This window comes from Hippocampus bargibanti, linkage group LG18, assembly GCF_051943395.1.
Source record: "Hippocampus bargibanti isolate YZ-2025 linkage group LG18, ASM5194339v1, whole genome shotgun sequence".
Taxonomy (NCBI): domain Eukaryota; kingdom Metazoa; phylum Chordata; class Actinopteri; order Syngnathiformes; family Syngnathidae; genus Hippocampus; species Hippocampus bargibanti.
In genome coordinates, this window is record NC_142751.1 from 6,715,085 (window position 1) to 6,787,173 (window position 72,089).

General features: G+C 40.3%; 2 protein-coding genes across 12 annotated transcripts in view; both read right to left on the minus strand.

The window, feature by feature from the left end:
- Nucleotides 1-809: 809 nt before the first annotated feature.
- Nucleotides 810-47,689, minus strand: LOC148884403 (uncharacterized). 5 transcript variants are annotated; one of them, XM_089020325.1, is made up of 22 exons: nucleotides 47,676-47,689; nucleotides 28,112-28,239; nucleotides 21,845-21,962; nucleotides 21,476-21,654; nucleotides 20,528-20,609; nucleotides 15,533-16,030; nucleotides 14,086-14,364; nucleotides 12,674-12,775; nucleotides 12,256-12,417; nucleotides 12,080-12,181; nucleotides 10,761-10,819; nucleotides 10,475-10,622; nucleotides 10,300-10,404; nucleotides 9,987-10,139; nucleotides 9,480-9,647; nucleotides 8,338-8,511; nucleotides 7,481-7,570; nucleotides 7,294-7,377; nucleotides 5,168-5,286; nucleotides 4,933-5,041; nucleotides 4,511-4,674; nucleotides 810-4,437 (listed from the first exon to the last, which is right to left on the minus strand). In XM_089020325.1, the coding sequence occupies exons 5-22, from the start codon at nucleotides 20,555-20,557 to the stop codon at nucleotides 4,290-4,292; spliced, it is 2,694 nt and encodes an 897-aa protein (XP_088876451.1). In that variant the 5' UTR covers nucleotides 20,558-20,609; nucleotides 21,476-21,654; nucleotides 21,845-21,962; nucleotides 28,112-28,239; nucleotides 47,676-47,689; the 3' UTR covers nucleotides 810-4,289. The 5 variants fall into 5 exon arrangements, with proteins under 5 accessions (XP_088876451.1, XP_088876452.1, XP_088876448.1 ...); XM_089020326.1 differs by lacking the exon at nucleotides 47,676-47,689 and having other exon boundaries at nucleotides 21,845-21,958; nucleotides 28,112-28,130; XM_089020322.1 differs by lacking the exons at nucleotides 15,533-16,030; nucleotides 47,676-47,689.
- A 6,073-nt stretch (nucleotides 47,690-53,762) lies between these two features.
- Nucleotides 53,763-72,089, minus strand: part of tcf4 (transcription factor 4) — a 153,768-nt gene continuing 135,441 nt past the window's right edge. For 5 of the 7 annotated variants that reach the window (XM_089019791.1, XM_089019792.1, XM_089019793.1 and 2 more), the window contains 5 exons: nucleotides 65,163-65,295; nucleotides 61,354-61,507; nucleotides 59,761-59,990; nucleotides 58,554-58,695; nucleotides 53,763-56,820 (listed from right to left, as the gene is read on the minus strand). In XM_089019791.1, the coding sequence (XP_088875917.1) occupies nucleotides 56,772-56,820; nucleotides 58,554-58,695; nucleotides 59,761-59,990; nucleotides 61,354-61,507; nucleotides 65,163-65,295 (708 nt within the window). In that variant the 3' untranslated portion in view covers nucleotides 53,763-56,771. Of the gene's footprint in view, nucleotides 56,821-58,519; nucleotides 58,696-59,760; nucleotides 59,991-61,353; nucleotides 61,508-65,162; nucleotides 65,296-72,089 lie in introns of all 7 variants that reach the window. The other 2 variants (XM_089019797.1, XM_089019795.1) reach the window with 1 other exon arrangement.

Genomic DNA, 72,089 nt, shown 5'->3' on the forward strand with positions numbered 1-72,089 from the left:
ACATGGTCTTTTTTTTTGGCCTAAAAATGTATTGCTATACATGGCCGTTTTTTTTTTAGCTAAAAACGCCTTACTATACATGGTTGTTTTTTTCGGCTAAAAACGCCTTACTATATTGGTCTTTTTTTGGGCTACAAATGTCTTGCTATACATGGTCGTTTTTTTTGGGGCTAAAAACGCCTTGCTATACATGGTCTTTTTTTGGGCTAAAAATGTCTTGCTATACATGGCCGTTTTTTTTTTGTGCTAAAAACGCCTTACTATACATGGTCGATTTTTCCGGCTAAAAACGGCTTACTATACATTGTCATTTTTTTGGGCTAAAAAGGCCTTACTATACATGGTCGTTTTTTTGGGGCTAAAAATGCCTTACTATTCATGGTCTTTTTTTTCTGCTAAAAAAGCCTCACTATATCTACATGGTCATCTTTTTTGGGGGGGCTAAAAACGCCTACGATATGCATGGTCGTCTTTTTTTCTTGGGGGGGGTCTTTTTTCAGCTAAAAACCCCTTACTATAAATGGTCTTTTTTTTCGGGGTAAAAACATCTTTCCTTATATGGTCGTTTTTTCGGCCTATTTTTTTCAGTAAAAAACTATAAATGTTTTTTCTTTTGGGGTGGGTCTTTTTTTTCGGATAAAAAACGAGTGACGATACATGGTCATTTTTTCAGTGAAAATGCCTTTGTATATAGTACATGGTTATTTTTCGGAAACATTTTACTATGCGGGCCAAATAGCTTTTCACACCTCTGATGGTGGGCCTGGGTCAATTTGTAAAAAAAAAAAAAAAAAACGTGACTGCAAGAGTACCACAATGTAAACTTTTATTGTATTGCAGGACCCCACACAAAATCGGTCAACTTTGCTCTGATGAAGTTCAGGCATGACAACGCGACAGAATCCCAAGTCAACACTGAGTTGAATGGCGCAGGTTTGGGATTTTTTTTTTCAGATAACGGAAGAGACTGCAGAATGATGCAACAAACGTCACATTATATGTGTTTTCGAAATAGTTACTAACTCATAGTTCATAATGAAAATAGTTCAGAATTTAGGAGTGCTTCATTGCAAAAGCCCAAACATTATGATAAAGTACAAACACACAGATGAAAATAAATCTAAATACTTTTTTGTATTGTTTAGGGGGGGGGATACCTAATATGAAACAGTGACGGTGATGACTGCAATTAACTTTTCAAGTCTTTTCGATCTGTCTGTGCAAACTCAAGAAACTTAGTCACCGGCTTTCCTATGGCAACTTAAAGGACAACCGACATCACTTTTTTGTTTCCTAACTGACATCAGAAAAACGTTTTATAGCATCTAAAATACCCAAAACACGCAGTATGATATTTTTTGTCAAATGCAAAACATCAATAAAAATGACAGTGTCCAAAATCTGCAAAAAAATGAGCTGCGAATTGGGCATTTTCAGAAAGTCACGCCCCCAGTTCGTGACGTCACCCCAAGACGTCTTGCCTTGCTCGAGAATCAAAACAATGGTTTCATATTCGGAGAATATGCTTTCTTGTTACACATCCAGTTATGAATATGATTCAAATAGTTCTGAAGAGGAAAGTATAAATGTATGCAATCGATTAAAGAAGGTCTTCAGGGTAATTTTGAGTGATCAAGACTGAGGTGTAGTGTCACAGAAAATGCAGAAGATGGTGGCAGTGCTCTGTTGGAAATAGTTTTATTCTTCAGCTTGGAAATTTTGTCAATGAATATCAAAGAGTTGTCTCGGTGTAACATACAACGATTCACCATTGCATTATTTGTGTTTTCCTTCTAATTTCGCCATCAACACGGATCAACACGAAGTTTTCAGACCAAACAAAGTACCGCAAAATGCATTCAGGTGATGCAAGGTATGTCCTTTCTCGGTTAGGGCCGTTCCTTCAGTGACGTAGGGTGAGGACTCATCACCAACTCAAAAAGAAGACTTCCGGAATTTTCAGCGCGAGTCTTAAAACGTAAAATATAGCTACATGCGGTGGAATCTTTGTAAAATACGCTCAGTAGAAGTCATTTGAATCCATTTTACAAATAATGTACACAGCTTGTCCGGAGACGTCGGTTGTCCTTTAAGTTTGCCTTAACCACTGAAGGCACCTGTCAAGTGTCCTTCATTGTAGAACATTCACATTACTAGAATATGGAGGTGTTGCAAGGTGTTATTTTTGAGTAAGCCGGCAGCCAAATTGACCCATCTTTTCTTTGTATTTTAACAGTACCTAGTCCAATTTTGAAAGTGTGACAAGGAAATCATGAATGATATTAGATTTAAAAAAAAACACACATTTAAAACACAGATTATAGAAATAAAATGGAAGGTCATTATTATTTATGTGGAGGCCCTCCATCCCTTGACCCCACGTCTCCGCAACATCAAAAAACTGAATGTCCGGATCACTTTCAGTTGTGTTTTTTCATGCGCAGAAACACATTTACAGTGGAGAAGAATTTATTCAGGAAACTTCTCACCAAAGACAGAGGATAGGGAAAAACTGCAATAAATATCTGACAAGAACAGCATAACCTGCATGAATGTTGACAAAAAAACAGGAGTATATTTTGTGTGTCAAATAACTGTCCAAGTTTCTTTTATGGAATGTAGAAAGACCAGCAATGAAATATAGCAGCAACGCCATACATCAAAAGGACCGATTTCCTTAAAGCATGGAAAGTAAATACACCAATAAATGTAAACACAATAGATACAACCTGATGATATCTGAATATTCGATTTCCAATATACTGCAGAGATTTAAAAACAGCTCACTTGCTCCCTTCACCCAAAGGTGGGCATTGAGTTAAAGTAACAAAGAACATAAAAATATACAGTATTGGTGAAGAGCCAAATAGAAGAAGTTTTATTTTCTCGAGACTCTGTGAATCAACGCATGTTCCTTTATATTTTGTACACATTAATTCCATTTTAAAACTTCATATTACAGTCTGGTTGTGACAAAATATAATCAATAAGCACAGTAGGCACGTGGGTGTTTAAGGCACAGCGTTTTCTTTTTTTTTTTTTTTTTTTTTCTTCTGCAGAACAACTCCCCAGAATACACACCATGACGATTATATTTTTCATTCTTGACAAACCTGTTTCGCCCAACAGGTAAATTCATCTGGATACAACTTTAATTCAGTATAAATTAATTTGTAAGAGTTGTGTGAATCCAGCGCCCTTTTACAGTGTTTATATCATAACCCTGTAAGGTAATAACAACCAGTAATACCAATATAGTGAACTCTTTTTAACATTAAAAAAAATAAAAATCGTCTCAGATTGTCAGTGGAACTCCACTAAATCACATGTTTCAAAAAACTATTTTTTGAGACAAAGAATCCCCAAGTAGCGAATTAAAATGTGCCTTTTCTACAAATGAGTGAATTCTGAAACAGAGTCGTAATTGGGAGTTTGTACTTATTCCAACTTCAACTACATTTCAACTGTGAGTGTGGTAATCTGGACATTAATAAATATATCAGACAATTCAGTGTATAGGTACTCGTTTGATCATACGTTTGGATCCCTGCCGAATAACCCTCCCAATAAATCGTAAACATCCAAGTTTAGCACATACAGGGCGAGTCTGCCCAAACTTTCGCATAATGCAATGATTCTAAAGAACAGTCGGAACAGAACAGCTAAAAGGCAAATACAAATAAACTTATTGTGACATTATTAGCTCTCTGAGAGTGTCGAACAAAATTGAGCCTTGTCGCTTTGACTTTTAGCTTATGTATGAGAGCTAATGAGAATTAAAATAGAGAGATAGACAGATCGAGAGATAGACAGAGAGAGAGAGAGAGACAGACAGACAGACAGACATACAGACAGACAGACAGACAGACAGACAGACAGACAGACAGACAGAGAGACAGATCGAGGAAGAGAGAGATAGTGAGAGAGACAGAGAAACAGAAAGATAGACAGAGACAGGCAGAGACAGACGGAGAGACAGACAGAGAGACAGACAGAGAGACAGACAGATAGACAGACAGAGAGACGCAGAGACAGACAGAGAGTGAGACTGACAGACAGAGAGACAGACAGATAGCTAGCTAGCTAGTAGCTAATGCTAATGACACACAGACAAATTTGACTGTGCTCTCTGCACAGTTTTAAATCTGAAAGAAGAATGTACTTGTACAGATGTGGGATAAAACTGGGCCTCATAAATACATTTAAACTTGATCCCATAGAACATTTTCACACAAATGTTTGAATTTTGATACGTTGTCTTAACCTCTAACATGTTGACGGTTGGACTTTCAAACCTCTGTGACCTTACTGATCTGCTCCAGGACCTTTTCTACTTTCACTTCTGAGGGTTGTGGCGCTTGGTCACCTTCATCATCAACGCTGAGGTCCTGCCGCAGGTTATCAAGAGTCTGGCGAATTGTCAGAGTCTCCTTACGCCTAAACAAGGCAAACAAATACGCTTTTACTTTGTGCGTGTGTCTATGTGTATGAGCGCGTGCCAAGAGCATACTTTGTTTGCAGGTGTTGGTCGAGGAGCTGCCTTTGAAGTCGCCCGTTGGATTCCCTCTCCTCGGCCAGTTCTCGTTGACAGTGACGGAGTTGAGCATCCCTCCTGCTGGCCTCCTCCTCGGCCTCGTTCAGCTGACGCTTCAGTGAACGTATTCTCTGGGCCATCTGCATGACCAAGTGGAGAGAAATTGAGGATGTATGCTAAAATATGTGAAAAGTAGATTTTTTTTTTCTATTATAGATCTGTTTTTATTTAAATGGAAGCTCTTTAATTCACTTCTGTTCTACTATAAATTTTCATTGAATGAAGTATCTGGTCACTGCATATTTTGATTGGTCCTATTTGTTCGCATTTTTTCTTTTTTTCCAAGAACATTTTCAATCTTAAATGAACGTTATTGTGCTTTTAGGGGGTTCCATTACCAGGTCTTTCTGTTCAGCAGCTATCCTGTGCTCTTCCTCCATCTGATCGGTCAACTCATTGATCCTTCGCTCCAGTTTCCCAATAGTGTTCGAAAGTACAATTTTGTTCCTGTTCAGACCACAAACTGGGTATGACATAATGCACCACATTACAGTGCTCTTCATTTGTACTGACAACACACTATTAATGTAATTCCTAAAAAAAAAAATAACAAAAATAAATAAGCTACAGTACCTCTCTTCAGTTCTCAAAACGTTCTCCAGCTCTTTGACGCGATTCTCCGTTTTGGAAATGACGTCTTCCAAAGGTTTGGTGCTCTCCAAATCATCCATCTCCAGACGCAGATCACGATACTTCAAGACAGGCAGAGAGATTATTTTAGCACGATGATCACTTAAAGGACAACCGACGTCACTTTTTTGTTTCCTAACTGACATCAGAAAAACGTTTGATAGCATCTAAAATACCCAAAAATATGATATTTTTATTCAAATGCAAAACACCAATCAGAATGATTTAAAGTGTCCAAAATCTGCAAAAAAATTGGGCATTTTCAGAAAGTCGCGAAAGAGAGAGGGGCAAAGTCGCGGCCCCAGTTCGTGACGTCACGCCAAGACGTCTTGCATTGCTGGAGAATCAAATCAATGGCTTCAGATTCGGAGAATATGCTTTCTTGTTACACATCCAGTTATGAATATGATTCAAATAGTTCTGAAGAGGAAAGCATACATGTTGCAATCGATTAAAGAATTTGGTCGGAGCTTAGTCGGCCTCTTCTGGCTCTTTTTGGTGCAACATGACGTTTTCAGACCAAACAAGTACAGCAAAATATATTGATGTGATAGAAGGACTGCTACAATGTGTCCTTTTTTTCAGTCGGGGGCGTTCTTTCAGTGACATCACATACGGACTCGTCACCAACTCAAAAACAAGACTTCCAGAATATTCATCACGAGTCTTAAAACGTAAAATATAGTTATATGCGGTGGAATCTTTGTAAAATACGCTCAGTAGAAGTCATTTGAAGCCATTTTACAAATTATGGACACAACTTGTCCGGAGACGTCGGTTCTAAGGTCCTAACCAAAAATTAAAATTGTAATTGAAAACGACAATAATACCCCTACAGAGGAAACTTTAACTACAATGTGAGCCCGCGGCAAAATATTAGTTTGACACCGTTGATTTAAGGTACTAAAAATAAATAAATACGAATAAATTATATATATAATGTATGTACTATATTTTCCGGTGTATAATGCATACCCAAAAGCCTTGATTTTCTTCAAAAGATGACCCTGTGCCTCATAAGCAGGCACGCCTTATGTGAAGTAATATTGAGCCACAACAGGTCTCGCAACTCCTGTTAGCATCCATGACTCCATTTCCCCGCTGTAGAAGAAGTCGTGCGTAACCCCAGCCTCTACTGTCGCGTGTTATAAATGTGCTTATAAATGAAATGTATGATTTCTTGCAAATTTCCCCATTGTGGGATTTTTCTGATTCAGATTATTATTAGACCGTAATGTGGTGTGCCTTATATTTGGAATATATATATATTCATATAGGCGGCCCGGTAGTCGAGTGGTTAGCACACCGGCTTCACAGTGCAGAGGTCGCTGGTTCGCGTCCCGGTCCGGCCTCCCTGTGTGGAGTTTGCATGTTCTCCCCGGACCCGCGTGGGTTTTCTCCGGGTCCTCCGGTTTCCTCCCACACTCCAAAAACATGCATGGCAGGCTGATTGACCACTCCAAATTGTCCCTAGGTGTGAGAGTGACTGTTGTACGTCTGTGTGCCCTGCGATTGGCTGGCAACCAATTCAGGGTGTCCCCCGCCCCGTGCCCAAAGACAGCTGAGATAGGCTCCAGCAACCCCCGCGACCCTAATGAGGAATAAGCGGTACGGAAAATGAGATGAGATATATTCATATATGATATTTGGAAAACTTTTTTTCAGTCATTGAAGGTGCACCTCATAGTCCAGTGCGGCTTATACCTGTACAGTATATGCCAAATTTTGAAAATACACCATTTATTAGGGGTGCGCCTTATACATATATATATACACACACACACACACACACACACACACACACACACACACACACACACACACACACACACACACACACACACACATATATATATATATATATATATATATATATATATATATATATATATATATATATATATATATATATATATATATATATATATATATATATAAGTTAACATTGGGATAAGTGTTTAAACATGTAACTACCATTGCCATTTTGATGATAAATATTCACATAATTCTGGATCAGGGACTCACCCTAATCATCAGATTGCCTTCGCAGAGCACACACATCTACAAACCTGTCTCTCAATGATAGTCTTTTCAGTTTCCAGTTGGTCGTTCTGATCTTTCTCCTGAATGAGCTTCAACTGCAGCTGCTCGGTCTTGACAAGAAACACGAATATGCGATCAATCTCGAAGAAAATGTCTCAAATCAAAAAGAGCAAATTGTGAAGTTATTCCATGTGTGCAGTGCAGTCGGCGTACCTGCTCAATGGCTCTCTTGTGCTTGGCGGCCCATCGCTGCTCACTATCTTGCAGCTCCTCCACATCGGTCTCGAGGTCAATCATTTTCTCCTAGGAAGAAAAAATGAATAAATAAGGCACCTTGCATACAACCTTTTACAACTACCCGACATGACCTTATCAGCAGAACACACGGAGGTTATATAGAAATGGTACAGATTAGCTATGTTCAGAAATAGCGACGCAATGAATTTTTGAGGATTATGGAATTTGTGAACTGATTACTAAACAAGATTTGCATAATTAATACCCCATTAACCCCAAACTGTTGGTGCACATGGCTGATTAATTCAAGTGGACATCTTCGTTTTCAATCATTAGGTCATACACGGAAACACGCCATGGAGGCTGATCTACCGCTGGAAGTAGAAAGCACAAAAAAAAAAATCCTGATGCCAAAAACTCATTCAAATCAACGATGTCGGACACCGATGGACCAGTGAAATTTGCCGAAGGTCCTAGAATAGCGCTGAGGAACAATAATTTAGCCACAAAGGAAGTGCAGTTAAAATAATGAAAGTGACGGACCAACAGTGACAGTTTCAGTTCGGTTTGAAATAATGACGGACTGACAACCAGGGGACCGGTGACCCAACCTCTGGCGCACTGGCAAAATTTCCCAATGTGGCCACTAATAATAACAAAGAAAGAGACAAACTGAACTGCTCACTGCGCGGTTAATTTCCCAGTAGGGCTGGCGTATCCAAACTATGGCCCGAGGGCCATTAGAGGCCCCACACGCATTTTGGAAATGAACATGGCAATATAAATAATATGACATAATTTCTCTGTTATGAAATATAAAGTAATTCGAGTACATGAGCCTGCTTGAGTTGTTTGGCCAGGTCATCTTTGGCCTGGATGGTGGTCTGCAGCTCCATTTGGAGATCGTCCACTGTCCTCTCGGCCTGCTTGCACTGCAACTGAAGTCTCTCTCTCAGTTGGATCTCCTCCTCCAGCGTTTGCTCCTTGTCGATCAGCTTACCAGACACCTGCAATCAATGAGCAGCGTATATTCACACAGAAATAAGTTCAAGATGGTGCCTGAGTAGGCAGCCGTCAGCAACTGCTCTCAAGAGCCTTGCTTTTTTTTTGTTTGTTGTTTTTGTGTTTTCTTTTGTCACTTTGTCTTGTTGTGCGTCGTGAGGAACGGATACAATTGTTTTTCTGCATTTTTGGCCACGACATTCATCAAGGATGGGACTCTGCTGAGCGATTGTACCTTTTCAGCAGCACGAATATGCCAGCACTGTTTTTGATTTGATATATATGCCAGTGCTATTTGACTGTCATCGCTGGACAGCTAGGGGGCCATTGTGCCTTTTTGTGCCTGTAATGGGCCGCATTTTCACAGCCCGGCTTTGTTCAGCGGAAAAGGTGGTGCTGTTGGACAGTCTGCGGCTGGATGGATGTATGGCTTGAGGAGCCCGTGATCAGAAGAATGGAGCGTATGCAGAGTGCCGATGCCTATTTGGAACTGTTGCGGCTTGGAATTGAAGCGGATTTGCATGGGCCAGGAGATGTGAGACAATCTCTTTTCATCAATGGATGCTACAGCTTCGTGTTTGCTTCCAAGGTCTCGCTTCTAGCAGACGCGGACATTTCAGTATGACATCCCTAATCCACTGGTAAAAATGAAGCTTTTGATCCTCTCCTCTTTCATCTAGAACAGCTTCAACAAATAAGGCGCAGAAAGTTCTTAAGATTGAATGACTGTGTCTTTTGTGTCGTGTCACACTATTTATTTATTTATTTTTTTATTTATTTAGGGTGGCGCCGCAAGATTGGCTGCCTTTACAACTGGTCCTGTATTTTGTTTTCTACTTCTTCCTTTCATCACTTTGCTGCTGTGAAATGTAAATTTCTCTGCTGCGAGACTAATAAAGGCTAATCCAATCCAATCCAAATATGACAGCAGTGTCCGGCCTTTATCGAGATCCACCGGTAAGAGGAGACTCACATCTCCCTGCAGCCTGACGACGAGCGCTTGAAGTCTCTGCAACTCCTGCTGCTTCTCCAGCAAAGACTCCTCCAGTTCCTCCATCCTCAGCTGGGCATCCTGACGCAATTTCTGTTGAAGGTTCAACTCCGCCGTGGACTGTGCAGACACCTGCAAGGCTTCAGCCAGCTGGAGACACAAATTATGGTAGTTAGTTTACAGAAACAGGCAGGGCTTATATCAAGTTTATTTCTCATGCAGAAGTGACAATTCAACATCATAGCAAGAACGAGTAATACAGTATTTTTTAAATACGAAAATGTAGAATGAGCATTAAGAAAGTAGCATTGGCTTCACTTCTCTTCATTGTATTTATGTTAGCATATCAATTTAGATTATACACAGTGAAACAAAGTGATTCATGCCCGAGAGCAGGCACTCGTTTCTGTTCAACCCAATGCGCTGGCAGTGAGAGATAAAAATTGGAGAAAGCGTTTGAGATTCGGTTCCTAAAATATGCTATTGTACCTCTGTTTCCAGCCGGAGGACGGTGCCACTGAGCTCAGATGTCTTCTTGCTTTTGCTGTCCTTGTCCACCTCCAGCTCTTCCAGTTGTCTCTCGGCCAACCATAACTTCTCCGCCAAAGTCTGCGAGTGCTGCGCCTGTTTCTCAAGGCTGTCCTACAATGGGCGCGCACGCACATGCACAAATGTGTCCATCATCTTTTAACTGTAACTATATCTGTTAAAATTTGCTTAATTTAATGAAGAAAAATTGCAGATGAATGCGACAACCAGCAACCGGAAGTACAGAGTCTGTCGGTATCATTTTATTTTATACCTCAGCATCCTGGATTTTGTTTTTCAGGGACTGCTGGAGAAAGCCGAAGGCATACTCCTGAGTATTGGCCTCCACCATCATGTCCCGAGCCCGCTTCACCTCAATCTGTACGAACAGTTGTTAGTCAGTCACTGCCTACGTCGGTCGATTGATACATGCGTGCATTTGTTTGTACCTCCATCTCTCTCTGCTTCTCCGTCAACGCTTGATTGGCTCGCTCCATCTCGATCATTTGCTCTCTCATCCGCTTTATTTCATTGGAAATTTGAGTGTTGGTCCTCAGGAGGTCTTCGTTGTTCACCAGCAGGCCCCGCATTTCAAACCTGAAGCCAAAGGATGGGATAAGAAGTTTGGCTAGCGTAAACACAAAAATGGTGCTGCGTGTATGTGCAGAGAAATAAAAGACAGTGACACTATCATCTCAAAACAATTGAAGGAAAATTGGCATGATGAGACCTCACCGGATCTGGTTTCTCTCCTTTTCCATTTCGACACTCTCGGCCTCCAGGAACTGGTTACGCTGGAGAGGACATGTACACCATGTTACTCGCCCTGTGTTATTTCTTTGATTACTTTTCAGATAGATCTCAAATACACCAAACATTCGCAAACTGTTTTTCTTATGAATTTTGTTGGGGAAACACTGTCCATGAGGTGTTTTGGTAATAATACTACATAATAATATCGGCTGGATGGATGCATGGCTTTGGAGCCCACGATGAGAATAACTGTTGGAATTGAAGGGGATTTTTGTGGTACTGGAGATGTGAGACAACCTCTTTCGTCAATGGATGCTACAGCTTGTGTTTCAACATTTAGCTTGGAGAAGACGTGTACATTTCACCATGACATCCCTGAGCCACTGGCGAAAAGGACGCTTTGATCCACTCCTCTTTCATCTAGAAATGCTCATTACAGCAAAGAGAGTGCAGAAAGTGCTTAAGATTGAATGACTGTGTCTTTGTGTTGTTGTATTGTTTTTTTCTCTTTTGACTTCAAGATGGCACCGCGAAGGTGGCTGCCTTTCCAGCAGCTCCTGTATTTTGTTTTTCAACTTCTTCCTTTCCTCTTCCTTCCAGAACTTTGCTGCTGTGAAATGTAAAATGTCTCCACTACGAGACTAATAAAGGCTAATCCAATCCAATAATACCAATACTAATATGAATACTAATCTTCTTTTCCTTTTGGCTTTTTCCTACAAGGGGTTGCCACAGGAAATCAGTGTCCTCCATCTTCAGAGGTTTGATTCACATGTTTATTTTGGCCAAGTTTTTACATCGGATGCCGATCCTGACTCAACCCTCTGTATTTATCCGAGCCTGGCACCAGCACAAGAAGACACTGGCTTATGTCCCCTTGTGGCTACAGAACAAGCAACTCTATGAACTTAATAAAGATGAAGATGCTCAGGAAAAGGCTCCCAAACACAAAATGGGCATCGGCACAGCAGCATTCAAGCAAAGCAAAACTATACACACTATACTAATACTAATATTAATAATAACATTTTATTTGAAAGTGATTTTCATCATAGTCAAAGAAATTTTACAAAACCCCAAAATGTACACAAGACAAATATATGTACATGACAATAAATAGATTTAGATGAACAAAAGGAAAAAAGGATAACAGATTAAAATGTGTTAAAAGCATCGTGTAACAGGTAGGTTTCAAGAGATCTGAAGAATTGGAGGTCGGTTTTGGAAAGTTTTGGTTTCCTTCAAGGTCCAAAATGTTGAAAGAACTTTTCAGTGTGATGTAGCAAGTGGAGACGGCTAACCTTCTGACAGTTATCCAATTGTTTGGTCAATTCCTCGATGAAGTCTTTTCGACTGAGGCCTCCCAGAGTGGCAGGGCGCATGGTGTACTGGGATGCCATCACCTGCAGCAAAGGAGACGCTATCCACATGACAGAAACCCTATCGAGGTAGAATGTGCATTTCATCAGAAACATACGGAGTTGGGAACATCGCTCCTCCTCTTCAACAGAGAATCATAGGCAGAATATCGCGTGCGAGGAGCGATTTGAATGGTGGGCCCGCCCAACAGCACCGGACTGCTGCTGCGACTGTTGAAGGTGTGCAGGCTCCACTCTGATGTGGCTGGAGAAATTCCACCCTGTGTAAAGATAGTAGTTGTGTTTACCACAGTATTCCTTTTGATCTTGTTCTCCGAACAAAATTCTTCATCGATTACTCAGCAAGAGGGCTGGACTGGACTCCTCAATTCTCCTTAAATTTTATGACTTACTCTTTCAAAGCCATTGTAAAAAACACTTTGCTTTCAAGATTATGGGAACACTGTTGTTTGTTTTGGGTTAGATGGAATATTGTTTCAAATATTTTTAACAATGTTTTTCAGAGGAACATATTACCTTAAACTCATTTGTTCGGTACATGGGATTATAATCAGCAGATGCGTTCACATTCATGGCGTAGGGACTGTTAAAAACACGAGGACCTTCAACAAAAATAGCCTGTAAAAAACACACACACGAAATTGTTATATGGTAGCTATTTGACATTTTGCCATTTGTATCTAATAGTTTATCTCATCGCATTCCCAACTCAACGATAGTGTATTCCCAGAAACAACCACCACTTAATACATGGAGCAAGAATAATTCATACAACCAACAAAAACTGTTTTGCTCAGCGGGCCATCGATCTGACAGTCATCCACATAACATTAGATATAATGTTTTTTTTCCCTTCTCATCTTAATACCAAATACAGTACAGTAGCAATACTAAAGAGGGAACCCAAAGAGAGCAAATACAGTGAGAACTCTGAGGCTCCATAATTGAACCCTGTGGAACACCACAAAACAGTGGGTCAATTTGTGACTCAGAGCAACTGAGGCAAACAAAATGTTCTGTCAGCTGAATAGGACCTAAGCCACTCATAGGAGCTACCACCAATGCCCACTGGGTGTTGCAAACGATCCACAGAATCAAATGTTGCAGTTAAATCTACTAAAACCAGGCATGCATCGTCTCCGGTGTCATTTGCCAGGAGGATATCATTGAAAACTTGTAATGGGGTGGACATCTTGAAAGCTGACTGGAAGACCTCCATGTGCAGAATTTTTTTTAAATTAAATTCGGCTGGGAAACTGGCCTAATATTTCACAGGATATCTTGATCAATGTCAGATTTCTTGATCACGGCAGCATGTTCAAATTGTTGGGGAACTATACTAGAAGACAAGATGGTATTGATAATGATCAAAACCAAATAATCGATACTCGGAAGAACCTCCTGAAGGAAATGTGTATGAACAGAGTCATAAGAGGAGCCGGATGGCTTTGTCTGGCAAATCACATCCTCTAAAAAGGTCAAGGACACACCTTAAAAAAAAGTCTACCTTCCACATGCATTTTAAGGCGGGAGGAAATGGATGAATGCAAACAGACGACACATTAAATCTGTATTTTTACCAACAGATGGCGATGTTATACAACAAGTTAGTTGCATGTGATCTGACATCCATCCTATTTCCTTCACTACTTTCTTAAGGGTGGTGTGTGTGTGTTTACACACTTTTCAGTTTACTTCATATCTTGCCACGTCAATGCCAAAAATTGTTTTTTTACAGACTCCCTGGAATTGTCACTCATTCCCCACTGCCCATGCAGTGCCCTTGAATAAATAAAGTCTCCCTCTTCTTTGAACCACACAATTGTACCCTTCAGACACACACACACACACACACACACACACACACACACACACACACACACACACACACACACACACACACACAAACAAACATCTGCCCCACGCACCCGATCACTTTCTAATTCCCGCGAGGCGATTGACTCCATGGACCCTTGGATGCTGTTGACCCCAGGCCGAGTGGTCTCCCACCGGGACAGCCTGGGGCTGTTATCCCCCAGTGATCCTCCACTTCCCAGCCCATCTGTATCCTTGCTACTCAAGCCGTTGGTCTTCATATCGTTCTCAAGGAACAGCTGATATTTGGGGCTGGGTGGCACGGTTCGGGGAGTGGATGGTTCCTCCTCTGACAGGCTGTCCGACTGCTTGTTTGATTCGGTTTCAGGCTCCTGGGGAGAAAAACAAAACAGAAATAATTTGTCATTATATGACCACCAGACCATTTCAGCAAGCAAGTTTGATTTTATGGTGCACGTGGTGATTTTGTTCAGAAGAAATGAAATTTACTCCCACAATTTACTACTGTAGAATGCTGAATGATCCTCCTTAAAATAAATGTTAATCAGCTCAGAGACCCAGGCAATTGTTCCCATTGATAAGTAGGTGTTCAACATCCTGCCTCATATACCTCGCTGAAAACAGCAGGATGCCATCGTTTTGAACAGATACAACACCTTAAATGAGGATATTCTCTCAAATGAAAATATGAATGCACCTAAAATGCATTATAAACATTATGTGGTGCCAAACATCAGTAGGGAATTGGCGGAGCTTTGAGTGACTGCTGATTGCAAGAGAGATACAGAGAGACTTGAAGAGGCACTGAAAGGTGTAGATGTTGCTGTCGACACCTTTCAATGGACACCTGCATTAAAAAGTTTGAAGAATGCGAACTTTAGGTTCATCCCCAAAATATGTTTTTATATTTTAAAGTTTGAATTTAAAAACACATCAAAATACCAAAAAACATGGATGCATAAATATGAAAGGAGCTGTCAATTGCGAGTCAGGACACTAATGTAGAGTGACTTACCCTCGCTTTAGGGCTTTTAAATATTGCTCGAGTTAGAATTTATCAAAAGAGTTGTTTTACGATGATTTTAGGCATCTGCTACCAAAGCCAGTGTACCTCAGATTCTGTATAAGGAATGAACAAATAGTTTTAATTTACCTTGAAGTCACTGCTTTGCCACAAGCAATGCCCAAATAAGCCACACGGGAATTACAAATGACACATAGAAATTACAAACGACAATGTCAAATTTACCACATCTGATCATGCAGTAAAATTGTCATTTGGGGATAACCTACAATGGGGAGGGAAAAAAGGGAGAAACAAGTCTACTACGAGGAGGAAAGACTCTAAAACTATCTAGTCAGTTTGATTATGGAGGACATGCTTTGAATCACATTGGTGGCCTATGACACTTATTTGCATGCACTTGAAAACAACTTGCAGCGGGGAATTTTGAAGAACATGCAGTGTCATGCTGCCATTATGTCTACATGCAGAGCAAGATAGCATCTTTTCCTGTTCAAGATTGTTTTTTTGCTTACCGATCCCATGCCAGAGTCCGCCACCGAATCTCTACCAGAGTCTGCCGTTTTGTTTGACTCGGTCCTCTGACTGCCGCCTATTACTGGACAATCGATTCTTCCAGTTATGGGGCTAATTCCAGCATCTCTCTGAGCAGATTTATCGGATCGCTCGATTTTCTCTTTGAGTGGAGGGGTGACCGAAATACTCGGCAGCAGACTGTGGTCTCGAATGACAACAGTCTGACTCAACTTTGACTTAGGGGACAGGTTGGTCTCGCAGGAAGTGAACGTTTGAGCTCTTCCTGCACCTGAATAGAGACTCGGAGAAGACCCAGGATACAAGTCATGCTCCGAACCTGAGAATTTACTGATAAGGTCTTTGACGCTGCCGGCTCGCTTGAGATTTGAGAGCCCGGCTTTCCTCTGAATGGCTCTCCAGTTCTCGTCGGCTTCGTCTTTGTTGGTTGTCTGATGTGGACTAAGTGGCGATTGGGAGGAAGAAGACTCAGGTGTATGCTGAAAGAGGCGGACACAATAACAACCGGCCATAATCAAGTTCAGGATGGAGCAGCAGAAACACACCACAGCATTTGAGGTGCCGGCCACAACTGTTGGACAGTTTTGATTAAAAGGCCACAGTGCAATTTTCGTTTATCTGTGTTTCAATACCACTTGACATGCTTGACTTGCTTTCGCGGGCCGAATACAATGATGTGGCGGGCCAGGTTCCCCGGGCCTTGACTTTGACACATGTGCTTTAGACAATGGCTTCGCTCTCCGCACCATAACACCGAGGCTGACGCAATATATATATATATATATATGGCTTGGGTCAATGGTCAAAAACAAAAGCGAGTTCTCCCCCCAAACGAATGACAGGGGAATGGTGCCCACTCACGCCCAAATAGGCGAAGTCTGACCCACATAAATGTGGGATTTCACTGTACTGTGATTGGGGGGGGGGAGCAGTGTCTGGATTTTGGAGTCAAGGACTTATTATTTAAATTCTACATATAATCATTATTTTCTTCGCAGCTTGCTGTTGGGCTGAACATTTGGTTGATGTGTTTTGCAAGGAGGAACACATCGAAAATAGACATGACACAGACCGTCGAGGACCGGAGCTGGACAGGCCTGCTTCTACCTCACGCTCTTGATCTTTTATGTTGTTCGTGTGAAAAAAAATACCATAATATTCATTACGGGCATGTGGGTACGCGTGCGTGCGTGGTGTTCTAATCCCGACATAAATCCCTCTTGAGAAACTGCAACATCTGCTCGCTCATCTAAAAACATCTCCCAGCGAAACAAACACCAGGCTGTCTCTCACGGAAATAATTAGATAAAATAGCGAGACTCCGAAGTCCACTTGACTTAATAACTCAAAAGAGACAAAATCAACAGCATTTAAAAAATATTCCAACTGACCACTAGACAGCCGTAAATACAACTTTAATGAGCAAATCATGACAATGAGGCCGATGCCATTTAGAGAAATGAAGTGGCAGAAGTCCAAGCGTTTAAAACATTGCGTGGCCTTAATCCCGGGAACTCGGCTGTCCACCTCCCCGTGGGACTCCAAGTGGAGGCCGGGCTAGGAGAGGAGGCAAACCCTGAGGGGGAACGAGGTGGGGACCAAAGGTTATCTGGGGCTTGGGATCATTGTTCAGAAGGACAGTATTAACATGTTTACATAACATGAGAGGATTAACTCGAACCCGGTTATTTGAACATTATTATTCTCACCCTATAAACAGAGCGCTCATTTTGACGTGGAAGAGGGAAATCACATCTTTAATCCTGCTTGGTGTGTCTGGTCCAAACAAAAGATATGATTCTGCCACAGCCAGAACGTCTTAGAGAGGGACAGGCTGCGAGATTCCTTGACGCAACCATTTTGGTGGCCAGCCTTGTTAACTGCATGTTCTGTCCTCATGTCCTACCAGCCGTGATTCACAGCCAGTCAAATTTGATCACGAACCAAGAGTGATAGGGATGTTTGCAGAGATTTCTTCAGATGGGTCGACTTTGTTTACTCGGCACCCGTAAAGAGATTAAAGTCATCTGTGCAAAGACAATAGGAGCTAGAAAGCATTTTTTTAATGAAAAAAAAAAAAAAAAAAACTACAACAATTTTGATGGACTGTCTGGGTGGGGCCCATCCATCTGTAGCCAAGTGGACTTTTTCATGATTTTGGCATTCGTGGCCACCTGACTGCTTTGTTGATCAAATTCCATTCCAATTCGTGAAACGGATTTCCTTAAATGTATTTCAGGTATAGTAATATGTTTTCCCTACTTATTTGACTGATTGATACAGTCAGAAGACCAAGTACAGTGATACCTCAGTTTACCAACTTAAATGGTTCCCAGAAAGTCTGTGTAAGGCGAAAGGTGTGTCTTCCAAATATTAATTTCCCAAAGGAAAACATTAAAAATGAGAATAATCCATTTCCAGGTCCCCATAAAACATAATTTTCTACTATAAGCCTTATAACTACTAATAATATAAATTATTTTATGGATAATAAATGTGCTATTATATTGTAATTAAAGAAATAAACTGTACTATATAATAAAGTTTTTTTCTTTATTTTTGTGATGGTTGTTGATGTAGTTGCCTCTTGATGATATCAGAGTGAAGTTGCGTGCTTTCTCAGTGATAATCTCCTCACTGACTTCTTCCATTGCCTGAGACCATTGCGTAGACAAATCCCTTAGCCACACGTAGCAATGGTCGACTTAGCATACTGGTAGTGGGACGGTAAGTCATACAAACGAACACCTCGTTCGTGTTTCTCGATGATCTCCTTCTTCTGCTCGACCGTAATTTTCTTTTGTGTCCTCTTCGGCTGAACACTAGCCTCTGGTGGGGTCTTTTTTGGTCCCAAAAAAGTATCCACTCAATAGCAAATCATGTATGTACTCAGAGAAAGGGGGTGTGGAAAACTAGTCCGGCAGCCACGGTGGCGCTGTTCTGCCGTGTGGTTTGGTATTCTTCCGCTGAAAACTAGTCCGCCGGCCATTGTAGTGCTCCGTGTGTTAATTTCAGTGATACGTTGATTCGACAGCATATGTGTCTGAACACAACTGCACAAATCCAAGATACATCTCAATGACATTTCCAATCCTTTTATGAAATAGAATCCAAATCTATTAGGTTGCTCTGTAATCATCGTAATGTGTGATGACATGAAACCTAGCTCTGACAGATTAAGGCAGAATAAACTGATGAACTGGTTCCAAAGCCTCTTTTAGGATTGGCTCATTTCGATTGGCTCATCTAGATTAGTACAGCGAGTGTAAGAGTGCAGGATTGAATGCCCTGAGCTGCCATTTCCACTCAACTGAATAGCATGCAACCATTCACCTATTGATGTTATGACCAAATTATTTTGGTATTTCAATGAAATAAGTTAAAAAATAATAACCTGTGGAGTCAAATCATGCACAATTTTTATACTGTACGTACACTGTGGTCAAAATGACCCAGGTTCAATTGTGGGGTAAAAAATATTGTCTGGGACCTATCGCCTCTTGCTGTCTTAGTTTCTTCAGTTAAACTCTGATGACACTTTGACAGGCTTTCCTGTTAGAAGACCCCTCTGATCCCCCCACCTTCATCGTTACCTGTCACAGCCGTGTCAGTCTCTTACCTTTTTTAGGGAAAATATGCTAAATGTTTGTGAGCATGTGTGTGAATGTGTGTGTGTTTGTTTGTATATGCAAGTCAACTGAGCCAGATGAGCAGGCAGATGTTTCTTCTGTGTCTACTCCAACTGTCTTAGAAAGACTGACAACAGCTGGACCCATGCCAGACACAAGCATGCACACGCAGACACACACAAACATGCACACACACACACACACAACCCACACGCACACGCGCGCGCGCACGCACACACACACACACACACACACACACACACACACACACACACACACACACACACACACACACACACACACACACACACACACACACACGCAAATGCACACATGCACGTCTTATCCTTTGTGTCTGAAACTTCTTTTAAGCTATTTTTTTACATCAAACATTTTGTTCCAGAAATTCACTTTTGGGAAGACGTGTTTTCAAAATGAATGTGCACCGCCATTTAACTGTCATCGCTGGGCAGCTTTGGGGTGATTGTGCTTTTTTTGCAACTTTAATGGGCAGCATTTTCACAGCCCCACTTTGTTCAACAGAAAAGTCAGTGCTGTTGGACAATCTGCAGCTGAATGGAAGCATGGCTTGAAGAGCCCGTGATGAGAAGAAAGGAGCGTTACCGAAGAGCGCAGATGCATATGTGGAACTGCCGCGTCTTGGAATTGAAGCGAATTTACATGGGACAGGAGATGTGAGAAAATCTCTTTTCGTCAATGGATGCTACAGCTTCGTGTTTGCTTTCAACGTCTAAATTCTGGCAGACGTGGACATTTCACCATGATGTCTCCCTAATCCACTCGTGAAAAGGACACTTTGATCCTCTCGTCTTTCATCTATAACTACTTCATACAACAAAGAGGGTGCAGAAGGTGCATAAGATTGAATGACTGTGTCTTTGTGTTGTCATTTTTTCCCTATTTTAACTTCAGGGTGGCACCAAGAGAGTGGCTGCCTTTCCAGCAACTCATGTATTTTGTTTTTCTATTTTCTTTTCCTTTCCCCTTCCTTGCATAACTCTGTTGCTGTGAAAATTACATTTCTGGACTGTGAGACTATTAAAGGCTAATCCAATCCAATCCAATCCAATCCAATCCAATCCAATATCAAGCTCCACAAAAGCAGGGTTGGATGTGGTGGGTGTTGTGGCACGCAAGAATCTTGACCTAAAACTCATCAAACATCTAAACTAGAATGGTGATGTTGATACAGAGCTAGGAACCTCTGACCTGACAATCAAATGTTTTATGTTAGTATGATGTATTTATTTATTTATTTGGATAAGAAAATTTACAAATGTGACACAGGGTTTTGAGAGTCGAGATTATGAGTTTTTTTTACCGTACCATGTTGTTCGTCTCGTTCTTTCCTTGCATGCTTTGGCCACCAGTGCTGTTGGTGCTGGAAGTCTTGTCTTCCTCTTCTCGGCTGAAGATAGAGACACGACAAAGAAAGTTTCCACTTGTGGCATTACTTTTATTTACGAGAAATATTTAATGTTTCCACTGAAATGAATCTGTCAATTTATTTCATCAGATTTTGATGAGTCATACTTCATTGTTTAAGAATTAAAGTCCTTGCAGGGATATTGTCTATATATATTTTTTTTAAGAATCTTACTTTCAAGTAGATAGAAAGGCCATGACGAGGCTGGGGGTGAAAGAGAACGGATCACAATTTTGATTTCAGCACACGTGATATTGGCAGAGTTGGATGGCCAGGTGCAAAAGAATGGGGATGGATTGACCATTTAGGGTCAGAAAGTCAATCAAAATCTTAATCCTGCTCAGACATCTGGTTTAAAGTGACATATTTCATTCATAAAAAAAATGGGCGTGAGGAGCAGGCATGAAACCAACTGAATCAGGCATGAAACCAACTGAATCATTGTATTTATACGTAAAACAAACTGAGGGGGTGTGGTTTGGGGGGGGGGGGACTGAGACGATCAGGATGGATAAGAGGACTATGCAGGGCTCGAGCACTTCATTAGTGCGCTGCATTTCAAGGCAACTTTGACCACCCCCACACCGGTGCAGACCTCCCCACAGCATTGCCACCAGCCTGTGCATGTCAGTGAAATGATCAGCAATCAGATGTAACACACCTCCAGAGGGAGGTATGACACACTAGTCACAAAAGTAGACAATCCGACGAAAGAAAAAAATGCAAATGTTTATACATTGCCAGAGGTTTCGGAAATGATGAGGACTGGGGGGTATGTGGGATTTTTGCTTGTCTTAATGCGAAATAGCAATGCTAAATTATCAGAGAACTGTCTGTGGGTCTTTTACCTGAGTTTGCTTACTCTCTGTGTGAATCGGGTCAGTCTCTTTGTCTCTTCTTGGTATCTGTGCAAGTCTTGTGTCAGAAGGTCACCAAGCGCGCTCAGCGCCTCCTTCCGGAACACAAGCTTCTCCAATTGGATTCGAGACCCGGCAATAGAGGGCTGAAGGTCCTTATAAGCCCTCAACTGCAAGTGAGAGGGCAGACAAAGGACAACGGTGTGACCAAGAGTCTTGCTTCTGTCCGAGATTGATAGCATGTTAAAACACTAAACTTGCATGAACACGCATGATAGCGCGATGAATATTCGGGCAATTTGTGCAACCTCATCAATTCAACTGCAGCTTGGTTTTGTTTTCCTAACCACGTTCACTCACAGTGGACGTCCGAAGGGTGGGGTGACTTGTGAATCCTTGCTGGATTTGTTTGTTCTTCTCTTGGTGAACAAACAAGTCAGAGGTCAGCTGCTGCAGACGGGCCTCAATGCGCAGCTGTCTGAAAACACACAAAAGAGGTTTCCAAGTGGACCTCAAAAGACTTCTCGCTTGCCTCTTATGCCGGTTAAAAAAAACACAGTACTGCAATTACTAATGAAGCACAAAAATGAAATTTAAAGGTTTATTTTAACGACAGCGTCATTGACTATAAACCCACTAGAGGACGCCAAGGGGCCTTGTTCCAAAGAACAAAGGATTTGAGGAGTCGAGAAGAGTCGCATGTGAACTTTCTGAGGAAAGACGGAGCAACAAACTGATCGATATGCAAAAGAGCGGGTATCACACAAATGGCAGAATAAAAATGAAACTGCCCCATGAATATGATTTTCAACGAAGCCCAAGAGAGGAGCTAATTTTTTAAGAACCAATGAACGCAAAACACTCAATGAACAGTAATTGATATTTATCCAATGAAGTGATCGTCCACTTTATTGTGGTTGATCACTTGTGCATCTGGATTTGTTGTTCACAAATGTCGATATAAAATGTGGACAATGGATTGATGAATGGACATGCTGTATATTTAAGAGGGAGACAAATTTAAGATGTCCTTTACAACTGATCAGAACATTCAAGTCTTCATTAAAAATGTGGAACATGTGACAAGCGAGGAGGAACATTATAAAAAGCATTGAACATGCCGTGATTAACAGTGAAGTTTGTGTTTGTGTGTGTGTGTCTATGTACGTGTGCATTTCACACAATGTTTTACCATGTGGCCATTTTTTTTCATTTAGCGTAAATGAGTGTAGAACGACAACACATTCGCACAGATGCACACACACACACATACACATGCGCCACGCACGTGCGCGTGCTGCCACTATGCCAGCTGTCAGTGTGTTCTGATTTGGTGCTCGCATAAAGAGGGTTCCATAATTATATGAACGTATGTGACAAACATCATAATTGTAGGTGAAAAAAATGTGTGGGTGTTGCTTGTTTCTGCACTTTTACGGGCTCCCGTTGGCCTGTCTCAAAACACTTGAAGCCTGTCATACGACTCATTTTTACTTTTTGTGTGTCTTCATAATTATAGTGTATGAGTCTACAGCAAAGTAAAAAAAAGGAAAGATTCTACATAGAAATTATTAAATTGCATGTTGAAATGAAAAAAAAAAATCCCTCACAACTTAACTTTTGGCGACAGTGCATGTTCATTTTAGGAAAAAAAAATGTGTGGACACTAGACACTAGTACCAGTATTCTAGATACCAATTTCAGAGCAATGTAAATTTTTAAAATATACAGTGATACCTCAGCTCACAAACTTAATTGGTTCCCAGAAAGTTTGTGTAAAGTGAAAAGTTCATCTTCCAAACATGTATTTCCCATAAGAAACCATTAAAATGAGAATAATATGTTTCCAGGTCCCCATAAAACATAATTTTCTACTAAATAAGCCTTAAAACTACACAAAATATACTTTATTTTATGTATAATAAATGTGCAATTGTATAGTAATTAAAGAAATAAACTGTACTATATAATAAAGTCATTGTATTTACCTTTGTGATGGTCTTTGATGTAGTTGCCTCTTGATGATATCTGAGTAACGTTGCCATGCTTTCTCGGAGATAATACCCTCACTCACACTGCCCCTGCTAGCCGCTTTTCGTTAATCCAAATCAACAGAAGTTTTTCAACTTCTTCTATTGCCCGAGACCGTTGCTGAGACAACACAAAAACACCCTTAGCCACACACACACACCCTTCATAGCTTCTTTGTTCTTAAGGATGGTAGCAATGGTCGACTTAGTGTACTGGTACTGGGAAGCTAAGTCACACAAACGCACACCTTGTTTTTTTTTTTTTTTGTATGATCTCCTTCTTCTGCTCGACCGTAATTTTCTTTTGCGTCTTCTTCGGCTTAACACTAGCCTATGGTGGGGTCTTTTCCGGTCCCATCATAGCAAAAGTACTACACTCGATAACAAACCACGTCCGCACTCAAAGAAAGGGGGTGACGAAAACTAGTCAACCAGCCACCGTGGCGTTGTTCGACCATGTGGTATGGTGTTCATCCGCCAAAAACTAGTCCGCCAGCCACCGTGGCGCTGTGTGGTTTGTCCGCCGAAAACTAGTTCATCAGCCAAGACTATATGCTTGCGAATTTAAAGTTCGTGAGCTGAAGCGTTCGTATGATTTCGTGTGTGTGTGTGTGTGTGTGTGTGTGTGTGAGAGAGTGTGTGTGTGTGTGTGAGAGTGTGTGTGTGTGTGTGTGTGTGTGTGTGTGTGTGTGTGTGTGTGTGTGGTAATTGGATGTATTTTGTGCGATATGCAAACTGTCAATTATTTCATTAAGTGTGGCACGACAAACTGAACCCACATATAAAAAAGTTTTTTTAGCAAATATTCATAATGTCATTGACATTTTGTTTAGGATTATGTTCTTTAAAGTCCCCAATCAGCAGATGCAGACTTTGTATTTTATGCCTTTTCCTTAAATTTAAAACGGCCTTATCTTCTCGACAAAGAAACGGCAGAAAGTGACTCCAATGGGATGAAGTCAAGGGATTTCATCCTGACACTCACAAGACAAGCGTACACTGACACCTTTTTTTCATGTCACGCAAATCCCTTTTCCTCCACTACACAGGAACCAGGATTGACACTGTTGTTACAAAACAATTACAAATGTAATTTAAGTGTAAAAGGGGTGTATACCTTTTTGGGGTGCCCCATTGAGATTGCTATAGTTCCTACTAAATATATAGCTATTAACTTGTCTGATTGTCATGATGTCAGTTCTTTAGTTCAAGAGCCAAAATTCAAGGGAAAAGAGGTGATTTCCGGGAAGTGTGTCATTAAACCGTGTGAGACGGCTTAATGTCAAACGGTTCTGTCAAAGGATCTGTCACGGCAAGAGCATACAGAGGGGGAGGGCATCGGGTGTGGTCGATATCACCAGCAGGATTCACTTTCCACACTATCTGGCCCACATGGTGTGGAAAGTGAATCAAGGTTTGTGAAATTTCAACCTGCGTTTGTGATGTCATTGGACTCCAGCCTGAAACACTCCAATTTCCTCACCCTGTATAAATCCTGCATGACGTGTGGCGTGTGGAATGAGGTAGGACATACTGTTTATAATTTTACAAATGGTTACAGAGGGAGGGCGGCGCTGATGTGGGAGTGGTCACAGACAATTTTGATCATGGCCAAAATGGAGCCTTTCATTACTTTAGCTTTGCTAAGCATTTACCCAAGACAATCTTTCCATCAGATCAGACAAATTTCCCAAACTGTCAAACACGTTCATCAAACCTTGTGCTCATACAAAATTCAGGTTCCCCGAATGTTATACCACTTTGCCTACAGAAACAGAGCCTTTTGCATTCAAGTTCTAAAATACATTTTGACTCTATGCATTGAGCGACCGACTGGCCTGAAAGTAATGTAAAATTATTATTTTTTTAATTCTGATTTCAAAATAATGTGCTGGTTAAAACATGATTAAAATCTGAATGTTCTTTTAGGTGCCTTTGAGTCAGAACCACATTTTCAGGATGCCCCCAAAAATATATACACACGTTAACGTCTTAAACTAGGTTATTATAATTTGTCTCATTTTCAACATCTAAAAGAATTTAACGGTTTTATCAGCGCTGGCAAAAACGTTAGCAATCCTCCGTTGAGTCAAGATTTGAATAAAGATGTGATTCACTTTGCCAAACATTTCAAATCGTCTGCGGCAATTCACGGTGATTGGCCAAATATGGTTCATAGAGAACAAGTATTGAGTGTGTCTCCTTCGAGGCATTCAACATGTGGTTTGTTGTTATGCAAAAATTGTGAGGAATGACAAAAGAAGATGAGATCATGGGGACTTTGTTTTCTCTCTCATTTTTGCATGTTCATTTTGCGATGACAGTTTATTGGATGCCAAAATGTTTGATTTTGGAATGAAGCAGGCTTGGTCAATCACAAATCAATCAATTAAATTTGCCCTTGAACAGTACAGCTGATTTTTGGATGACAAGGCGCAACAATATGACATTGAAAATTGTTAAAATGAAGATAAGGCACATTTGCTGGTTTGACATTAGAGAAAGAGTCGTAGCCCTGAAAATTTTGATTTCTGGTTATCATCTTATTTTGTGTTCCGTCAGTTGAAGCAGAATGCTTTTTCCTTGTACGTCATTTGTTCCACGGGTCACATATTGCAGGTGTATTGTTCTTTGGGTCTACATTTCTCTCAGCAGCGCGCCAATGAAACCCCCCCAAAAAATGCCAGTAATAGGGTTTTAATCAAAAGCCAACTATATTACTGTTGGAAAGAAGGAGGAAGAACATGGGGTTCTTGCTGCGTGGTTTTGGTTTTGCAAAATCTACCATCTGCGCTATTGTTAAGAACAAAGTGGTAATAAAGGCAGCAGATGTGACTAACGTAGAAAATGTTTCGACAAAGCAAAGACCAAACGATGTAGGGGAAAAAAATATGGCGTTCACAAAATCATTACTGGTGTGAATAAAAAGAGAGTTAAAAAAGTTTTATAAAAAGAGTTTGATGCTTAAAGGACAACCGACGCCTCGAGACATGTTGTGTCCATAATTTGTAAAATCACTTCAAATGACTTCTACTGAGCGTATTTTACAAGGAAAGGAAAACACATAAATAACGCAATGGTGAATTGTTGTGTGTTACACCAAGACAACTATTTGATATTCGCTGACACAAATTCCCAGCAGACAAATCAGCCCATTTCCAATGGAGCGTGGGCGCCATTTTGTGCAAACTCTGGGACGCTACATTGCAGTCCAGAGGCCTCAAAATGACATGGAAGGACTTCTTTAATCAATGGCAAACAGTTATGCTTTCCTCTTCAGAACTATTTGAATCATATTCATATCTGTATGAGTAACAAGAAAGCATCTTCTCCGAATCTGGAGCCATTGTTTTGATTCTCCAGCAAGGCAAGACGTCTTGGCGTGACGTCACAAACAAGGGGACGGGACCTTCTGAGGTCATTTTGAAGTAGTTTTGGGACACTTTAAGTCAATTTTATTGTTTTTTTCCCATTTGACTAAAAATATCAGCCTGTGTGTTTTGGGTATTTTAAATGCTATAAAACGTTTTTCTGATGTCAGTTAGGAAACAAAAAAATGGTGTCGTTGTCCTTTAACTCATTCACTGCCAGACAATGTGCCAGGGTTTTCGTCATTTTCACTGAAATTGGAAGACCCACAGAATATCAAGTTTTAGGAATACATAAAAATTCAATTCAGCCTAAGATACCTTACATTTTCTTCTTAATCAGAAAAAAAACAGTTAATTCCTAAACTATATGAGTGTGGAGTTATCGGAGCTTGAAACGGGGCTGGCTGTACAAAATACAATAGAATCCATACATATTGATTTATATAGCGCTTTCACAACAGCTGAACCTGTAAAAAAGCACGATCATGGACAAAATGCAAATGCTGCCCCCTCGTCGAAGGGGAAAAAAAAAAACATTGGCAGAGGTCTGACCAGCGCTTTATCGGCACCCCCTTCAAGAAAAAAAACAAGCCCGAACGAATTCATAAATGGCGCTCCACGTCATGCTCTTCAATTCCCAAATAAATTTGGGAATGGCAGTGAATGAGTAATGACATTCTGGTGCAGTCAACTACTGAACCAGCAAGATGGCGACTCAAATGGAAAGTAATATATGGTATTGGAAGAAGTTAGTATGTGATTATGACTTGCGTAACAAAACCTCAAGGAAAGTCTCCACATACGATTTAAATCCGGTCGCCTGGATTAGACAAGGAACTCCAATGAATGTATTTGAACGACGGACAGGATCTTGCCGCTTTTTCTTGGACAGCCTCGAACCTTCTGCGGTTGTGAGATACAACAGAACCTCCCCAGACGTGTTTCAGCCGTGTGACGAAATTGAACAAAGCTTATAAGCAGCCTCCCAACATGTTCAAACACACAACACGCCTCAAAGGTGTTTCACTGACGCACTTTTCATGTTAAAACCTCTCCTCACAGAACGTAATACGCCCTTCTCCCTGAAGTAGACTCAAATTTATATCAAAATTTCCACATAACAAAAGCCTTGCTACTGTCTTTTTGGTTGGTCGAAAAGTGCAGTGAAGCACATCTTTCACAAGACGCAGTAACTTTCATTACTTCAACAAAAACGATGCACTCACTGTGACTGGATGCTTTGGAGCTCGTGTTCAGTCTCTGTCTGCAGCTGCTGGAGGTTAAAGGGCAACTCCTTACTTAGGACAGCAAGCTTCCACAGTCCTCTTCCGGCGTCCTCCGCAAACGCCACACCCTGAGACAAAGCATTGAGATGACTTTAGAAAACACACAGAGGCTAAACACGATGATTTAACCTCGAAAACTACAATTGGACGACATTAGTGACAACCGCCAGAGTGCACGAGTCAAGATCACAAACAGAATAAAAAGGAGTCGGATTGAGGCTAAGTTTTCCCTCGGTGGGCCATTTTGACTATGTCAGATAATGAAGATGTATAATAATATCATCATATAAAAGTTCCGAAAAAAGGAAAATAAAGCATGCTTAATTGCTTTTGAAACGTGAAGTCCAGGAAAATTACCGTATTTTCTGGTGTATAAGGCGCACCTTCAATGAATAAGTGCAACCCCAATGAATGCTTTATTTTCAAACTTTTTTTTCAAATATAAGGTGCACTGGACTATAAGGCGCACCTTCAATGAATGAAAAAAGTTTTCCAAATGTCAGTGTCTGAAAGTCATGACAAAAAGTTAGCGGACACGCGGGCAGAAAACTCTGAAAAGTTGCCTGCCTGGCCATAAAGTTGCCTGCCCCATTTTTCACAACTTGAAACACAATAAAACGACTAATCACAAAAAGAAACATTTTAATTTTAATTAAGGAAGTAACTACCACAAATGCTCCCTTGATTAATGTATGGTATATATCCCTTGCTGAAGATTTTGCTCCAGTTGTCGTTTGTCGTCATGGTGCACAATGCAATGTTTGCGTTGTGTTGTCTGCTCAAAGCTACGTGGACTCCTCTTTCTCAGCGGCTTTCAAAAGTCTCAAGTCCACTTTTCAGTCACGGTATAGTCCGAAGAACAAAACAGGCTTCTGATTGGCTGCCGGTGCAGTATGCAAATTGACAATCGGCACCGGCAGCCAATCAGAAGCCTGTTTCGTGCTTCGGCCTATACCGCAACTCTAACGTGTACTTGAGAGTTTTGAAAGTCGCTTAGAAAGAGGAGTCCATGTGACTTGTAGCGGTTTGCTCTATTGAATAAAACAAACATTTGATTTGATTTTTTATTTTATTTTCTTGAAGATGTTGTCGGCCACCCGGGCCGATACGTTTTGAAACCTGTACGCCTGATGTAAAAGTTCTAGGCCCCGGGTCACCGGACAGACGTTATTTCAAACACTGCAAATGTAATAGATAAAGAGATAAAAGGTTTCCAAATACTGTATAAGGCATACCACAATTTAAGGCGCTACAGTAGAGGCTGGGGTTACGCACCACTTCTTCTCCAGGGGCAAATGGAGTCAGTGGCTGCTGACAGTAGTTGCCAGACCTGTTGCGGCTCAATATGACCTCACATATACAGTAAGGCGCACCTGCGTCATAGGCGCAGGGTCATGTTTTGAAAAAAAAATTAAGGCTTTTGGGTGCATCTTATACACTGGAAAATACGGTATTTGTTTCATTTCACTGATACATTTATTTGATGAAGTGATGTTTTTAATGAGTGCGACATCAATGTTATCAGGGTATGACAAATTGAAAATTGTGGCATAGAAGCAGTAATATACAGGCTAAAGAAGAGAAGGAAAGGACTGATCGCCCAGAACTCCCCCAAAAACAAACAGGCAGCAGGTGAAAAGGGCAAATCATCCCAAATGTTTAAACACACAATAAAACCACAGAATATTCATTTAGGACACAAAATGAAAAGAGAAAGTCAAATTGCAAAAACAATTGTGTCAGCTTGCGAGACGTGAGGCGACGCAGTGAAAGAATGGCTTGCCATGAATCACCAAGCTGAGCAAGAAGCGTGGAGAGGAGAGGGCAGACAGACTGAGGAGGCAGGAGGTGAGCACAGAAGCCCAGAGAGCAGAGGAGACGCACGAGGACATGACGTGGGAGGATTTGAGTTGGTGGAGGTAGCGTGGGCGTGTCTGAGCTAGTCCTTCGGTGGCGGCTGTCAACCGAAAGACAGCAGACTGGATGAGTCACCCTGGCAGAACATGCTGATCACGCTCAACGCCTGTGAGTCATGTGCTTGAACATGACTGACTTCCCAGAAAAAAAAAAAGAAAAAAAAAATCACAGACCGAAACTGATCAAGTTCGTAAGAGTTTTTTTTTAATATTACGGTTACAGAGTGTGATCGCACACTCTCGTAAAGTTTGATGTGCGGTGTCCAATTGGAGTTTATATAACTGTGGTTCTCAAACTTTTGACACCAATCATTGAAAATAATAATAATAATAATAATCTGAGCTCTTCAACTACCACCATTCCGACCAACATGAAAACACAGGTGAGCTGAATTCAAAAAGAAAAAAAAATAAGGACGATATATTTTTCTTGAAGAGTGTATTTCATATCATTGAAAGCCATTACAAAGTTTGAACACTAACACTTAAATCTGAGAAAAAAAGTACATTTATGATACGATTAAACAGTATCGTGTACATATATAAATTGTATATTCATTCATTATTCACACTGCAAATGGATGAAAATGAAATATTAGTATGTAAAACAACCCCTCCAAAAAATACAAGGTCATAAAAAAAATTTAAAAATCAGGAAAAACAGTTGCGCTTTTGCTATTTTTTAGAAAGTCAATAAGCAAATAAGGAAGACTTGTTCACACAAATATTTGGTGAGAGAGCCATACAATGTCTTTTCATGGGAAAAAAATTTAACTATGGCATTTGTCAAACAGAATGTTGATTTAATTTTTTTAAGGAAGGAAAACGATTAAACGTGTCAGAGGGAACAGTATTAGTCCCCCTGCGTCCACAAAAAAGAAAAATATGTCCTAATCTTATCAGATATAAATGATAAGTAAATGCTTTGCCATACCAGCCGAAGTAAGACATCCTCTAGGAGTGGTACTCTTATCATAAGTGAAGAATGACTGCCATAAAAATCTTTGCGTTGATAAGCATGGTTGTAGATGGACACAATGCACCCTAAACCATCATTTCTTTGAAGACAATCACAGCCACTGGTCCTCAGTCCATCATCGGGGAAGGCATTACATATAAAGAAACCAACCCATTTACACGCATAGCCCAAAAGATAGCACTTAGAGGACAACCGACGTCACTTTTTTGTTTCCTAACTGACATCAGAAAAACGTTTTATAGCATCTAAAATACCCAAAACACGCAGCATGATATTTTTATTCAAATGCAAAACACCAATAAAAATGACTTAAAGTGTCCAAAATCTGCAAAAAATTGAGCTGCGAATTGGGCATTTTCATTAAGCCCCACCCCCAGTTCGTGACGTCACGCCAAGACGTCTTGCATTGCTGGAGAATCAAAACAATGGCTTCAGATACGGATAATATGCTTTCTTGTTACACATCCTGTTATGAATATGATTGAAATAGTTCGGAAGAGAAAGCATACATGTTTGCAATTGATTAAAGAATTTATTCCGTGCCATTTTGAGGCAACATTGAGGGGAAATGGATCACCAAAAAAGAGGCAGAAAATGGCGACCGAGCTCCTGTGAGGAATTAATCAGTCCGTTTTCACAGGCTGATAAATTCCTTATATGGAGCTTGGTCACCCTCTTCTGGCTCTTTTTGGTGCAACATGACATTTTCAGACCAAACAAGGACAGCAAAATGCATTGACATGATGGAAGGACTGCTACAATGTGTCCTTTTTTCGGTCAGGGGCGTTCCTTCAGTGACGTCACGTACGGACTCGTCACCAACTCAAAAACAAGACTTCCGGAATATTCAGCGGGAGTCTTAAAAGATTAAATATAGCTATATGCCGTGGAATCTTTGTAAAATACGCTCAGTAGAAGTCATTTGAAGCCATTTTACAAATTATGGACACAACTTGTCCGGAGAAGTCGGTTGTCCTTTAAGGAAACATCCATCCAATGACGACAATGCCTCCTGATGATCATGAGTGAGCTGAATTATGGTGAACCTTCATCAAACGTGATGTCATCACATCAAGCAAGATTGCATCTCATTCAACCAAATGAAATGTGCACCTTTACCTTTGTCAGGTCGACTTCCAGCACTTTTCATAATACACTTTTCATCAAAGTCTATCATGTCAAAAAGTGGAAGTGATATATTGCCGTTAATGATATTATAATATTAATCCCAAGTACATAAAACAGTGGGTGAAGAAACAGGCCAGACACTACTGTTGCGACTGTGACGATCATCCAGGGCGTTCTTTTCCTGACGCTGGAATCCACACGTTTTTGGGATGCATAAATAAATAAACAAATAAATAAATAAATAAATAAATAAATAAAACGCCTGCTCAAGACATACTAATTATTTAGAGTGTTGATTATATATCCGAAAAGGATCAAAACACGGCAGCGCCAAGCAAGACCGTCAAGATCATCTTGAAGAAGGAAGTCAACTTCTATACATATGCTACACTTGCAGATGGCAATTAATTCCCCACTCACAACATGAGGGATTGGATTCATAACATGAGTGTGCCGGATGATCGTGACACATTGAGATAATGACGTCCAATAAAATACACTTGAAAGACAGTTATGGTTTCATTAAGTAGATTGGGCGATATGTAAATAACGTAAACAAGTCATTACGGATTATGAGGGATATTGCTTTATGCATGTGTTTGTCTTGTCAAAGTTAAAAAAAAATAGAAAAACACACTTTTGTCATTTTTTTTCCCTTTGTTTTATTTCATGTCAGGAATTTGGGCAACCCAAATCCGCTTTGGGAAACGTTGCCGAGTAACAGTAGAAGGAGAAACAAATGTTTCTCCTACCCTTGCAGATCAACTGAAACGGAACGCTAGCGCAGAATCTTTGCCTTTTCATGACAAAACTTGACATTGACATTAGCAGGGACATTTGTCAACATTTGGAAAAAAAATAGAAAAAGCATATGATTTTTTGCTCTTGCATTGACCCTGCTTTACCCCCCATAGATATGTTTCAACTTATAGGATCAATGAACCATCACTAACCTGGCTCATGCTAAATAATTGCCCTCTTCAACACAAATAGAACCTCACATAATCACCAAACTTTCATGTCGCCGCTTCATATTCAACAGGTGAATCTGTAAAGTTTCCATTCGGGAAGACTTACTCGATGAAACGGAGCGAGTGACGAATTCATGGCGAGAGGATTACCTCAAAGACATTTCCTGACTGAGCTCAGACCACTGGGTGGGCTCGTTTTTGCATGTGCGGCAGTGGGTGGGCTGCACTTCGTGTGTGTACATGGAGATGACCCTGACGACAACCATACCAACGCCTTGAATGGACAAGCAAAGTCAGCAGGTGATTGAACTGGCTGAAAGAGATTGTCAAGGCAAACTCATGGCCACCTTTTCTACATCAACAAAAATGTCATAGAAGCGATATGAGACGTGAGCGTGATTGATTTTCAACAATACAAAAATGCAGGATATCAATCAGTTAACATTGATGAAATGACCAAAACAGTTGATAATCAGTTATTTTTACGTCAAAACAATGCTGTGATTCTACAGCAAAAAAAAAAAAAAAAAAATCACGGTACTATAGACGGCCTACAAGATGGCACCTTAATTGACAGCCGTATGCAAGAACTCCTCCCGAGCTCAGCTTTTTTTATTTCCTCTCTTTTGTTGTTTCCTCCCACATTCCAAAAACATGCATGGCAGGCAGATTGAACACTCCAAATTGTCCCTAGGTGTGAGTGTGAGAGTGACTGTTGTTTGTCTTTGTGTGCCCTGCTGTTGGCTGGAAACCAATTCAGGGTGTCCCCGGCCTCGTACCCAAGACAGCTGGGATAGGCTCCAGTACCCCCCGCGACCCAAATGAGGCAATAAGCGGTACGGAAAATGGATTGATGGATGGATCTTTTTTCATAGGGGGTTTGTTGTCCTTCATGTGGACCCTTTGTAGACTCTTTAGGGTTTTGGCCAATTGAGAACGATCTGTTCCATCATCTTGGCAGCACTCGTGTACCAGCACTGATTTTCATGTGCAGGAATGTCAGCACAATCTGACTGACGCCGCTTAACAGCACTGGGGCTTTTTTTCAGCATTTTTCACAGCCTTGTTTTTATTGGCAGAGATGTTGGTGCTGTAGGACAATCAGTTGATGCGGCTGGATGAATGGCTGCTGATGTCGAGAATGAGGAACAAGTGCACACATGTTATTTAGAAAAGAGAGTCGCCGCTTGGAAATGAAGCGGATTAAAAAAATATTACATGCGTGAAGCAAATACAAAAGTTTCATGGCATGTTAAAGACAACACACATTTTGAATAAAGTACTTGTATGGAGAATGTTTGTTAGCAATTTCTTAAAGCATCCCAAGTATTGTCACATTACGTAACAGTCAATTTGCATTCCAGGCTGGACCTTTCGACAAAATGTATCAACTAAAACATTTTTAAACTCACAGTCTTAAATCACACTGAAGGTTTGGACAAAATGTATCAACAAAAATATGATACTCAGAGTCAGAAATCACAACTGAGTTATACATTAAATAAACAATGACTAAATTGCAAGAAAATGCATGTTTCCTTGTCCTCACCCCCCCCCCCCCCCCCCCCCCCCCACCCTGTCTTTTGGAGCCCCACCCCAGGGTGTGTCTGGCAGGGCGCCAGATCCGACACACCTTAATAGGCAGGTCACTGTGATGTGGGCCTTGCTGTCGCTCCCGCTTCCCTTTTTTGATGACGGACTTTTTTTTTCTCCTCTCCTCATATCTATCTCCTCATCAACATGCCCAATAGGACGTGACTGCTGACAAGATTGTGCAGGTATTGCCTCGAACAAACCGTGCTAAGTACTTTAGACTGCGTAATCTTACACATTTATAATTCCACTGTGCATTGTGTCAGACTGGGACTGTTTATGATGGAAAAAAAGAGTGTGACACGAGAGGAAACAAACACATTCGGTGTTCTGTGCAAAGGCCAACTTCATTTGGTAACCTTGAGGCAGCAAACAAAGTTAACCCCTTGGAAACGGCTATAATAGGACTTGGGCCTTCATTAGCTAGTCTTAAATGACTTAACATGGAATGCCCCTCGACAAAGCTCTGACTGACATATTCTGGCCACGTTTTTTTTTTAATGTCATGTCACATTTTTACGTGTTTATTTATGCCCTGGTCAAAAGCCAGCTGGCATCAGCCCATCTTTGTAAATCACATTCCAGTAGATTAGGACTCCGCAATTTTTGATCCTCCGAGGAGTCTAGTTGATTCTGTTCTCCTCTGTACACATTTAAAAACTATTAGGATCCTTGATTATATTTGAAATGTTTTTTTTTTTGTTATACACGGCATGTGGATTGTTGTTTAAAATACAACAAGCTGCAACAATTGAGACTGTTCAAAAAAAACAATTATTTTGTATTGTTGAGTTGTCCATGAGACTGTTTCCTGAGTCAACTTTGGGAAATGAAGCTTTGTAAGGTACTTCTCAGTAATCAACGCACACAAAACGGTTGCCCCACAACGGGGGGGGGTGAAGGGAGCCCCACTTTTAGCAAAACATTGTGTGGTGAAGACAGACAAAAACATTCTTACTAGTGGCAAAAGAAAACTGCCAAATGTTTAAAATGACTGTAATGCAATGACTGGCAATTGTATATTGAATCCTTCAATGTGTATGCTTACTAAATTACCATCAAAAAGTGATTTGTTGTTGCTTCACCGTAAATTTGATGTTTTGTATCGTAAGGAAGAACTCAAAAATTAGTAGTCATATGGTATGCAAACATTGGTTATAAATTGAACCCACAAATTGATGCCATTAAAATTTTCTTTTATCTTAGGTACATGGATAAAATAAATTCCCGGGTGAATTAGTGAATACACTTCACTGTCAACCAATCCTCCATTAAGTATCTCCAGATGGTCCAGAATGCTGCTGGTCGACTCTTGATTTATTTGTTTGTTGTATGATTTATTTATTTATTTTTTGCTAAATTGTGGTTCGTTTAAACTGCTCGATAAATACACTTGAGTCGTTTGAGTTGAAACTCACACAAATGTTAAAAGCCGTGATTTAAATCCGTATAAACATTTCATCTGTATCAAGCAAACAATATTTGCAAAGGTAAACACACCAGAAAAGGCAAAAACACACCAGCCTGTTTTTATTGTATCATGTCACTAAAAGGTCATAGCAGTCAGTCAATTTATCATCTCTCAGTCTATGATATTGCAGCAGGTTTTTTTTTTTTTTTTCACGAATACAAAATGTACAATTTGTTTACGAAGCCAAAACCACCTTGACCAATCAGTGGTTCTTGGAATTGATGCAGGGGTTGTTATTATTAAAATGTATGCATCAGCGAATCAAACCACTGAAGATGAAGGACAGTGATTCGCTGTGGCGACCCCTTGAAGGGAAAAGCCGAAAGATAAGAAGAAGATGCATCAGCTACTAAGACATTACTGCTATGTAAAGCACAACATGATCCAAAGCTAGAGTCTGATCTTCACAGATTGATGTACCATGATGTAAAACTTCGCATTCATTCTAGCTTCAACCCCATTGTACAGTTCAATGTTGAAAATATGCACCGAAAGCTGGTTAATGTTCATCAAGGTTAGGTCATTTTAAATAAGATATCTTATGTTTTGTCATTGTAGTTATTACTAGTTCAAGCTAAAAATAAATGAAAATTGTTCCACCTTATAATCATGTGTGATTAGCATTGCTACGACTGATGTATCAAGAGAGAGCGGGTTCAGACGTGAATAAAAGATAACAATGTGCATTTTAAACTCTTTCACACTACTCTGAAAAGTAGAACGTCAACAAACAACAACAACTCTCCGAACACTGCAGCTCCCACCAAGGCTGCACCCACTCGGTCTTGTGATGAGGCTTAATGAGTAATAAGCACTGGGTGACCAGTTTTGGAGTCAAGCCAACACACCCAGATGCCAAATTGAAGCCTGCAGGTACTGCATAATGCAAAACAACACTCATTAAAACTTGACGGGGGGGGAAAAAAAACATAAGGCACTATAAAATGCAAAAATTCACCACGATGCATTTCAGGAGAAGCTTCGTAGCAATTTCTCCACAACGGAGACGAATAATTAGAGTTCTGAAGCATCCATTAGGGGAAGAAATTACAGCATGTAAAATGGGTTTCATGACCTATACTAGATGGCTTTAGGATTCGCTGGAGGGAGAAGAGAAAGTGCATTCAAACACACACACACACGCACACGCGCACACACACACACACACACACACACACACACACGCGCACACACACACACACACACACACACACACACACGCGCACACACACACACACACACACACACACACACACACACACACACACACACGCACACACACACACACACACACACACACACACACACACACACACACACACACACACACACACACACACACACACACACACACACACACACACACACACACACACACACACACACAGCCTTGGTGCTACATTTACATGTTTTTACCTTTACAAACTTCTTTGCATCTATCTGTACGTGTGTGAGATGTGGAGAAAAGGATGCGCCCATCAGCACAATATTTTCTACAACTACAATGGGATGTTAAAAAATTTGCCTTGCTTGGTGTTGGGCACTGTGCGCAGGGCATTTTATTTAACAAGTTGGCAAAGACAGAGTTGTGAGCTCCATCGTTGACATTTTTAAGGTTTGCACTCAACAGTGTGATTTAGATCAAATAATCCATCAGTAATTTATCCGAAAGCCGTTCTACGTGAACTTCACGATTTCAGCGGCCGACTCATCTGTCGCCTCGACTCAATCAAGCAACAAATGTTCACAGGCACATTCCGACTCTTGTCTACTTTAATCTGTGAATAAAATGCGGCACAATATTTGGAATTTTATTAAGCTCCTTTGAGGAAAATAAAAACATAACACCCTCAACAAGACAAAGGAGCTATGAATATTTAGGTTGATGAAAAGTCACTCGTAACACATTATCTTGGAGATTTATCAAAGAAAGCTAATCAGGCATGAAGAAAATCCTTGTCGGCAAGCCATTTCCTCATTCCCTTCCAAATCGGCCACATCAGTTGTTCACATAAATGTTGGTGCTGATTTTTGGAAATTATTAATGATGCATGTACAATGGATTTGAAAGGAAAGCATTGTTCGGTGATGCCTATTAATACATGGGAAGTGGGTGGCTGTGGGGGCCATATCATTAAATTGGATTCGTCTCGCAGTGGAGACATTTACATTTCATTGACTAGAAAATGGTGTTTTGAGAGAGGGTGGTTTGTTACAGATTTCTTCAAAACAAATTGGTCAATTTGAAAGTGCAACCTCAGATCAATTTGCTGAGAAAAGTACCATATTTTCCGGAGTATAAGGCACACCCCCAATGAATGGTATATTTTCAAACGTTTGCAAGAGGTAAGGCACATCAAACTATAGGTCACATCTCCAATGAATGAAAACTGCTTTTCAAATTTAATTTATATGTTTATATAAAATTAAATTAAAGTTTTCAAAATACAAGGTACACCTTGTATTGATGAGTATTGTACCCTTCAGGTTGAATGGACCGAAGCATTCACCTTTGTGGAGAGAACAGGTTCTGCCGTGATTCTAATTTGCAGTGAAACAATACCATCGATGAACCAACTATCAGCGGCACTTTGACAAGCCCCATGCTATGTTAGCATTAGCACGAATATGCTTCTTTGATAGACAGCAGAAAGCAAGCGCAAAAGCTAATGAGCAGTATGCAGGCAAGCTCGCAGTAACTTTGTCTATGGACCCAGCAAGTTGACTTTCATTCCGATAGTTTGGCTGGATTTTTTTACCAATCGCGAGGAAAGGAAGACCAGTCACATTAATGGTGAGTACTACCACAACATTATTTTCAATAATACATTCTGACATTTTCCAAAATATTGACTCTTCCCACCTTCAAATCACACCTCAAAACCCATCTGTTTAAAATTGCATACACAGTTTAGTTTAATCAGCTTTTATTATTGATCATGTTATTTATGGTTTTATTTCTTTGGTGTTTATTGTTCTTTTAATTGTGACAGACAGACAGACAGACAGACAGACAGACAGACAGACAGACAGACAGACAGACAGACAGACAGACAGACAGACAGACAGACAGACAGACAGACAGACAGACAGACAGACAGACAGACAGACAGACAGATAGATAGATAGATAGATAGATAGATAGATAGATAGATAGATAGATAGATAGATAGATAGATAGATAGATAGATAGATAGATAGATAGATAGATAGATAGATAGATAGATAGATAGATAGATGGAGTTTGGCTCTCATAGAAAATATTTCTAAATATTTTGCTTCTAAGGCTCTCTTAGTCAAAAAGGTTCCTGACCCCTGTATTAGAATGTTTAATCCACTACACATATTACACATAGAGCGCACAACAAATTAATGGATAACTAGTTTTCAAATTTTAAGTCAAAAAAATTATTGTCTTTGTGGTTTACATGGTAGAGTTTGACATTTTGGTTCAGATATTAGCAAGCATTGGATCAGCCTTTATAAGTCTCGCAGTAGAGACATTTACATTTCACAGAAGCAAAGTTATGAAAGGAAGATACATGAGCTGCTGTAAAGGCAGCCATTCTCGTCAGGGAATTTCACAAGTTTGACTTGCTTTCGCGAGTCGAATAAGGTGATGTGGCGGGCCTGATTTGGCCCCAACTTTGACATTGTGCCTTGAAGGAATGAAGTCCGTCTCCCAAAATGTGACATTCAAAGAGAAGTGTGAATTATCATATTTATTATTCAGGAACTCCTTCACTCTCATTTGCATGTAGCTAAAACTCGAAAGAAGCAATGTTTGGCTTCTTCCTGACTGCTGGGTAATACAAACACGACATAACAGGTTTGGCAAGTCAAACATATTGTTGGTAATTTAGGATAGCTTTTCAAGGACAACCGAGATCTCCGGACAAGTTGTGTCCATAATTTGTAAAATGGCTTCAAATGACTTCTACTGAGCGTATTTTAAAAAGATTCCACCGCATATAGCTATATTTTACGTTTTAAGACTTGCGCTGAATATTCCGGAAGTCTTGTTTTTGAGTTGGTGACGAGTCCGTACGTGACGTCACTAAAGGAATGCCCGTAACCGAAAAAAAAAGACATTGTAACAGTCCTTCCATCACGTCAATGTATTTTGCTGTATTGTTTGGTCTGAAAACCTTGTGTTGCACCCAAAAGCCGCCAGAAGAGGGTGTCAAAGCTCCATATAAGGAATTTATCAGCCTGAGGAGGCCTATTTCTTCATTCATGTGGCCCAATACTTTTGCCTGTATAATCAAACCGAGTAGCGTTTGAATCATCGCAAATAATGCATGAAAGTAAGTTAAACATCATAGGAGAAATTCATTCAGGCGAGTTGCCTGCCCTTCACAGCCCAGCTAGCACATTATTGCACTATCAACAAAGTCTGTTCTTGATTGGTTTTTAGATTTGCTTTGATGGTAGGAAAAGGATTGAAAGGATTCATGTTCACACTAGAGGATGCATAGTAGCAAACGGATCTGCACTCAATTCTCTCTTCGCTTCATAGTCAACTCCCAAAACTATTTGCATGCATAAAACCTTTCACCTCTGCCTGACAGAAAGGCCAGATGATCCACGAGTATTATTTGGTCATAAAAGTACCTTCATATCATTTCCCAGAGATCTATAAACCATCCATACTCAAAACGCATAAAATTCTCGGCGCCCACTTTCTAGTTCAGACAAATTTCTAACATAGCCACAGTCCTTGAGAAAGTTATTCTTTTGAGAGGATGATCTGCTGTTTGTCACACCAATACAATAACAGGGTGCGAGCATTCAGCAGTGATGGACTAGCGAGAGCAGAAGAATGTCAGTAATGACTTTAGCACACCATGCTCATCTCCGACCCTCCTCACGGGCTAACAGTGCTCAAAAGTCGATAGGATGAGAGGCAGAGAAAGTGCATTAGATAACCATATACAACACCACTTCATATTTCACTCATTAAGCCTGTGTTTCGAGGCTACGAACACAAGCACACAAACACGAGTGTCAAATATTCCAAATATTTGGAGGAACGTTAAGTGATGTTAGCCATCCAAACTATTTCATGTCTGCGACCATTCTGCTCACGCCCTCATTCCTCGCGCACCTCCAACAACCATCCAACTTCCTACTTCCCATGATTCACTGCTGACAGGCAGATTAGGCCAAGGTGTCAATTTTAGGCAGACTGTGATTTTAATTAGTTCTGTTGAACAAAATACAACAGATCAATCTGAAGGAAGGAAAACTCTGTGGTGGCATCAGCCATCCACTATGGCATTGTCTGCTGGTCAGGCAGCATCACCACCCGGGACAGAAAAAGACTGGAGCGCCTTGTCAAGCGGGCCAGTTCTGTCGTGGGCTGCTCGCTGGACTCTCTGGAGGAGGTGGACAACAGACGGACGCTAGCTAAACTAAAAGCTATGATGGACAGCCCCTCCCACCCCCTCCTGTCCACCCTGACAGCACTGGGTAGCTCCTTTAGCCAGAGACTATTACACTCGTGCTGCAAGAAGGAGAGGTACCGCCGCTCGTTCCTACCGACTGCTGTGAAAAAAAAAAAAAAAAAAAAAAAAAAACTGGACACTGGGGTGTTGTTGCAATATATCAAAATGCATTTATTGATTCTGCACTATGTACAGTTTTTTTTTTTTTTATGGAACGGTTTTGCACATTTACATTTGCACAGTATACAGTTGACATTTTTATTTTGTTATGCTTAGAATATCTTGTTTTCTATCCTTTCACCCCCACCCCAACCCCATCCCTTTTCAATTGCTGCTGTGGACTGCAAATTTCCCCATTGTGGGACGAATAAAGGTATTCTGATTCTGATTCTAAGAAATAACCAGGATAAACAGGTCGGTTACAACTGGACTTTGTGATACCAATTAAAATGAGAGAAAATGTTTTTTTTTTTTTTTTTAAGTAACATGAATAACCATCAATTCATTTTCTAATGCGCTTACTCCCCATGAGGATCAGGAACATTCTTCTGACCATCCCATCTGAGCAGTCGGTGGGGGACACCCTGAACTGGTAACTTGTTGCCAGCCCATTGCAGAGAAAACCCACATAGTCATGGGTAGAACAAGGAAACTTCATATGGCAGGCCACACTGTGTATATATGTACATATACATAAATAAATAAAATAATTCATTAATTCATTCATTTTCTGAACCTCTGGCCACGGGGGCTGCTGGAGCCTTTCCCAGCGGTCTTCGGGCAGTCGGCGGGGTACACCCTGAATCCGTTGCGATCCAATCGCAGGGAAGATAGAGATGAACAACTATCTTCGCTCACACCCACTCCGAGGGACAGTTGAGAGTGTTCAATTAGCCTGCCAAGTATGTTTTTGGAATGTGGGAGGAAACCAGAGGACTCCGAGGAATCCCCACGCAAGCACGGGGAGAACATGCAAACTCCAAACAGGGAGGCCGGAGCGCGATTTTAACTCATGACCACTGCACTGTGAAGTCGGTGTGCTAACCCCTTGACGACCAAGCTGTCGATAAAGGGGGTGCCGATAAAGCACTGGTCAAACCTCTGGCAATGTTGTTCTCTTCCACAAGGGGGCAGCTTTTGCCTTTTGTCCATGTTAGTGCTTTGTTATCGCTTCAGCTGTTATTAAAGCACTATCTAAATCAATATGTATTGTATTTTGTACAGCCGCCCCATTTCAAACTCAGATAACTACAAACCCATGTAACTTGGGAATTAACTTTTTTGGTGGTGAAAGGGGAGAGTCTAAGGTTTCTAATGCTGCATTGAATGTTTATGTTGTCCTAAAACTCAATATTCTGTGGGTCCTGCAATTTGAGTGAATATGACAAAGACCCTGGCACTGGAGTGGACACATTTTTGCACATCGTCCGGCAGTGAATGAGTTAATTTAGTTTAAACAGTACGGATATAATTTCAATCGAGGACCGTTGAAGCGTTATATGTCGTTGGACTCTAAATAAATAAGCAAAGCAATCACTCATTCCATAAGTAAACAAACAAACTAACTAAAATAAATGAACAAAAATTAATTTAAAAAATCTTGTAGACCAACCAAAATTGCAAAATTTTAGCTTTTGCAATTCGAAAAATTACATTCTTCTATCCTGGGTCAATATAAATGTAATTAATTTCTGGATTCTAACAGCCTTACTCATGATTTTCTTATGAAGGACAGAATACAGATGATGAAATATACAGAGACCTGTCAATCAAAAGTAGCTTCGACATGTTTTAAAAATAAATCCAGAGGGATAAAAACTGTTTTGTGTCACATCATTATTCAGTGAATAACGAGAGGCAGAGTGACACTCGTATTCGGTGACTGGATTGTGAAGGCCACATTCTAATGCTCTACGTGAATTCCAAAGCATTAATGATTGATGGGCACCAAATGCCATCTTAGGGTGTTCCTCATACCAGAAGACTTGACATTTGCAGTATAATAGAAACTGATGGCGCACATAATAGGCAGCTTGCGTACTAAGTGACCAGCTCATCAAGCCTGATGCCACATATGGCAATAAGTGCAAGGCAAGTCCTTCGCACCTACCGGCCATTGAGGAGCTGGACAATTTATACTGTAACCAATACCAATGCACAACAATAAAGGGTCTTGCAAACATAAAATCCAATGAAGATTTTTTTTTTCCTGATTAAACTCATCAAAAATTCTATGACCTTGATCACCTTTTAATTCTGCCGTATTGACATTAAAATCCGAATGATTGTTATGTTTTCATATTGTAGTAGGATTGCATGTACTGGTGCCTATGGAAGTAAATGGTGTGTAATTACAATTACAAGCACAATTGGACAAGAAGGAGAGAATGACAAAACTAACAATGACACCTTATGTCATCCTGATCGATGACAGATTGGCAACACCCTGAATGAAAAAAATCCGGCAAGGCTTGCATGCCTCAAACGAAAATTGAAGGTGACAGTGCCATAGCAGGCACTAGAACATGCTCACATGGCCACCATGCTTGACAAGCACATGCAAAAAAAAATTCACAGTTATGAACAAACAAAGTTGCATTTTCTGTATTGCTGAATTATTTGCTTTCTGCTTTACACGATGATTGAACTCTCAGTGAGATGCAACGCGGCGCATCTTGGCATCATTAAAACTCCAGCTCCTGAAATAAACAATAAAAAATGATACATATTTGTAGGTGTGCCTAATGGTGACTATGTACACTTCTGAGTTGTGTTCTGAAAAATAAAACATTGCAGCCTTACCTGCAAAACGCAGATTGGATCCCTTGTACATCGATGGATTAAACGAGTATCTCGTGTTCTTTAAAAAAATACAAAATAAAAGCTAAATTGTGATCCAACACACAGAGAAACGATTGACAAATTTGGACTGTGTAGTTTTAGACCCCTTTTTGGCAGTAATGTAGCGTGCGTATGTGAGAAAGGGGTTTGGGAAGGGTGGAGGGTTGGAGGGGGCAGGAAGGAGTAACAGTGAGTGAGTGGAGCAAAATCAAGAGGGGAAAGAACAACAAATAACTAATCTTATTTATTACTACCCTTGCTTTTCTTGCCTACATAACGCTTAATTTATATGCAACTTTTTGCTAATCAGGCTTATTTGGACAGCCTGAATTGAAATGCAGTGCCTGCATGAGGGCCAAGAGTTGTGCTTTCTTGTTGGTCTGGTTGGTTAACTGTCTGCGCTGAAGTCAAGGGAAAGAATGCGGGTCCATTAAACACAATAAAGAGAGTGAGAAATACTCAGAGAGAGTGAGAGCGAGAGAGAGAGAGAGAGAGAGAGAGAGAGAGAGAGAGAGAGAGAGAGAGAGAGAGAGAGAGAGAGAGAGAGAGAGAGAGAGAGAGAGAGAGAGAGAGAGAGAGAGAGAGAGAGAGAGAAAGAGAGAGCCCTTGAGTATACGTGAGAGAGATGTGAATGAGTACTAATCTCCGCACAGCAAACACTTGAGTGTCTGATAGCCCTTTATGTATTTCAGTTTTAAAAATGCTTTTCAATTCTCATAAAGTATGGCCCTTTTGGTTTGTGTTCATTTGATCCAAATAAAAAATGGATAAAAATAACAACAATCAGAGATGTGGATGTTCATTTCATTCTTATAGACACTTATACACTAGGATAGCAGGTCAAATAATCGGCATGATCATATTTTGATGTACAATATTTTGTGGTTGTAGTATGTTACACTGCATTGTATTGTAAAGCACTTCCAATGTCCTATTAAATTTATTCAGTGACACAAGTGCGATAAAACCTGATCTGCTGTGTAATATGCCATGCAATCATTTGTCCACCAAAACAAAGATTAAAAATAGTAAACAATCAACGGTAAGCATTGTCGTCTTTGTCCAAACAACATCAACAAGTTGACCTGTCTCTTGTATTGGATCTCAATAGTCCCTCACATTTCCCAAGAAAACTTTTTCCTACAATTTATCACATTTTAGCATTAACAGACTCGTGTTCAGGATCCGAATCAGAAAACCTTTAATCGTCCCACAATGGGGACATTTGCAGTCCACAGCAGCATTTTGAAAGGGGATGGGGTGGCGGGGGGGGGGGGGGGGGGGGGGGGTTTGAATAGATAGAAAAATAAGATATTCTAAGCATAGTAAACATGTCAGCAAACTGAGATATATACTGTAAATGTGCAAAAAAAGTTTCATAAAAAAATGCAGTGAAGAGCTATATGCAGATTTAGATGTTAACAGCTGACACAGAGTTGACTGTCAGCATTCCCCAACTTTTGAAAAGACTTTCACTCACACGAGTGATTGGCGTGCCCGCCCATGCGACTGGACGCCGTTGACAATGTTTCACTGACGGAATGCCACATGGCGAATCAAGCGTTTTTATACTTAGCTTCACATCAGCTGTTTTATAGTCGCAATCAGTGAATGATGATTGGTTTACAGCTTTTTGTAAATTCAATCTGTGGACAGATTGAAACTATGTGCACAATTATTTATTTATTTTTTATGTTTTGCTTTTGCAACATGTTCTGACAGCACCCTATCCATGCATATGTGTTCACGAAAGAAAAAAAAAAGTTAATTAAAAATGTCACAATATGCTGCATTCTTGACTTGTCTGAACAACCAACTGGATTCAGACAGAGTGTTTTATTGTATGTGAGTGTTTGGATTTCCCTCAATGGCCAATTGCTCTGATGTCAGTAGTGGAACTTTGTATGTAAAATAGACACTAACAGATGATGTTGGTGCCGAGGCCAGACACGGACAAGAAGCTCTGCTAGCGTATTTACATCAATTTCATAATACATGTTTGGCATTCGTCAGACTTTCTTTACCTCAAAGTTTGTCAACAAGAATATTTATGGAAGTGGTCATCAGCTTTCAGTGTGGATGTGTGGCTTCACGCGAGCTGAAGTTGTGGCGACCTTCTGCCCTGCCGGCGATAAAGATTCTTTCTATGCGGCTGCCTTATCGGAGCACAGTGCAGAGTACAGTCAGACGCGCCCTTTGGCTCAACAGAGAATTTTGCTTTGAGAAAACAATAACATTCTGTATATTTAAGTCATTGAACAAATAGAAATGAGTCTTGTACTGTCACACCTATGACAGAGCGGCAGTCCATCATTGTCGACTTCTTACAGGAAGTAACAATGTGCAGTCACAAGGAAAGTAATTTGCCTTCCCTTCCCTCTATTTGACAGTTTCAAAATGATGCGAAAATCCTGAGCCTTGGTTACAAAACTGTCATACTACAATTTAAAGTGTTTTTCGCTGGACTGTTTCCAAAAGACTTTGGGTCAGACATGAGAATGTTTGCTGGGATGTTCTCCAAGATCCCACACCAGTCCATACAGTATAACTGCCAAGTGCCCCACGAAAGGTGCTACATAAATCAAAGTAAGTATTATTATTTTTTTAATTATCATTATTAATGGTAGTAGTATTATTATCAAGAGTGAAATGACAGTGCAGGCCTGGGAGCAACACAAGAGTGCAAAAGCAGTTTGAATCATGCTGTTCATACAGAACATACAGTAACAGTGTTGTCAGGGTCATCAAAAAGCAGATATACACAATGACATTTTTTTTAACCACGTCTCTTATATTTGGCTCTTATTTTGCTTTGCAAGTGTGTGGCCTGCGTTGGAGCGCTGCATTAAGACTGCCAAGTGTCCAACACATTCAACTTCAAACTGCACAAACAACAAAAAAGCCATGATGTCGTTCCTCGACGGAAATGGTGTCAGGAAAACTCAGAAAAACTCAATTTAGCTTCCCTCTTCAGACGACAAACTACGATTTTATCTGTTGTTTTCATAGGTTGCACCGCAAACGTAAAGCGTTTCGGTCTGTCCATAGAACGTCTTCAAAGTTTTATAGTCACGACGCAGTCAAACATATAAGTCACGGAAAAGCGGCGACAAGAACTTTGATTGTCGCAAATAAGTAAAAAGTTGATCATTTCCTACCTGTTGTCGATGCCTCTGCGGTGCTGGGGTGCGCACTGACAGGCTGCACAAGTTGGCTTGTCAAGAGTTTGTTTGGTGGGTGGGTCCCAGGCTACACCTGCAGCATTCCGATACAGCGTGCGTAAAGGGCGTGCGTCCTACCCATCGAGGTGTCGTCATGACGCACGCTCAGGGAGTATTGCTCAACCAGATGCCCGAGAAGAGGGGGAAATGGAAGGGCAGCCAGAGTCTATCAATCAATCAATGAATCAATCTACCAACTGTCTGTCTGTCTGTCCGTCTGGCTGTCTATCTATCCATCTGTGTGTCCGTCTATCCATCCACACATCCGTCTACATGTCTATCTGTCTATCTAAGGTGGCAAAAGTACTCCAAGTATGAATAGATGAATAGGAAAACAGTCGAAATGTTAATTCCATTTATTTACCCAAAAATACACAGATTGAAATTCACCTATGGTCGTGAAATGTACATGTTTTTTTATTTTTATTTTTGCCTTGAATGAATGCAGTCATCGTTTCCTTACTTGGCACACCAGAAAATAAACCGCACACAAAGTTTGCCTGTTGTGAAAGTCATTCTGTAAGGATGTGGGGAGGGGGTGATCACTGGACACATTGTTGCAGCAAACTATGCTGTGCTCTCACTGGATTATGAGGGTTGATATGACCTGGATGAGCAAATTAAAGCAACATAATGCACATAGAAATTACACATATCCCCATGTTGCTTCTGTATCTGTATTCTTCTTCTTCATCATCTATTATTATTATTATTATTATTATTATTATTATTATTATTATTATTATTATTATTATTATTATTATTATTATTATTATTACAGGTATTTTATTTTTGTTATTATTAGCATCATTATTATTAGTAGTAGTATATTTTTGTTCGTCACTCTATCAACAATCTGTTGTTTTTAAATTGTCTAGCCTGGTCTATTTTGAACAATGTGAGGAGTAGAACGCAAAGACGTGTTTCTCAAATACTGTATAGGGAATCTGAGTGCAAAGTCACCTTAAAAAGTAAACAGGTAGTCAGAAAATGACATAATCCGCTGAATCAACTCCAGTAACCTAGTTAGGTAATTATGACTTCATGATTTCTCAACGCTGCTTGCTGTATCTTTTAGTACAAAAAAAAAAAAAAAAATAGCTCTCCTGCATCCTCACCAGTTGAGATTTGACTATGAACACTGTCTATGTTTGTTTACATACACACTTGGTTGAATTGAAGACAAAGCAGATGGTGATTCAAATCCTCAAGGTCACAAAAGAATCATTTTCTTGTGTCAAAAATTTGCGAGCGAGCTCCCGAAGATGAGTGTTGGTTAAATAGCAGCTGGTTGTTTTGAGGTTGGCCCGAACATAGGACCGCTTGTGTTGCACATAACTCGTAATCACGCCTCACATTCTTCCATGCACAGTCTAGGAAACACACCCATTTAACAGGTTGGATACTACAGGTATATTAGTCCGGAAAACACACAGGCAAAAGATTGACTGTTATAAATTGTCTTCCAAATTGGAAGTGACGTTGGAGTCCATTGAAGTCACATCTCCAACATTCTAGTCTTGAAACATGTCATACATTCATTAAAAGAGAAAAATATGGCAGCAGTAAGCATAGAAGTCCTCAATGTACATTTTTTTTACGAACATCGTGTCCTCAATAGGGGCTCCACGGCAAATGTGGGGTAGGTGTGGCAGCTTCACGTACATTAGCACGTGCTTCACGTAGATGTGCTATACGTCAACCATTTACAAAGAAAATAGTGAAAGATACTTGAAAGCAAAGTCAAGAAATAAAAGCAGCTTTGTCAAAAGACCATGTGAACGTATAGTGCAAAAACATGATTTTGAAGAACATATTTAAGCAATTTTTTTTGCATAACTTCTGTTGCCAACGTATTCAACTTGTGCACAGCATAACAGCTAAATGTTGCTTCACCATGTCTGTTTTGAACTCTTGGCGCCATGAAGTGACCCAAGTCTTCAGGCTCCAGAGCTTAACTTAATTTATATTGCTTTTACATTTTATTGTTGTATCGGTGTTGAATTGACAACAGATGCCGAGTGGAAATCTAAAGGCCGATATTCTTGGACATGCGTTTCTCGGTCTTAGTGGATAAATCTGTCATCAGTGACGTATGATTCACTTAAACAAGTCAAGCTGCTTTATTGATATTTGGCGATATTCATTTTATCGGTTGGAAATTCAGGGTCCGGTGGTCGGGCGACACGTAGCTACAGCTACCGAAGAAGAAGCATGGTTTATTTTTTTGTTTTGTGTTGTTTGTTTTTCCTGTGTGTAACTCAGCTAAGATGAAAATCGTCTCAAAGTCAAACTTTTCGGTTGGTAAATATTAGTAGATTAATGTAAACTCTTCAATAATTGTAACTTATCTTGAAAGCAGGATAAAATGATCCGAATCACATTCCACACTTTTTTGTGAAAATTAAATTAAATTATGAGGGAGGGGTGTGGTGGCATTTATTGTGTTGTCCTTTGATCCCTAATATGGTACTGCACGAGCCAGTGCATTGACGAAGATGCTGCCGAGAATTAATGTGAAATGCAAAAACACATCGACACCATTGACACTTCATTGGTATGATGTCTGTCATTTCACTCACAACTGTTTCCAATGTTAAAATTTTTAGAAAGTGTGCAATAAAAAATTCTAGTTAGCCCCAAATATGACATTTAAGGGATGTGATATGTTGAATATTGATAATCCTCTCACAGCGATGTATCTGAAGTGGGATTTGATGATTTGCTGGATTTTAAATCTTTTTTTATCGTCACTCTAAGTAAAATATTCACTGTTATGTAATTATGAAGTCTTCCATTGGTTTAAAGCATCCAGCCTCGGCTGTATGTGTCACCTGTTGTTCAGGGTGTGACTGGAGTGAAATTCTGAAGATGGGAGCGTCCTACGAAAAGGCAACCTTTACTCACGCTGATAAATCCCTCTGCTGCAATAACTTACTTGAGATAGGCGGTTGATTCACTTCAACAGTTATGCAGAAAAAAACATCAGGCTTTTGTGCAATGCTGCAAAGTGCTTACTAAGTTTTTTCCTTGAACTTTCAGAAATCATTCCAGGAACAAAACTCAATAATTCAGACTGAAACTGACCCCGTCATGTTGAGGATTTATGCATTCAGCTCATTTCTATTTTGTCAAGTATCTCAGACTTATCAACATTTTTTTTAGGAATTATTTTGAACAAAAGCATATCATCCCACGCCGAACCAAAAGTAGCAAACATATGATCAGTAAAGAAGGCCAGCGGATATAAATGCGAATATAACCAAACGATGACGACCGAGTGCAACAGCAGACAATTGACTCAGGGTTATTTTTATCTGCAGGTGAGCGCAACACAAGAGTATTGCAATTTCATATTTGATAAAACACATGTAATTCACAATATGAGGTTCGTGGTAGGACATCCTCACGTTTAATAAAACATGTCCTTTACTTGACAGAGCAGATACTGGAATGATAAACGGGATGTAATCACCAGTAGGGCAGCCTTATCGCTCGCAATTGGTGGACTGCGCAAATAAATTTGGAAACAGTAGAAAAACAGCAATTCATATGAAAGGTGAGAAGGTCAGTAGCTGGGCGGTAAGCTCAACATGACTCATTCTTTCGCTGAGGTCACCTTAAATTGTAACTTGGAGTGCTTCTGCAATCTTGCCTGTCTAATTCAAACAAAAACATCAGTCGCAGAAAAAAAGTGTTCTGATACAGTTAACTGGCCCGTGGAAAGAAGGGAAGCTATCACAATGGAGTTGCATTCTTATGAGAGCCACCTAATCCAAATTTCTACAAATGTTTGAACGCACTGTCGAGTGTCACTTCTTATCCACTGACGTGGTAGTGAGGTCAGAAATCAAGCCAAAGAAGAGTGATGGGTGACGGATTGCTTGATTGCTGATCTGAAACACACTTTATGCCCTCAGTGGGTTGACTATGGAGCGTTGGTGAGGTGACTGCTAAAAGAAGAGGAACATGCAGGTGCCTCAGACCTGGTAGTGATCACTAAAACTTGCAGAATGCACCGCTAGGACAAATCAGACATGATTAGGTCATATTATACCTGATTTTCACCATGAAACATGCCAGTGAGGAAAACTGCTACTCGACGAAACGGACGACAGTCCCTCTAGCGTTGTGTTTTGTTTTTCCTAGACGTCCTCCATGTTGGATGTGGCAGGAGCTTTTCATCAGTCAATCGTTCAGGGGTCATCCAATGTAAAAATATCCCTGCCTGACCTCAAACAAAAAAAAACAACTACAAAAAAAACTAAAACAATCAAGCAACATTGATGGGCTTCTATCCGTGTGCACTTTTGGTGCACTGTGATGTTCCTTAACTTCCTCAATCCACCACTGCATCAACCAGTTTTAGATAAAACAACTATGTATGTGACAGTAGAAGCTGCATCTACATCTGTCTTTGAATTTTTCTTCTGTTTCTCAGCAAAAAAAATCATTGCCTGGTCATAATGAAAAGTGGATTTACCACATCTGTGGCCCCCTCTCAAGGTTTCTTCCTTATTCCCTCCCATGTCGATTTTTTTTTCAGATTGCCTTACCCAGTTGGAGGGTTAGATCAGGGAGTGTTGACAATATATGCCAACTCTGGATTTGGGAAGCCGTTTGTGAGTCTTTTGTGATGAAGTGTTACACAAATAACCTTGACTCAACACAGTCTGATGCTTTAAAAATCTACTACAGCGTGATCCAATCCCTAACAAATACTGAGGCCATTTGTTGCAGTGGATTTAATATTGCTACGCTCCATTTGATATAATGCAACTTGTGCTGTAAAGTTGTTGCATGGTGTTGTAGCTGAACCCTGAAGGAAAAACAACTCACCACATCACCAATGACTTTTTGCAAATTACTTTTGGGTAATCTAGAGTTCTTCTCACAAGTCATCATCACTTGAGGTTTCAGAATTTAACACTTTTGTTGATGAAATGTTTAAAGTAGAAAAAAGATAGATCTAAAAATAACTCAACATTGAGTGTTTGAAATGGGGGGGGAAAAGACACTTAAGAATTATTGCATTGCATTCTATTCTTATCTTAGATGGCCCCAGTTATATTTAATAAAATAATGCATATTCAGACGTCGTCCACATCTTTCTGCTTGTCAGTTAAATGTTACCGTGTCATGATTAATCGTGACAACAAAGGACACTCGTGGAGATTTTGGAATTCAACTCATTATTGCAGGAAAATTGGTACAGAGGAACAGATTACAAAGCTCTTGGCACAGTCACAGAAAACAACAGAAATGAGATGTGTATGTACAAGGAGGGAGAAGAAATAAACATATTGGCTAACAAAGTAAGACAGAATGATGAGAATGGGAAATGACTTGGTCATAAAAACAATGGAAAATTGCGAAATGAAATGTCACAAGAATAAAAAAACAATGTATTTTACACTGACAAATCAAATTCTAGCGTTCAACCGAGGTGGGATTCGAAGCAGCACGGTCTTTCGACACGAAAGTCTAAAAAAAGACACATTTAAAATCAAACTCACACTGCTTGCACATCATCTGAAATTGTTTGGGGGAAACGGCTGATGCGATTGTTTGATGACAAGTTCTTCCTTTTTATTTAAAAAGTCCATTGTTATGAATGCTATTATTTAATTATTTTATTTTACAAAACATGATTACTATCGTGTTCTGTAGGACTTCCAGTTACACCTGAAAGAAACAAATACACAGGTGTCAGAGCAGGCCCCTCACGACCAGAGTCATTTGAATTGATGGACTTTCTTTGGGTACATCAGCTCACTTACTTGCCAGCACTTTAAATAAATTCACATCGGTGTCATTAAACACAACCAAGGTTCTGCTGTGACAAATATGTTGAAGGATAATCCAATTTTATATAACAATGTAGAAATATGCATGTTTTATCCCCCCTCACCCCCACTAAGAAACTGTCTTGGGCTGGCTCTGAAAGAAGACTTCCACTTCTACTGGTCTGCAACTACTCTGACAGCGCCGCGTACAACGGACAACGGAGAGTTGGCAACTAGCTGCTGTCACCAGACAAATAGTATTTTATTAAAAACAGCTTCATCATCATCGTCACATCTCACAGGCAAGTCCTCACCCCACTGAAACCTCACAGAATTTGATTGATGACTATTTACACTTTTATCCAGAAGGGGAAAAAACAATTACAATGGACATTTTCTGAGGCATGGGGAATCAAACAAATATACTGTTTTGATCTTGTCAGCCGTCATTGCCATAACATCCCTAACATCTCCAACATGATTTAAAAAAAAAACCTGCTGAATTTCTGATTTTACAATGACTTCAATTGCATTTTTTAAAACACACATTTTCAAAATAATCCCCAGGAAAAAAAATATTTCTAAGACAGAAATAACAACGCCTACATGTAAAAATATAACTTTTACATCCACAATTTCAAAATATGGGTTCGGTTTGCTGTTTTGTAGCACACAAATTACAAAGTCTGTGCGTTACCGTCATGATGGATAGCAGTATGTGTCGCTGTTGGACTTCCGGTGCCATTTTGTCCTGTGCACGGCGCCATATTAGTTAGAGGCAGAGGTTGTCATGGCAACATAAGAAGAAATAACAGAATCCGCTGATGATTTGTAACATTAGGGCAGTTCAGTCTTTGGAAAAAAAAAATATTCCTCCCAAGCAAGACACTTATTTGCACCAAAAAAAAAGAATCCAAAGTACAAACAATTGGGAAAATTTCACCCTCCTTATATATTGTATATATTTTTATTTTTTGTACATTTATATATAAATTGATCTATTCAAATAGATTATTTTCCAGTTTCTGTGCCTTCCCATTGATTGAGTGGATTTTAACTGTGCCAAAATGGATGCTTGCCAGAGAACACTCACGATTGTAAATTGTGTTGATATTTTTTTTTACATTTTTTTTTCTATTTTCTGTAAGAGACATGTAAACCAGAACATACAAATAAAAATGAACAAGAAAATGATTAGCCTTAAAAAAAATTAAAAGGAGGAAAAAAAGGGGAATTTACAACATACAACCACACGTAGAGGAGACTACATTGGCCCAAGGAAAAGCCCATCAAATATTGATAAAAAGCTGATCAGCTATATTACAAGAAGACACACGTTCACCATGAAAAAGGGGCCAAGTGCAGGATTATGGATGTCTTCCAAGGGGTTGGGAGAACCGAGGCGAGGGTTCGGTTTGCTAAAAGCGTCTGTCGGAACACGCTCTAGTTACACATAAGCATACAGTACATCAAATACAATTTATTTTTGTTTTTGAGTCCCAAAAATACTTTTATTTTTTCAACATTTTTGTTTTGTTTATTTTATTTTCTTAATTTCCAGGTCTGGTTTAAAAACCTGACTGCATAGATCCTAATGACCAACAAGTTTCTCTAAGCTTGCATCTTATGAAAGACCAGCTCCTCTTCTGGCAACTCCAATGATATGAACTCTAAAAAGGCACATTGGTAGAAGTGTCAGTGTTCAAATTGCATCTCTGGGACCACTATGGGGCCGAAGGATTGGGTGGGTTGTGGGTGGGGGTTTCTCTAGACCACATTGTTTGGGCTCATAAGGCATGGATCAGGCTGGTGGATGTGGGAAGTGTCAGAAAACAATATTCTGGTTCGCGCTGTCTGTTTTCAGAGGTTCAACATTCACCGCAAACTGATACTATGGGGCACGACCCATGACTGTAAAAATGCCGAAGTCAGTCTCTTTAACTCCCAGTCTGGCTCCCTCGCCACTCAGTTGAGCGGCGTGTTTGCAGAATGTGCCGAACACATCCTAAGTTACACATGCACCCCAACCGCCACACCCTTCTTTGATGCAAAGATCTACGGTGGGGCAGGATGTTTTTTTTCTTATATTTTTTTGGGGAGGGCCCGATGATCAGCTTTTCCATGATCACAAACCCTCTTGACCTAATTCAATATGTCTACTTTTTGTCTGTCTGATTCATCCTGTCTTGGTGCAATTTGCCAATTGGGCATAATTGCAGTACCTCCAGCCCCTTGATAGATTTGGTCATTCGCCTGTCCTGCGCTTTAGTACTCAAAATAGTAAGTGACTTCGCATCAGCTCTCCAAAATAATCAGGCTTTCCAATTTTGCACCCTGGTTACAATCTGTCCAGCAAGGTTGCGTTTATGCTGCCTCTCACTCAAAGTCAGCAGGGGTGAGCTCCAGCTCATCTACAACTATAAATAAAGAAAAAAAGGATGGATGCTTAGGAAACAGTGAAATGGTTATTTGCATGAAACATTGGTCAACATCCAGATGATACTTTTTGACGTGTGCGAGGAGGGGAATAGTTGTTCTGCTTTCTAATTATCATTGCGGTTAAAAAAAATAGATATATCTATTTAGAATCCTGAAAAATGCTTTTTTATTGTATTAATACTGAATCGGAGACCTGTCAACTGTCAGTAACTTGACAAGCATTTGTTTTATGTTGTTGTGTATCCGTCTGACTGTTTCACTGTTTTGCATCCAAGAGGATGTCAGGCACAGCTTCATCCACAGTGTGGCATTAGTTTGCCGTTCAGTCAGAGACACGCTGAGGCTGCACATTGTTGATTGGAAAGAAAAAAAAGAACAATCTCAAATACTTGATATGTTATGTTTTGCTCCGCATGATCCCCAAAGCACAAGTATTTTTTTTTGTTGGTTTGTTTTTCTTTCTCTATATTTGTACATATACAGCACTACACAGATCTGATATTGAGCCCAATGTTCTTGAAACCAGGAATGGCACGAGTTGTAAAAGTAGAGGAATTTCATCAATGACTGGTCATAGGTTTTCTTTCCCTTTCCAGTTACTTCATGACAACTCCCATCAAGAGCCGACTGTTACATGGGCCACTGGAGTTTGTGATGGCGCAGTTTGTTTTTCTTGAAAGAAGAAGGAGGCAAAATTGAAGAACACAGAGGAAATCCCGAGGCCCATCGGATTGGTCCGGTGAATCTTGATTGGTTTGGCCATGTTACGGTGGGTTTGATTGCTTGCTGGGGTGTCATCAAAATACTGTCAGAGGAAATGGTCACTCATCATCTTGATGAACTCTGGCACCTTGGACCTTGAGGCAGAAAGACACGTGCATACATCATCAACAACGGAGCCAACGCGAGAGTTTCAAAATAATCTATCAGAAAAAGGCTACATTTTAATAAATAAAAGACAATTTTCGAAAATGTTATTTTCTAACGAGCACACACACACACACACACACACATACACACACACATATATATATATATACAGTAAAGTCTCGTTATATCGATATTCAAGGGAGTCCGAAAAAATATCGATATAACCGGGACTATCGATATATCCGACCCTGTTTGCATGTAATTTTCTCCGTGCGTGCATAGAAATAGTATCGATATAACCGGGACTATCGACATATCCGATATCAATATAACGAGACTTTACTGTATATATATATATATATATATATATATATATATATATATATATATATATATATATATATGCTCGTTAGCTGTGTCTAGGTCTCTTCAATAACAACGTGGGAAGGCAATATGGGACAAATAACTAAATGAACAACTAACAAAATAAATAAATAAATACATAATCTGATGAGGTGCCAGATACTTTTCCATAGCACTATACATACATGACGTATACATATGCTCACCGCATGCATATCACCTGTAAAAACATACACAGGCAGACAGACAGGCAGGCAGACAGACAGGGAGATGAATGGACGGTCTGCAGAGGAGTTTCTGTCATAATTAACAGTAAATATTTTCATATAAATATTTGTTTGCAGCCAAATTCTAGCAATGTGGTAATTAAAGGTTAAAATATAAGACAATAAAAGAAAAAAAACATAATTATGTTGGTATTTGGCGCTGCATGACATATTCCATCAAATTCAGAGGCCCTGTGCATGTGGGTGTCTTGGATAATAATCAATTATTCAGTAAATGGGGAGTCTTTTTTATTCAGTTCAAATGTTTTATTTTGATTGATGTTAGATTCAATAGATTTTGTTGCACATTTTTGGTAAGTTTTTGTCCCCTCACATGACTCTCCAAGGTCAGGTCATTGGCAATCAATAAATTAGACCATGAAAGCAATTTATGATTACTGAGACCTAAAAATGTGACTGCCAAAGTCGACCGCCAAATTTATGAGTGCCTGGAATATTTTTTTGGTGTGTTGCATAGCCAAGTACCCAACCGCAAATACAAAGTTTCTCAATAACAATAAAAAGACCAAAACAATGATGACGACAGAAGGTAAAGTCACACATCAAAATCACACTTACTGCCAATCTGTTGTTACAATGTACCCAGACCAGACAGAAACTAAATTGTGTCCGGTTTATTTTGTCCAGCTGTTGTATCATCAGCTCTGTACACATTTTACTTGCCAGGAACTGACTGTTTGAATTTCATGCCATTTTCTGGATGAATAGGATTGCATCATAATTTCCAGCATCCAATCAAAATAACATATTGGTGAATAACAGCCACTCTCTCTCTCTCTCTCTCTCTCTCTCTCTCTCTCTCTCTCTCTCTCTCTCTCTCTCTCTCTCTCTCTCTCTCTCTCTCTCTCTCTCTCTTTTAACTTTTTTTATCATAGTAAGGTGTTCAATAGCCCAAAGGCAAATTCCTGATGAGTTTACTTTTTATTCAGTTTGCAAGTTGCACACCGAAATAAGTCTGGACATTTTAACAAGTCGCAATTTTGCCTTTGAGTTGAAGGTACAACAGCAGATTAGTGAATAAGTGAAATCTTCTGACCATCACTGGAGAAGAAGACGTTGCTGCATTTTACATTTGTCCCAAAGGGTTTGCGCCATCGCCCATGGCGGCATGGTGCGCGGCGGCGAGTGAGAGGGGAGTCCCGTCAGACGCCACGGTGACTTTCTCCTCCTCGCGACGTTTCAGGCAGGCTGCCTTTGGGTTCAAGTTTCTCTCTGGAAAATCGGAGAAGGAGAGAGAAACTGTCAAATGACTGTCATCAGGCGAAAACAATCACCTGCGCCAACAATGGCCAAGTCTATGTATGCTGACCTTGAAGCCGGGAAGAAAGAAATCTTGGCTCAACATTGTATTGCTGCCCTCTCCTGGCACAGTGTGCGTTACCAGCCTTAAACAGGTCATCCTATCAATCGTTTACGGTGCACTTTTATTTGTGCACTTTTTTCTTGATCCTTGAAAATAACATTTTTCCCCTAATAAAAGACAAAAACTTTCAAAAACTATCAATGCCACTTTCAATCTCGAATTTATTCTGGAATTGAAGACATGACGAGCATCATTCACACATTTGTTCAAATTAGTTTTTTCTTGCGTAGGTGTGCCAATAAAGCACTTGTCAGACATCTAGCATGTTTTCCCTCCCATGAGGGGACAACATTTGCCTTTTTACAGCGGCCCCTACTTGAGCCTCATGTCACTCCAGACCCATATAACCTATGAATTAACTCTTTTTTTCTGATGAAAGAAGAGAGTCTGAGGTTTCTTACGCCACAATGAATGTTTGTGTAGTCCTAAAACTTATTATTCTGTAGGTCCTGGAGTGAAAATAACAAAAACCCTGGCACTGGAGTGGAGACATTTTAGCACATCATCTGGAGTTAATAAAATGAAACAAAAATGTTGGTAGGTAGGAAAAGTATCCTGCCTGTGAAAGCATTGTGTAAATGTGTTTTTTTAAATGAGCTTTACACATAAGAGTATCAGATATGAGATAGAAGATAAGATGATCAGATATAAGATATAAGATATAAGGTGATCAGATATAAAATACAAGATTTAAGATTATAAGCTTCAGCTATTGTTAAAGCGCTATACAGGTAACCTCCGATATACGATCGGGTTTCGTTCCGACCAAACGGTCGGAAGTCAAAATGGTCGTAAGTCAAAATCCATTCAAAATGTTGAATAGAGACTCGTATTATATATCGTATCGTATTGTATTGTATTGCATTGTCAGAAATAGTTTAATTCTGTTCATCCTTTGTGACTAGCAGACTTACCTCTGACTTGTTGCTCTAGGCTGAGGATGACTGCCACGGCCTGGTGAAGTATTAGTAACTTGGTCTGCGGCTTATCACTCTTTAAGTGCAACTGGACCATCCGGCCGAGCTCCTTGAACGCCTCGTTGATGTCGCGTACTCGCAAGCGCTCTCGAGCATTGTTGGCCATTCTCCTTTCCCGCTCCCGCTCCATCTTCTGCTCCGGAGACAGGTCCTCATCGTCGTTGTTGCTATAGTGGCCAATGATGTTGACGAAAAGGAGAGGGGTGAGGGGGCAGGGGGTGAGGGACGTTTTATATGGTGGTATGGGAGAAAGATTTGAAGATTGAAGTACAGTTTCAAGGTCTTTTCTTATCACTCACTGGTCAACAGAAAAATGGATTAACATTATCAATATCATGACCGCCATCATCATGTATAAGTCTCTGGGGTTTGGGATCCGAATTGTTTGGAATTCACTTAACCTCCAGGTAGAAAAAAAACAACGAAAAAAACATGTTAAACAGTTTGTTTATTACTGGAGGAGTGAAGAAGTGCTACTGAGATGCATTCAGTGCGGGAAACAAACCGGGTGATTTTGATTGTGATTTGTTCAAACACTGTGATCATTGAAACAGAAATATACATGACTGTATATTCCGGTGTATAAGGCACACCGAAAAGGCTTCATTATCTTCAAAATATGACCCTGTGCCTTATACGCAGGTGCGCCTTATATGTGAAGTGATAAGAAGTCATGCGTAACCCCAGCCTCTACTGTAGTGCTTTATAATGTGATATACCTAAAATTTGGAAAGATTTTATATATCTATATATTTGCAAAACATTTTTCATTCATTGAAGGTGTCCCTTATAGTCTGGTGCACCTTATGTATCGAAACCGTTTGAAAATACACCAATCATTGGTGTATTTTATATCCCGGTGCACCTTATACATGAGAAAATTTGGTACACGTTATGTTTTCAAAGTTGAAGTTTCTTATATTTCGTTATGTCAGCTGAATCATTTACTAGACGCCAAATAAATCGATCAATTCATTGCACACTACTTCTACTGTATTAGTGTGAAGTCAGCAGTGGACATCCGGTTGTGATCAAACATTTTTTGGTGCTGGTTTCCAGTCTCCTGAATGCAATGTAGCAATTTTTTTGCAAAATTGATGGTGGGTTCTACTCTGCTGTGTGAGAAACAGTTAAAACCAGGCTCAAGACCATGGAGAAACAAAGAGGATCAAATGTGAGCTTCTTGACCACCAGAAACCTCTGTTTTGACTTAACAGCGCTGCTGCGGTTCTCGGCTAAAAGCACGGGATGAACTCAAACCAATTAGCAGCTCCCGTGTTTCCCAAAACAGAGCTACCTGGTGGTTTTAGAGCAAAAATGTCTCAGCCTTAGCATATGTATTGCTGCTTCTCATCACACTTGGTCACTTCATCAAAGTCGAAAGGTTGGGCCCCAAAATCACTCAAAATTCCAAGCCCTTCCTTTTTCAAATGCTCTCTGGCTTTTAGAATTGAAAATGATTTGGGGAACCAGCCTCATGAGAGCTTTGATAGAAGTGAACATCTAAGAGGTTGGCGGGGAGATCTTGACCTATCAATTCCTTTGGGATCCTTGCTGTCTATGTCTTCCTTCTTGGGGTCCAAAGGTTTGGAGTCCTGCAGGAGATTCTCGTCACCCTCATCCTCGGACTTGATCTCTGAGCTGATGGAAGAGGTGCTATGGCCATGAAGGCCTCCAGATAGAGCTGCAAAGAGCAAAAATAATTTAACGATTCAATGATCTAGCTAGCGAGCTAGCATACCTATCAACCTTACCGCGCTTTTATCAATCCCACCGCACGCAGCGCTAAAAAATATATATATATATGTATATGCGATTGAGGATTACTTTTGCTGGTTTGCCATGACGATGGCAGCGCTCGGAGGCAGCATTGTCGTAGGCAACCAACAGCTGAGACGAATGGGATTTAAGCCAAAATGGGTTTTGTAAGATCAGTTCCCAATTTTTTTTTCCATATAAAAGTTATAGTACGGCGTATATTATTTGAAATGATAAAAAAATAATAACATGGGAAAACATATACATTTACAGGTAAGTGCTAGATAAGGTGTCTGTGTAGCAAAAACAGAAATATTTGAGAAATTGATATTTTTAACAGTTTGTTTTTTCATAACCAAATTTCAATTTTAATATTCTGAGAAAGTAAATGTATAAAAAGTTGAAAAGAGAGTGAACAGTTGAAAAATAATATCCATCCATCAATTTTCCCGACCGCAAACTAGTTTTCGACGCATGAACCAAACCACACAGCCACGGTGGCTGGCTGACGAGTTTTCCACACCCCCTTAGAGGGCAGACGTGGTTTGCTATCTAGTGGATTACATTTGCTATTAAGGGACCGAAAAAGACCCCACCACAGGCTAGTTTTAAACCGAAGAGGACACAAAATAAAATTACAGTCGAGCAGAAGAAGGAGATCATCGAAAAACACGAATAGTAATAATAATACATTTAATTTACAAGCGCCTTTCTGAACACTCAAGGACACTTTACAACAAAGACAACACACAAAACAGTAAAATCATGCATAAAACAATAAATAATAAAACAGCAGGATAAATTAGACCATGAAAGCAAGTTTAAACAGGTGGGTTTTCAGGTGAGAATGAGTGTGCGTTTGTGTGGCTTAGCGTCTAAGTAACAGTATGCTAAATTGACCATTGCTACGTGTGGCTAAGGGTGTTTCTGTGTTGATTTGGATGAACGAAATGCAGCGGAACGTGTGAGTGAGGGTATTATTGCAGAGAAAGCATGGTAAATTCACTCGGATATCATGAAGAGGCAACTACATCAATGACCACCACAAAGGTAAATAAAACGTTATTATAAAGTACAGTTTATTTCATTAATTACAATATAATAGCACATTTATTATACATAAAATAAGATATATTTTGTGTAGTTTTCAGGCTTATTTAGTAGGAAATTATGTTTTATTGGGACCTGGGAACGGATCATTCTTATTTTTAATGGTTTCTAATAGGAAAAAAATGTTTGGCAGACAAACTTTTCGGCTTACACTTTCTGGGAACCAATTAAGTTCGTAAGCTGAGGTATCACTATACTATCTATTTTGTGTTTAAAAAGGTCTTTATTTTCTTTGGTGCTAAGCTTTAATCAGATCCAGTTTACTCATAGACTTGCCTGCAGAATCCCCACACACATTTTTGGGCAGCAATTTGTGGAGTGGTAAGTGCTCCAAACCAGCTTCCTCACCCTTTGATGCACAGCAGCCAATGCCTGCCATTATTATTATTGTGTAAGTGCATCAAACCAAATGGTTTCTAATGTAAATTACGTTGTCTTTTCTTTGCAGTTACTGTATCTCTGAGGGAAATGGGGCATGTACCAGACAACCAGACAAAGTTATGGCATCATCCCTTAGTAAACGAAAGATGGACAAAGAGAGAAGAACTCAATTTAAAATGATTATTGTTACATTCATCGAGAATTTTATGTTTTTTTTTGACGGGATGACTGAACACCCAAATATCTGACAGCAAATAAACTGTGCGCAAGCTGTAGTGCAAATGTGAATGGCGTTATCGCCTCCTGTCCGTCTCTCTCCTCAGTAGAACAGTGAAGTCTTTATTTGACGTCTGTATGGATCGGTAACTGGGAGGCTGCCAAATTCCCTGTCAACAGAACACTCTCAACTGTTCCCACACATACAGCACCAACTGTCGGCCATTTTGAATCTCCGTCTGCCTGACTGGAGGCATTTTATGTTCACTTTTGAGTGACAGCCTGTGTTTGGCTTCCATGTGTCCGTCAGTATAATTACTATTACTTTGTGGACAAACAGTTTCAATGAGTTTAATGTGAAGGTGACTTTTTCCCCCCATTTGAATGTCTGAATGAACCCAGACCCAGTGAGACCGAACACATTTGTGAATTTGGGGATACGTGTTGAATTCAATCCATGTTTTTCAGTACAGAAACTCTTACTAGGAGAAAATTTACCTAGCTGCTTTTTGATAAACAATTTCAGATTAACACGAGTTCCAAATGTTCACAATTGAGAACGAAACACAAAAAGATGTAAAAACCTTTATTAAGTCCAATTTTGGAAATTGTGACTGCATTTTTTAATGCACCAATTGTCCTGCCGATAGTTATCAAATGTTTTCTTTGAATACGAAATATCTGAGAGTTGCTGTATCAATCGATAAAATAATCACAATCACTTTTATATTTTTTATAGATCGAATATTTGACATTTGAATATATACACAGTACTCTTGGTCAGAGGAAATTAAGGTTATCCAAAGAGATTGCTTTGGGAGTGTGAATAGCTCAGTCAATTATCCATCCATCAGTTTCAGATACCATTTGTCCTCTTTAGAGTCACAAGTTAGCTGGAGGCTAACAGCTGGGCACCACTGACTGGTCACATTCCAATCAGAGTTTATTAGATTTCATAAAATAAACAAAATATAATAGAAATACTTATGGTTAATCCATAATGTGTGCATCAATGCCTGCCAACAGATTTAATAGTTCCCCCAAACCCTGCCCCCACACACACACGCGCACACACAGCCTTGAACACTTATATTACACTGTGCATGTGTGTGAGGGGTGTGTGTGTGTGTGTGTGCCTTGAACACTTATATTACACTGTGCGTGTATGCGTGTGTGTGTGTGTGTGTGTGTGTGTGTGTGTGTGTGTGTGTGTGTGTGTGTGTGTGTGTGTGTGTGTGTGTGTGTGTGTGCGTGTGCCTGTGCGTGTGTGTTTGTGTTTGTGTGTGTTAAAATGAGGAGCAGTGACTCTTTTTCTGTTTGAGTGTGTGTTTCCCTCTCTCTCACCTCATTACACATTTGGCGGTAGTTTCTGCTTGCTGAACTTTGCTGCCAGCAAACTCATTTGCAGCCTTTAAAAAGAGCTCAGGGCTAATTTGTTTCACATTTTGCTCATATACACTTCCCTCCTCCATATTCATAGCGTATATTTATTTAGTGTTTTAGTGCTCAGTAAATGTGGGGTTTGACAGCTGAGCTTTGGCTTTAGCGCGTGGGTCTACTTTTGCCTGGAACGACTTCATTGTAAAAAAGTAAGTTATTATGTTTTGTCATGAATTATGGACAATTTATTCATCTCTCCCACAAAAAAGTACAATTAATCCTGTATTTTTTTTCCAATTTCAAGTTGAAAAGAAACTCCCCATTTTGTTTTCTATTTCATGTCACTCACCCTGTATATAACCTTTGTGAATTATTTATGGGACATTGTTTTCAATATTAAAATGCAAAACAAAGATGTCACATTGTAGGTAAAGTCACAGAAAATGTTGGATGATAATTTGGATTGAGTCTGCTCTGATGATGAAGGGGCTTACCGCGGTAAGGATCCGTTTGGCTGAGGTCTGGCGAGGTGGCGGACTGTGCTGGCAGCTGCGGCACCTGACTCGCCGACATCGAGTGGCCACCGCGTAAAGGACCCATACTGCCATCTTCTCGGTGAGAACTCACCTTTGGGGGACAGCCAAAAGGAACAAAATGAACCAAATTTATATGTACACAATCCCCCCCGCCACCTCTGTTAAAATGTTTTGTCAAGGGCGGACCGGTAGTGGAGTGGTTAGCACACCGGCTTCACAGTCCCAGTCCGGCCTCCCTGTGTGGAGTTTGCATGTTCTCCCCGGACCCGCGTGGGTTTTCTCCGGGTCCTCCGGTTCCCTTCCACACTCCAAAAACATGCATGGCAGGGAGATTGACCACTCCAAATTGTCCCAAGGTGTGAGTGTGAGAGTGACTGTTGTATGTCTTTGTGTGCCCTGCGATTGGCTAGCAACCAATTCAGGGTGTCCCCCGCCTCGTGCCCGAAGACAGCTGAGATTGGCTCCAGCAACCCCCGCGACCCTAATGAGGAATAAGCGGTACAGAAAATGAGATGAGATTATATCTGTCAACCTTGGCTAATAGCTGCTCTTATAAATAATTATAATCCCGGGGAAAACAATCAAATCAAATACTGGGAAAACGTATAAATTGACAAGTATATACATGGCCGTGAGAGTTAACCTGCTTCCGGTCTTTTTACTCCAAAATGTTGTAATGTTGGCTTTGGCCTGCTGGGGGCATTATCTACCTTTTTAAAAGGCCAAACTTCGAAGGCGCCCAGTGGGTGACTGTCCCGTTGAATTTGCCTGTCAGGACGTGTCTGTTTTCAACGAGAGTGTGGGCTCTTTTTGTTGATTGGTGTTTGCCGGGCCATACGAGAGTGGGGCGCGTGTGCGTGCGTGCGTGCGTGCTTGCGTGCGTGCGTGTGTGTGTGTGTGTGTGTGTGTGTGTGTGTGTGTGGTGTGTGTGTGTGTGTGTGTGTGTGTGTGTGTGTGTGTGTGTGTGTGTGTGTGTGTGTGTGTGTGTGTGTGTGTGTGTGTGCGTGTGTGTGTGTGTGTGTGCTTGGATGCATCCTATCCATCTGTCGGACACGCACGCACATGACAACACAACAACTGACAATTATCTCAATGCCCATATGTTTGATTGTGGGATTTCTAATTCCCAGGGGACCAAGCAGCTTCCAGCGGGGACTCACTGTTTTTGGCACGAGATGGGATGATCTCTTTCAGTGTGCGTATCTGTGTGAATGTGTGCACGTTTGTCTTCCTTGTTGACATCCTTAAAAATTGTCTTGCACCCAAAAGTCTTTATTGCACTTTGAGCATGTCATACAAATGAAAATAATACAAATAAAAGTATTTGAAAATCTCTTTCTTTGATGAGCAACTCAGTGTTGTACAGATGTTGATGTACAGTTTTCATTCAGAAATACTCAGGGAAGCATTTCATGTTTTACATCATCGATGTGGTGTGGGTTTGCTTAAATTGGGTGCTAGTTTACGCTAATACTGCATGGCTGACTCGCTAAAATTCTCCCAAACATATCCATTTGCTGTGACTAATTCAGTGGCCAGCAGTTGAAGCCAAAGGGATTGTTACAGATGGTATCCCAAGGACGCAGTTGGCTCATTGGGCAAACCAACCACCAAGCGTAAAGAATAGAGGGATGAAGGAGAAACTCACACTATTTTGGGGACATTTTAGAATAATACGAACACAAAAATGGCTATTTTCATCATACTGGCAACAGCACAGTTGCAACAGCAGCTTTGCAAATGTGTACATTTTAACCAATTCACTGTCAGATGATATGCAAAAATGTGTTAACTTCTGTGCCCGGGTTTTTGTCATTTTCACTCAAATTGCAGTACCCACAGAATATTGAGTTTTCGGACTGCATAAAGATTCAATTTAGCGCACAAAAGCTTAGACTCTCTTCTTTATCAGAAAAAAAGGAGTTAAATTCCTAAGTTATATAAGTCTGGAGTTATCTGAGCTTGAAATGGGAGTGGCTGTATAAAATACACATATGTACATATTTACAGATTGATTTATATAGCAGTTTAACAACACCTGAATCTGTACCAAAGTGCTAACATGGACAAAAGGCAAATGCTGCCCCCTCATGGAAGGGAAAAGCATTGCCAGAGGTCTGGCCAGAACTTTATCATCACCCCCCACAAGAAAAAAAAAATAGGATTGGAATTCAATTCCCGGATAAATTCGGGAATGGCACTGACTGAGTTAAAAGCTGGCCGTCCAATCAGACTGAACGGCACAAATATTCATGTATTTGTCAAGCCGTTTTTGACATTCATCAAGATCTCCTCGCATATTTGTGGCACGCAGACTTTGAAAGTGTTTTAGCATTGGGAAGCATCGCTTGCATCGTTATGCCCAAATGTGAATACAAGTATGCATAAAAACAAACTCCATTGTCTGTTTCTGAATCACGGTGCCAAGCAACAAGGTCTTGCCAGCCACATGCCAATGTCCCTTGTCGTTGGAGAGGACTTTTTTTTGTCACACAGAATGGTGGCCACACATCGCACGACGGGGTGTTATTCGGTGCTCCCGCATATTGTCTCCCATCTGTCCATCAATACATCCGCACATTCCCTTAAAGGACAACCGACGCCCCCGGACAAGTTGTGTCCATAATTTGTAAAATCACTTCAAATGACATCTACTCAGCGTATTTTACAAAGATTCCACCGCATATAGCTATATTTTACATTTTAAGACTTACATTGAATATTCAGTATTCATATTTTTGAGTTGGTGACGATACGTACCGTGACGTCACGGTAGGAATCGTCACTGACCGAGAAGGCAGTTGTGGATCCCAAAAGGCAGGCAGGAGGGAGCAGGAGGTTGTGTTTGACAAATTGTATTAAAATAAAGTCAACAGGAACAAAATCTAAAACTTTAAAATCATTTGAACAGAAAAATACAAAGTATCAAAAGAAAAGCAAGAGTAAAAGTCCGCCAAGGTTAACCAAACACATGCACCGCATACAAAGCATACAACAGCATTGAACATACAATGACCCGACCATGAATGGTTGTGCCGGGTGTCCTTTTGAGTGTCACTGATCGAACGACCAACACCTGTGCAGGTGCAGGCGGAGCCGACAGCACCACCCATTGGTCGCCAACCAGATCATGACAAGTTTTGGGAGACCTTAATTCATTTTTATTGTTGTTTTTTCTTTTGACTAAAAAATATCAGCCTGTGTGCTTTGGGGATTTTAGATGCCATAAAATGTTTTTCTGATGTCAGTTAGGAAACAAAAAAATGGTTTTGGTTGTCCTTTGAGTTAGGTTTTACCACTCAACAATCTTTGTCTTTCATCATAAGCTGGATTCCCAAACGTCCAATGGCAGCAGCAACGAGAAAGAGAGGCTAGCGTACATTTTTAATGGAGGGGTTTTATATTTTAACGAGCCTTCCTTCTCTCTTCCTTAATTTGGTTCAATGAGGACGGCAAGACAAGGAGACAGAAGGCAGCGAGAAATATAAATAAATTAGACAAACTGCTGATCTGCTGCTCGAAAGGCGTGCGTCGTTGCCATGAATTGGAGTGACACCCTCACAACGCATCATTCATCAGGTTCAAGCAAGACCTCTGATTAAATAAATCGTAAATACGATTGCGCATTACAATAGATTGCACAGATCATTCAGATTTGTTTTTGGTCAGCAATCAATAGTAGGTTAGTTTGTCAGCTTTTATTATCATTGCACAAATGTTCATTAAATCCAAACCAAGAGGGATCATTCTCAAGTCTGATGAGTTCATATGTTAAGACTTTTAACAGTCACTCTCCGCTTTGAACTTTTATGTTTATGAGCCATGGGAAAAGTAATCAATTAGTCACTAAGAATTTGGTGGACTGCTTGGAACTGCTGGTTGATTTATCACATCTCGACAGCGTGACCGACGGCAAATGAAGTGCTGGAAACAGCTGAGATGCCGTTGATTCAGGCTTCACCCGTTTGCAGCCTAACAAGGTTAGTTTGCTCACTCGCATCATTCGTTTTCTTTATATTTTCTTTTTCTCTTAATGCCGATACATCCCTTCATCCATAAAAGCAATAGAGTTCAATGCCCGTCACATGTCTTCATTTTTTTTCTTCTGAAATAAAATCACATTTTAGTGACACAGGAAGTGTTAAGTACCATATTCTCCGATGTGTAAGACCAGAACAGGTCTCACAACTACGACTGCATTTCCCCCTGTAGAAGTGCGTAACCCCAGCCTCTACTGTAGCGCTTTATATTTGGAAAACTTTTTACGTACGGTATTTATATATTATATTTGGAAAATGTTTTTCATTCATTGAATATAGTCCAGTGCATCTTATATATGTAAAAAATTGAAAATACACCATTCATTGGGAGTTGCCCTTATAATCCGGTGTACCTTATACACCGGAAAATACGATATGTCAAGGTAGATTTCAAATGTAATTATCACTTTTAGAAGCAAGAAGAAAAAAACAAGAGAATGAACTTCCAAAACTCACACATGAGCGAGGCTATTCAGTTGTGAAAATATATCATTCATTGGGGGTGCGCCTTATACTCCGGTGCGTCTTATACACCAGAAAATACAGTAAGTCAATATAGATATAAAATATAATTACCACTTTTAGAACCAAGAAGAAAAAAAAACAAGACAATGAACTTCCAAAACCTACACATGGGCGAGGCTATTCAGTTGTGAAAATATACCATTCATTGAGGGTCCGCTTTATACTCTGGTGCGCATTATACACCGGAAAATATGGTAAGTCAAGGAAAAGTTGAAATGTAATTAGCACTTTTAGAACCAAGAAGAAAAAAAAAACAAGAGAAAGAACTTCCACAACCCAAACATGGGTGAGGCTATTCAGTTGCGGCTATAATAAATGCCACAATGCTAATTGGATACATAGATCCACTGACATTGTTTTTAAACCTAGACCCGTAAGTACTTGAGAACAATATAGCCACAGTGCAAGACTGCAAACTGAAGACAAGCACCTGCTATTTCTAAATGCACACAAATGTGCGCGCATGCGCACACACGCACACACACGCACACACACACACACACACACACACACACACACACACACACACACACACGCACACACGCACACACACACACACACACACACACACACACACACACACGCACACACACACACACACACACACACACAGACAATAATGTCAGTGCAATAGGTGGCGACAATCACGGCTATACGTGAACAACTTTTTTTCTTTTCTCTATCTTTCATAACTTTGCTGCTGTGAATTAGGAATGTCTCCAACATGAGACAAATAAAAAAAATCATCATCATCATCATGTAAATTGAGTAAATGGCACGGTATTAGTCTTTCTCTCTCTTTCCCTCTCTTTCTTTCTCTATATATCTCTCCCTGTCGCTTTCTCTAAGTTTGTAAGCTGAGGTATCACTGTATGTTTTAGAGCTCTTCTATATATTCAGACCCGTTTAGGCACCATTATGCCTTGGGACGACCATTAAAGTGGGTCATTTCCAAACATACAGTAATCACACTAGCACACCATTCTCTCTCTCTCTCTCTCTCTCTCTCTCTCTCTCTCTCTCTCTCTCTCTCTCTCTCTCTCTCTCTCTCTCTCTCTCTCTCTCTCCTACTTTCTCACCCACATCCGTCTGCCACCTGTTTTCCCAGAGTTATGACCTCAGTCTGCAAGCGTCTCTCCCAAACAAAGCCAAACTACATACAGCTGTGTGTGTGTGTGTGTGTTTGTGTGTGTGTGTGTGTGTGTGTGTGTGTGTGTGTGTGTGTGTGTGTGTGTGTGTGTGTGCGTGCGTGTGTGTGTTTGTGCGTGCATGAGTGTACACATGGGTGCATGTGAATGAAACAGAGAAATAATTAAATCGAGTGGTGCCTTGAGATATGAGTTTACTTCATTCCGTGACAATGCTCAGACTGCAAACTTCTCATATGTCACCTCATCTCTCCCCAATGAAATGTACGCCTATGCAAAGTGACGACAAATATCTTGTAATCTTCAATCAACTTTTTAAAGGGTACAGCACCGTACCGGATGTCTAACTTAGTTTAGTTCGACTTATTATATATTTATCGGGCTGAGCTTTTGCTTTCATTTCAATGATTGGTGGACAGTCCAGCAGGGTCTGATTCCAGCTCTGGGGTCCCTGTGTGGAGTTTGCATGTTCAGCCCATGGCTATGTGAGTCTTCTCTACGTACTTTGTTTTTCTCCCACATTCCAAAAACATGCGTAGTCGTTTAATGGAGCACTTCAAATTGTCCTGAGGTGTGATTGCAAGTTAACTTTGCTTGTTTTTCTTTCCATTATAGCATTGCTTGATGTGACTCACTTCCTGTGATTATGTTTTTAATGAAGCAGACAAAAAGCAGTAAGGCAATCAAGGGCCATATCCTGCCCTGACTTCAACAATGCGACTCACCGAGCACTGACATAACGTGCAATGACGCGTTGTGCGAAACCACACCCACTGACGGCTGATTATCACACGCAAACATCTGTGAAGAGGAAAGCAGGTGTTTGGGTTGAGTCTCAAGCCGCAGCTTTGCGCTTCCTCATCATTTTCAACCTGAATACATCTCGTTCACATTACCTGTACAACAGAAGCAATATGCTTACTGGTTGGAATAAAGACAGAGGTGACGTGAAAATGTGTTTGTGTAAAAATGTGTGAGACAACGACTTAAGAATTGGGACCCGAGTGACACATGCACAGAGGCGCAAAGGCACACGCCTCTACAGCAGATGTTCTCCATTCAGAGAAAACACTTCCATGTAAATGCTACCAACTCGACCAGTGGGAGTGTGACAAAGCTGCTGAACTGCTCCGGTGAGGACAGCGCAAAGTTAAATGTATCAAAATATAACA

Coding starts and splice junctions, on each gene's coding strand:
- LOC148884403 (XM_089020325.1), bottom strand. CDS start 20,557: ATGCAAGGAAAGAACGAGACGAACAACATG. Junction 5,042..5,167: donor GTTTTGAGAACTGAAGAGAG/GTACTGTAGCTT, acceptor TGGTCTGAACAG/GAACAAAATTGTACTTTCGA. Junction 4,675..4,932: donor CTGCTGAACAGAAAGACCTG/GTAATGGAACCC, acceptor TTGGTCATGCAG/ATGGCCCAGAGAATACGTTC.